Source organism: Rattus norvegicus, chromosome 12 (genome assembly GCF_021556685.1).
Source record: "Rattus norvegicus strain SHRSP/BbbUtx chromosome 12, alternate assembly SHRSP_T2T, whole genome shotgun sequence".
Lineage (NCBI taxonomy): Eukaryota > Metazoa > Chordata > Mammalia > Rodentia > Muridae > Rattus > Rattus norvegicus.
The window spans coordinates 25,481,364-25,552,141 of NC_141545.1; the positions used below are offsets into that span (position 1 = coordinate 25,481,364).

Genomic DNA, 70,778 nt, shown 5'->3' on the forward strand with positions numbered 1-70,778 from the left:
AGTGCTGTGGAGAGATGAGAAGTGAGCAGACCCTCCCTGAATGAGGGAGGATGGGTGAGGGTCACATCTTGTGTCCTCTGTGGGATGTGAAATGGGAAACAGCTGTCAGATGTTGACACAGAACAGGATACACATCCTTGAGACTGAGACTCTAGGAGAGCAAGCTCAAATTCACAGTTCCCAACTGTCCTGGCTGTGTGTCCACAGATTTTTATTGGGTCACAAATAACTAAGCCAGAGAAATACAGTGAATTTTGATATAAATTAAGTAAGTAACTGACATGAACCGTCCACATTATACTTGAATCTTAGAACCTGAGTTTGATCTTGAATATACATATGAAGAACCATCTCAACCTTTAATCCCAGCCCAAGAGGCAGAAGCAGGCAGAACTCTGTGAGCTGACAGCCAGTCTGTCTAGTTCCACTCCGAACAGAGCAGAGTAAGCTGTAATCTTAGTACTTTGACGGTGGAATTAGGATTGTCCCTGTGGCTCACTGGCCAGCCAAAGTAGTGTCCTTGGGGAATTTCAAGCCAGTGTGAGCACCTGGTCCAAAATTGAACAGATGAGACCTTAGAATCTCCTCTAGCCTCCACGTGTAGATGAACAAATGTGCACGCGCACAGGCGCGCGCGCGCACACACACACACACACACACACACAGCTTAATAGATCAAGCTGTTCATACATAGTATATACAAATTGTGTATAGTAGAAACTATATCATTTAAGCTGTACAAAACAGCTCAGTAAAGGGCAGAGGTCATTCCTTTACTGTACAAACATCATAGAACAGCAGTTTTCAACCAGTAGGTAAGTATCTCACCGGGGTCCAAAACAGGTATCTGGCATATCAGATATTTACACTATAACTCATAACAGTAGTAAAGTAAAAGTATAAAGTAGCACATGATAGGGTTTTTTTTGTGTTACAACATGAGGAACTGTGTTAAAGAATGGCAGCATTAGGAAGGCTGACTCCAGAAACAGCTATATTCTCTCTGTCCCGTAAACCCTAAAAACTGTGGTTTGAGATTGCACTAGGTCAATGTCAGCTGTAGCCTGCACAAATAATGAAGCTACAGGTATCCCTCTTGTAGTTGGACCTTGATGTGGTCATAAGCTAATGTCAGCACTTGTGAGGCAGATTCAAAACAGATTTCTCTGAGTTCCAGGCCAGCCTGGTCTACATACTGAGTATAAGGACAGTCAGGATAAATGCTAAGACCCTGCCTTACAAAAACTTAAGCACACAAATAAACAACAATGATAACAAGAGCCACTGAGTAAGGTCCTGATAAACACTGACAGCTGAAAGCATCCCCAGCTGCTGTAAGGCCATGTGTAGGACCACACAGTGACTAGGCTAGGCCTCAGGGTTCCATGGGGAGAGTGCAGTTACATCTGCTGACAAAGACCACAGGGACCAAAGACAAAACATCCAAATCATGTAAATGGGGACATTATAATTGAAGAGCCTGTTGTCTTGTGTGAGAGAGGGGAGGGAAAGGAAGGGGAACCGGAAGTTGGAAAACTGAAAGGAGACAGGACAGTAGATAGGAACAAATGACAAATGTGTCCTGGGGAACAGGGAGGGATAATGAGTGACTGTGGAGACAGGTGCAGTTTCGCTTAAACCAGACGATACCAAAATGATCCAGTGGTACCCACTATATTATCTGGGTTTAGGTCAAACTGTGTGGAGATGCTGCACACAGGGACCAATTAGAGCCCTGCCACAGAACCAAGAGTGTTCGCCATATTCTGGACACTTTCATGCAACTTGAGGTCATAAGGAAGGGTGTACTTGGGTAGGATAGCAGTTGCACTGGGAGGTTTGAAATAAGGGGTAGGGCACATGTTGAAGCCCAGGGAGTAGGTGTGGTTCTGTCTGAGCAGGGAATAACAGACAAGAGCAGAGGAGTCAGGAAAAACTTGTCACGATTATACAGAAAAGATGCTGCTGGAAGAGGTGTTAGCAGGGCCAAGGGAAAGGTATGTGAAGAAAAGCTCAAAGCTGTGGAGACTGAGGTGACATCTAGAAGAAAGCAAGCTGCAGGTGTCAAAGCCTGAGCCATGGTGGCTCACCATGGATGATGGAGAGTTGGGACCCAGGTATCGACTGCCATCTCTTCCCATCTTCTGTGGTGCTCAGGCATATGTTACAGAAGTATGTGGCCTGGTCATTCTCCTTCAACATAAGGATTCTGAAGAGTCCAGATATCTGACTCTGTGTCCAGTTCAGGCTGAGCCCGTCCTTGAAGTGCTCATGAATGAAAGGTAGACTGCAGTCACTTCCTGTTCTCATGCCCAAGTTCCTCTAGTACTTTTTCCTACTGTTTCTCTCAGGACAGAGAACATACATTGTAAACAAGTTTAGCCGGGGCAGAAGTCAACATCTGCTCCCAACTTGGACCATAAATGTCATGCCCACCTTGGCCAGAAAGGAAGACACAACACGGTCGGATTCTTCTCAACAGCCTTTATTGCAGTACTACCTCATTGCTGATATTGGGGACCTCGAGCAGCAAAGGTACTCGCCTTATATACACAACAGGCTATGGCTGTGCTACTTGTCCTCCAGGGATTGGCGGAGCATGAATCACCCCATTAGCATGGTACAACCCTGGACGGATTGGCGCCAGGGGCAAACCCGTGCATGCGCAGTACTGTTGTTTACCACAGGAGGGCACCGGATGTTGGCGCCATCTTAGTTCTCTGGGACTGCGCCCTACATCTCCCCCTTTTTTGTTTTATAAAAAAAAATGACTGGTCTAGATCATGGTACCATGCCAGTATGTCATTGCTCCTGTCTTAGGTCATTCCTGACGAAGACTCTGCCTTACCCATCATAGGGTAACCCTATTGCCATCAGGCCCCATGTCTTAGGTTGGTCCGGGTTTGAGGAAAGTTGCCCGTCTCTGGACACAATGACTAAACATGACAGTGACTAAAATGATCTAGGGCGAACTCTTAATCTTTCAAAGAGGCCAGCCATACGTTGGGAGAAACACCATTTTCAATGGCGATCATAGCTTGGTAAGCAACCGCTTTGTGTCTCTTTTTAAACGGCCAATAAGCCCGACATATACTCCGCATCCCAGGAGGACAATAGCTCCCCAGGCAAACATGCCAGCCCACTCCTTTAAAAAGGAGAAAGCGTTGGTAATCCATGAGGTAAAATCTTCAACTGTGATGGGGTCCAACCTAGGGCTGTTAATGACAGCAATTTGCATCAGCAATTGTCTTGATAGTCGCTCTGCTTTCATGGACCAGTTTCCTTTCAGATAATTCGAGATTTCTTTGCTCTGTTGAGAATGCTGAGAAAAGTTATCTTGCAAAGGAGTAATTTCCTCTAAGGGAGGAAACATAGGACAGCTGTGTCATATGATACAGTGCTTCAATTTGTTCTTGAATTAAATCTATCCTTTGATTAGCTAATAGAAGGCCAGATGCCAAATGAGTATTAAATTCTTCTTGTATCTCTAGTGCCACTGCAGTTCTTTCTACAATCTGATTGACAGTCTCAGCCGTCTGTACTTGATTAGTCATGGTTATTGCGGCTGTAGTAGCTGCGGCAGCAGATAGCACAATAGCTGAAATTATAACTGCTGTAATTCCAAAATCCCTTCTGGCTCTTAGCAAATTAAGAATAGGAAAGCTATCTGGGTTTGCCTCCACTGGGATTGGCACAAAGGAGGGAATCTTAACCATCACTGTGGTGTCATTGGTACTATCTCAGTATTCAGCTAAATAGCAGACTACATCAGAGCTTTTACAATTTAAAACATCATTGCTTACATTAGTGCTTATCAGAAAGAAAAAAGGTGATCTAACACATACTGAAGTACTAGTAGCAGTATCATTTGCCAAGAGGTTATTATATTGAATATTGACCAACCTGGGATCATTTTTTCTGGTAGCTGAAACATTATACAGTGTGAAGTTCTCACCCATCAACCTAGCAAAGGGGGTCAGGGATGTATATGCCCCTTGCTCATTGGACAGCACCCATTGAAACCAAGGCCAGAGATTTTCCATGCCAGATTTATTCTGTTTCCAATTAAATTGTGTTTTGCCAAGAGGTGGGGAAAACTCAAATACTGGCAAGAATTGTTTTGCTCTATGAAATGGACTCTGACATGGGGTAAAATCAGGTGGGAACTCTTGATACAGGGGGCAAGCGGGTAAGACTCTACAACGGGTAGAGTTATCCTGTGTATAGTTACCTTGCCCTGGGTGTGATGGAACACTACAATTATGCATCATAATCAGTGTTGTAATGTTCAAATCAGCAGAACTATTGACTGACGTGTTTCCGCTGGCTGAAGAGACCCCCTTGGTAATTTGACTCAAAGCAGCCAGGATGATCCCGGTGCCCATTGCACTGCCACTCATAGGATCCATCCAATTAGCTAATGTGGCCCTATGCAACCAAACACAGGGCAGGAAAGAGTTCTTAACAGTAAAACATAAGGTATGCGACAGAGAAAAGTTAGTGGTGGCATACTGTTGGGGCATTTCTCGATTTGGCGCTATACAGGGAACATCACTCAAACAGGAGGTGGAAAAAAAGGTTGGCAAAACAGTAGAATTGCTATGAATGGCATGGGTACTGGCCAGGATCTGGCAATAGCCCACAAGATGAGTGAATCAACCTGGATTACCATTCCCAGTAATAGTAGGATTCGTAGTCTTATCTTCAGGAAGAGCAGAAGGCAATTTTCGAGTCAAGAGCTCAGGTACCCAAATTGGATTTTCTTGATTCTGTGGAAAAACACAAACAGCTCCCCTAGATCTCAAAATCACAGGATCTGGGCCACACCATTCACCAGTTAAGACATCCTTCCACTTTACTTCTGCATTAGTCATAGGAGTAATGGCAGTATGGCGGTCCATGGCAGAGCGGCCATGCACATCTAAAATTAAAAAATTTAAAGTTAAAAGAGCTAAAGAAAGTTGTTCTTTTGGTGTCCAGCCGCTAGCAATTCCCTCTTTTTGTTTTTGTATCAGCTCTTTTAAAGTACGATGTGCTCTTTCCACGATGCCCTGGCCCTGGGGGTTGTATGGCAATCCTGTGGCATGGCCAACCTACATTGCCTGGAAAAAAGTCTGAAAGGACTTTGCTGTGTAGGCAGGACCGTTGTCCATCTTGAGACTATCAGGCTTTCCCCAGGCTGCCCATGCTTCTAAGCAATGACTAATGGCATTACGAGCCTTTTCACCAGTCATCAGAGTGGCGTGTATAATACCGGAACAGGTATCAACAGAAACATGAGCATATTTTAAAGTTCCAAATTGAGATATGTGTGTGACATCCATCTGCCAAAGTTTTAGCGGGATCAGACCACGAGGGTTAATCCCCCATGAGGAGGGTGGTGAAATTGAACACAATTCTGGCAACGTAACACCACATCCTGGGCTGTAGCCCTAGAGATGTTAAATTTTTGTTGAAGAGTAAAGGCAGGAACATGAAACTTGTGATGAAATTCTCTAGCGAGATCAACCGGACCGGCATGAAAAATAAAGTCTCTACGAGTACGAGCATCCACCAGGTCGTTATTACTGGTCATGGGACCAGGAAAATTAGTATGGGCTCGAATATGTTGTATGGAAAATTTATTTTTTCTGGCCCAAATCAATTTTTGTAATTCTAAAAGAATTTGACACACGGTACTAGTGGACCGAATTGGCCCTGCAATTTCACGTGAGCATACAGCATTAACTACATAAGCAGAGTCAGAAATTAAATTAAAAGAATCATGAAATCTTTTAAAAGCTTCCAATACGATTCACCAGGAAAGCGCTTATGCAAGCTAGGCAGAAGCAGCATTTGAGCAATTCTCTCTCCAGGGGAAATGACAGTGATTCCGGGGGGGGGGGGGGGCGGGAGGCTACCAGGACTTTTACTGTGCCTAAATAATCAGGGTCAATTACTCCAGGCACAATCTGTAAACCTTTCAGGGCAGAGGAGGAGCGTCCCAACAATAGCCCAACTGTATCTTTAGGGAGGGGTCCTCTAAAATCTGTGTCTACAGGCTGCACTCCCATTTGGGGGGTCAGTACAAGTCTGGTGGTAGAGTGAAGGTCCAGTCCTGCGGAGACTTTAGTGGCTCTCCTCGGTCCTTCGGGTGGCAAAGGAGAGGCCAAGGCCTCTGTTTGTCCTGTCCCCGTCTGTCGCCCTGCAGAGCCCCATATATTTGAGGGCCCTGGGGACGTGGGCCCTGTTGTCCATTTTTTGGCCATGCACCACCATATCCTGTCGATAGGGGTCGGCCATCCAAGTCTTTCACCGATCGACACACATTTGCCCAGTGGTTTCCCTTTTTACACCGCGGACATAGTCCAGGCTGCTTGGGTCTATCGCTACTTTTCCCCCTTCTCCTTTCAGGACACTGTCTTCAATAATGCCCTTTATGGCCACATTTGAAACAGGTATCCTTAGTGGCGGTTTTCCATAACTGTACCACAGCTGTCGCTAGGCCAGCATTAGTCAATGGCCCTCCCATTTCCCTGCAGACTTTCATCCAAATTTCTAAACCTTTATGTTTGTATGGTGTTATAGCAGTCCTACATTCTTTTGTACATTGCTCATACACTAGCTGTTTAATGAGAGGCATGGCTGTATCAGGGTCTCCGAAGATCTTAGTAGTGGCCTCTACCATGCGTGCTACAAAGTCTGAAAAAGGCTCTGTGGGCCCTTGCAGAACCTTGGTAAGGTTCCCGGAGACTGCACCCCTATTAGGCAGTGCTTTCCATGCCTTGATGGCTATTTCATTAATTTGGCTATAGACTTGTTCTGGATAACCAGTCTGGTCCAGAGCGAATCGCCCTAGACCCAATAGCATGTCAGCGTCCCAATGTCTCTGAGGGTCTACTCCTGAGGCCTTTTCTGTGTGCAGCTGCCTATGGTGTTGAGATGCAAATGGACAACTATGGATGACTATACAGACCATCATGGCATCCTTCTGTATGAACACATCAGGGATGCTCAGAGAAAACACCACCCCAGCTCCAAAGGTCACCATCCCCATGAGTGCTGCTGAGTTCAACCTCAAGAGGGTTGGGTGACAACCACTGTAGACATAACGAAAAAATTCCAGGACCCTTCACTTTAGCCATAAGAAGGCTTGATGACCACTCTATGACCCCAGTTATCTCCATTTACTCTCATGGCATTAGAGATAATTTTCCAAATTCCTCAGCAAAGTCCCATGAATGATACTCATTTGAGGCTTGTAATTGGTGGACTGGAGTTCAACTCTGTACTAACACAGCTGAAGCTTTATCTCCAATGTGCATAACAAAGACCTAAGTCCTCTAGTAGGGTGAGGTACTTAGCCAACTAACATATCTTTAGTAGCTTAAAATTAGCTTCAAATATTCTTATCTGGAGTAGTGTAACAGCTACTCCCCAAATATCAAAGCTCATTTTGAGAGCAAAGGTTTGTAGTAAAAATTTCCATATATATTGAAAGATTTAAGTTCTAACTTCTTACACTGAGGAAGCAACAAAATTACCTAATATAAGGCTGTTAGCAATCCTCTAAATCTATCCTGAAATGGCAGTTGGAGTAAGTAAACTGGCTGTAATGTTCTCATAAGTTCCAAAACCTCATCAATCCTTCGTAAATCTTGTAACAATCTCTACCTGTTTGATTTTTCCTTAATTAAAAATAAGTTTGAGTTAGTCAATGTAACACTGGCAATCCTTAATCACAATCTTTAAGTTCTCTTTGTAACACCAGAACACAGCCACAACTTTGGAAGGTCACCTGAGTTTTGAGTACATGACTAGGCAGCTGTCCTTAGGGCAGTGGAATTAGCATCAAAATGCAGATACAAAGTTTGACTGCCAATTCCTATATATGAACGCACGATGGCGTAGTCTCTAGTACCTCAACAAAGAGACATTGTCCTAAATTCTTTTAGAAGCCTGGTTCCTAGAATAAGAATTCCATAAAAACATTACCTCAATTTAGACCTGTTTCCCTAGGTTGGCCCATGTCACATGTTATCTAGAATGACTCCATCCAGATTACCAGCTTTATGTCAACTTTCTGTTACCAATATTATACCTTTTAACCGTATCCAATAACTTGAAAGACAATAGTCCATAACCAAGGCAAGTAGAGCATATTTATACATTTAAAACCAATGAGAAACAAAATTGAAGTGGCTACACATATCTTTAATATTTAGACCAAATACCATTTTTACCTTTTTAGCTATGATTATAAGAGAACCACCTTGTCACCTGTTGAGTCAAATAATAAGACAGGGATCTCTCTAAGAGAAACAGCTATCAACTCTTGTATCGAAGAAGCTGAGAAGCTGTTGGCACCTTTAAGATCAGCTTGTGTAGACGCTTAGCCTCTGGGCAGCTTCTCCAGCTAATCTAGACACCTGGCTCCAGGCACAGGGCTCCAAGGGCCTGATTGAAACTGTTTTTTATTCATTTGTTCCTTTTTGAAACGAGTTAAAACCAAGTCAAGGTGTGAACGACCGGCAGATAAAGTTTTTACCATTTTTTCTTTTGAACATGAAACATAAAACATTTAAACAACGAGAAACAAAAACCACAGACATACATTGACAGACATGGGGACATCCTGGTACACCAGAGACAAACAATAGACAAAGAGGGAAAAAAACAGATGGTGTTCACAGTGACTAGCCACTCCAGTGGAGTCGATATGGGCGATGGATTGTCTCAATTCCTGGACGAGTCCACCAACGTGTTGAAACCCAATTCCTGTAAGATACTGAGATATATTATCTGAGCAGCATGACTGACATTCGCCAATGGTATGGAAGTGAAACACAGCCCTGAATATTTTTACTCACAACCCAATTACATTAACTCCATCAAGCTGTGCATGGGCACTGAGATGTCCTTTTGTTTGATTCTCCTGAATAAATTTTCAGGCGGTCTGCTTCTATCAAATCTGATCAGTATGACTCTGTAAAGCTGTCGTGTCAGCGAACGGATGCCGCGGCGTCCCGAGAGCCGGCGCCGGAGCTTAAGCACACTTCTTACAGGCACAAAGACAAAATTTTTCTCCCAAAATGCTGTGTTCCTTTTACCTCCTCCCTTCTCCTCACCCGGGGCGTTCATTCCCCAACCTTTCACTTCTGCATTGGAAGGGCCTGGTGCTTGAAATCGATCAGGATCCTTTTCTCGTTGCAACCTTTCACTACCCTCTGTTTCTGACACTCCGCCGCCTCGCCCTTCCCCCAACACTCTCTGCTTTGCTGTTACAGCTGGGCAGTTCCCACGCAATCTCTGACGCCGTTTGGCGGTAACTAGAAACTCAAAGGTCAATAGAAACAACCCGAGGGCGGCCAGAGCAACCATAAAGGTTCCTGCCGCATCCGGCAGAGGACTGAGCTGGAACAGATTAAGGCTAAACATGGTCTCTCAGAGTCTTACCCCCACTCACAGCTTCTGGACTTCTTCCATGAAAGGGAGCCTCCTCTTGGCACCGGTGATGATGTAGCTTTTTTGTGTCCCGGGTTCTTGGCACCAAATGTCCCACGCGTGACTTCTCGCCGGCAAGAAACACTCGGGTACATAGAAATCCTTACTGTGACCAAACTTTATTATGATCTTAAAGAGGAAGCCTTGGCGCGCCAACATGGTGTGCTTATATACACCCTAGCGTGGCACATCCACACCTGATTGGTTGTTTACCCATGATCTCATCAGGCACGCCCCGGAGTGGGCAAAGACCTGGCATGAAGGCACTCTTGCACATGCGCACAGTTAACTTCCTGAAAGGGAGTCGGCTGGCGCGGCGAAGGCTGGTGCCATCTTGTAATGGCGGAGGCTATCCTGACCTTCCACATGGGGCACAGTGGAAGCCAGCGCCATCTAGCGGTGGCGAATGTTATTGTGGCCCTCTACACATTGGTACCACACTGCAGCTATGACACACTGTGCCTGAAGGAACTCTATCAAGCATGGGTCCGAATGGAAAGTTTCTGTGTTCTGTTAGGAGCAGGTCTGCTGACTATCAAAAGTTAAGACAGACTGAACATGGCAAAAAGGAACTATCCTAGAAGAGAACCCAGAGTCCAGAATATCAACATGGCAGGAAATGAGAAAATTAGTGTGTATACTTGGACCTTTCAGGAAAAGCCCAACATGGGCATTAAACATGACATGTTGTCTGTCACTGAATGTAAAGCATGGAGGGAGGGGGGTCAAGTTTCTAGATGAGATGGCAGTGTGCAGGGAATAAGGGAGAGGGGAACCCTGATTCTCAGGCTGTTATTCTCAATATGGACCCTGGTCCTTGCCCCTGTCCCACTGACTTGTATCCTAAACAGAGTCTGCCACTCTCTTAGAGGTCACACATGGGAGAAAAGGGTCAAGACAAATACTGAGAAGGATTTCTTGGAGTGAGACTTTCATTTGCTGGACTGGTTCTTCTTCTGACCTTAAGGTCTACAGGAAAGATGAGCTCTCTGCTGGAAGGATAGGAACAAAGTTTTTCCAGGGGTGTTCACTCACAAGATCTCTTCTGAATTGTGTCCTGTGGAGAAACAGGTTTCTCTGAGAGGTTTTCAGTGATAGAGCTGTGATTTATTGGAAGTAACAGAGGCTATATGAAATTTCCAAAATGATTATTGGTTATAGGATGAATGTACATGATTGGCTTGTGCTGAGGGTCTGAGAGAGCTTCATTTGCATGAAAAGATATTACAGGTTATGGATATGTCTCTATGGCAAAAAATGAAATTAGACCTGTAATTCGGCCATCTTGTTATTACTTCTTCAATAATGGCAGAGATGGGGGTGGTACACGCTTCTTGGACCTGAATATGCAGACTGGAGAAGGAGGGAACACTCCTAAGTTCTGCTCCTCTCAGAATGTGATTTTCTGGCTTGATCTTAGTATTGCTCTGAACTGGCTCCTTGAATTGTTTTATGTATTATCCCACATTCATTAAAAAGTATTACAAATTCATAAACACACAGAGAACACCAGTCAGGCTCTCATGACCAGAGAAAGACAGGATGACATGGGACCAAAGGAGAGGACATCAGAGCTGACATGGATTCCTAGGATGTATCACACATGATCCTGCATCCAAGTGCTCTCATTCCCATGCAAGAAGTAGGGAGGGTGGTGATATGCAGGGTGGGTCCCCTCAATCACTACTTTGAAGTAACGCACCTCCATGGTGAGAGGTCATGGCACCAGGAGGTCTGTTACCTGAGGACTAACAGATGATGTCTCACCAGGAGCCTGTGGGTGATCCTGCCAGACAGAGGACAATTGTCCACAGTCAGATTTCTCCATGTACCATTTGAGTCCCCAGGAATCACACCCAGGTAACTGTGTTAGGCAGCATTTCTACTGAGCTCCATATCTCACTGCCATACCCTGATTTGCTGTTCATTAATGTAGCATTTAAAAATACTTCATTTTCCATAAACTTATAAAATGTTATGACCATGATGATCGTCTTGAGAAATCCACACAGTTTTGGGGGGTTTTTTTGGTTCTTTTTTTTTTTTTCGGAGCTGGGGACCAAACCCAGGGCCTTGCGCTTCCTAGGTAAGCGCTCTACCACTGAGCTAAATCCCCAGCCCCCACACAGTTTTTTATACCATGGCTCTCATGGGTATGCATCTCACCAATTAGGCTAGACTAGCTACATGGTCAGCCCCATGCCTCTCCCTGTCTCTTGCTCATGCAGGGCTGGGATGACAAATTCCTGTCATATCCCTGATTTATAGTGTGGCTGCTCCAGATCAACCTCAGGCCCTGCTACCCATGTACACCTCTCTAGCTGAATCATCTCTCTTGCTCCCTTGCCTGCCTCTCATAATAAACTTCCCCAAAGGGGCCCCAACCTTTTGGGATGACAGGTGATCATCTGACAGGTATTTAGGCTGTGGTTTGACCAAGCTTGTCCTTAAATTTGTTATGTATTCAAGGATGATCTGAAACTCCTACAGACCTTCCTATCTGTGCCTCTCCTCAGTGGTGAATACAGGTGTGCATAATGCGTATCCTTTGTCTCTCAGTGGACAAAGAACATCATTTTCTGTCCATGACAGGCAAAAACACACTCTACCAGATGACATCTTTGGCTCAGTGAGGTAAGAAAGTCCTAGTGGCCATGAGCACTCACCTCCAGATTTAATCTACCTTACCCTGCCTATCAGAGGTCTCTGGGTAGAAGGTCATCTGGTTACTAACCCACCCAAGGAGGGCCTGGACCTGACAAGACTGCCATAAGTCAGCTGCTGGATACCACGTTTTTGATACAGCAGCCTCTGGTGGGTTCTAAGAATGCCAATTACGCCCTGTGCTCAGCTGCACTGCTGCCACCTGCTGGCTCCTTAATCTCAAATCATGAACTATTCTTGGGACAAGAAGTCTGTGGTTTTGGTGTGCACACAGGGCTTTTGCATATCACAGTACCATGGGAAGTGTCAGGTTGCAGGACAGGAATATGAGTGATGCTGAGGGAGTAGCACATGTGTCCCTACCTACCCTACACACCCCAGAATGAATGAGTAAGTATTACTTAAAATATTATAACCCACATTGGTCATGGGCCTACAAGTCTAGATTTGGGAGGAGGAAGACAGAAGCACATGGATCTCATAGAGTTTGAAGCTGTATGGTCTATGTATCCAGATTTTAGACAGCAAATGGAGCAGAGTGAAGACTTGTGTCAAAGAATAAACAAAACTAAAACAAAAACAAATCCAACAACATGACCAATAAATCCCAGCCAAACATACAAAAGTCTATGTATCAAACAAAACACCAAACAATCAAAAACAGAAACAGAAGGTTGATGGTGAACTTGGAGGGTGTTGCTAATTACCATACCTGAGGTTGTCCTCTGGACTTCAATACCTGGGCCCAAACTTACTTGCACACACATGCACCAGATCTCAAACACATATCATGCAAGGATCCTTTAAAATATAGTCTGTTACAACATATTGCCCATCATCATCCTGACTAAACAAGGCCTCCATAAGATGAGACTCTGTGATTCTTGACACTCTACTTCCTGACTTTGTTCACAGCATTCAGACTCTCTGACTTTATAACTAATTAACTTATCCCATGACAGCAGGGGGAGAAAACAGGCTCAACCCTTCCTGTTTCTCTGTAGATGATCCAGAGGCTTCCCTCAGATAACACATACTGCAGGTTCTGTGAGCCCAGCAGATACCCTCATAGATGAAAACTGTCCCTGTCTTCTCCATTCTTGTCACCACTTCCTTACACACACACTAATTGATCTCTCTTCCCAAGTGACAACACAAAGATCCAGAGTGTGATCACAAAGTAATCCCCCAGGCTGGTGCCGGGACAGAGTGGAGAAGCTAGAGAGGGTGGGGGAAGGATGGCAGCTGGTGGTGTAGACCTGGTCCTCAGCCTCAGATGAGCTCCTGCCTGCACCCCTGCCCAGGGGAGTCCCCAGGAAGAGACTCTATACTGTGGTCTAAAGGTCCAGTGAGTGGGACTATGGAAACAGTTCAGTCTGCCCCAACATCTGCTGATAGCCAAGGATAGAGACATTTATAGGTATGTCATCAAGTTTGTGGTCACAGAAACAGAGAAACTCACAGCCCCCTCCTCGGGGTTATTATATTTAGCTTAAAACAAACCAAAATCAAAAGAAATAAATGAACAAAAAACAGGAAAGTGTTAATACCCTAATATGTCGGGAAATTTAGTACGATGCAGCAGCAGGAGATTTTTCTGACATTAAGGCCAGATTTTATTGTGTACGAAGCAAGTTACAGGACAGTGAGATGTATGTAATAGAGAAACCCCCTCCTCCAAAACAGAAGAAAACAAAAAGAACATACAAAAACTGAAGTACTGTTAGTCACATTATATTTTATATAAATCTGGAGAGAAGCTAAGTATCATATTCAAGTTCTCCATCCCCAGGGAAAAGGGAGCTAAGTGAGGGTCTTTTCTCATGACACACTTTACTGGTTTCAGTTTTGTTAAGCTTTGCTGTTGATTTAAAGACAGCGTCTCATGTAACCCAGGCTAGCCTAAACTCAAGAAGTACCAAGAATAGCCTCTAATTCTGTGGTTCACAAGCTTCCTAATGCTCTGACATTTCCTCATGTTGGGGTGACTCCAATCATAGAATTGTTTCATTGGTATTTCAGAACTGCAATTTTGCTACAGTTATGATCATAATATAAACATCTGATATTCAGGATATCTGAAATGTGACTCCTGTGAAAATGCTCTCCGAGCTTCAAAGCGGTGGTGACACACAGGTTGAGAATCAATGTTACAATTGATAATATTCCCATCACTACCTGTCAATTGTTGGGATGACAGGAATGGTATGATCCCCAATTTCTTTTAGTCCTTTTTCTTACTGATCAGTTTGGTCTAGGGAACATAAATTCCAAATACGCATCACCAGGGCAGAAGCCAATATCTACTCTCTAGTTGGAACATAATGTTCCCTTTTGGCAGATCAGAGACACAGTCTGCCTAAATGTATACAACCTGAGTTAAGCACATATGTAGAGATGAGAATGTTGACTCTGTAAGTCTTTGCTCTGGGCTTATCTCTGGATTTTCCCTCTTATGCAATAGAAAAGGACCTGAGACGTCACATGACCATTTGAACAAGTGGATTAGGGCCCTTTCTTACAGGTGCATGAGACTCCTTGAGATGACTGGACAGACCAGCATCTTGGCAGCCTTCAGGAATGACCAATATCACCATGCCCCTTAGAGTTGCAGAGTTCAGTCTCAGGGGCTAGGATGCAATCACAACCACAGTAGACATCTCACAGCTGTTCCAGGACACTTCACTTTGGCCACATGAGTTTTGGTGACCTCATCATGACCAAACGGCTTCCAAATGACCAAGAAACGGCCCATGGATGATATTCATTGGAGGCTTGTGATTGGAGAACTGGAGCTATTTCCATACCACTTCATTTATGGCTCACTATGGCTGGTAAATCTCTTTAGAGCGTGGCTGTGAAATTCTTCTGTCATAAGAAGCATGGTTTCATTCCTTCTGGATCACTGTGGATGGTTTCCTGTGTACCCACAAATTTTTATTATAAGGTGACCTGCTGACTATCAAATATTAGGACAGACTGGACTTAGGAAAAATTTCCCATTTTAGGAGAGAATCGAGAGTGCAGAATGTCAACATGGAAGGAAATGAGAAAGTGAGGGCATACAGTTGGGCTTGTGAGTAAAGAAAGCTCAACATGGGACCCAAGCAAGCCATGCTCTGACACTGATGTGAAGCATGTGGGGAGGGGTGGGCTCTGGATGAGATGTCAGCATCCAGAGAGTAGGAAGAGGAGAAATCTGATTCTCAGGCTATGGGTTTCAATGAAGACCGTGGCCCTTACATCTATTCCAGTGACCTACACCCTAGACATAGTCTACACTCTCTAAGAAGTGTCAGGAAGGGAAAAGGATGGGGGCTCAGCAGACACACTGAGATGGATTGTGGGAGTAAGATATTTATTAACAGTGTCAATAACTCCATGAGCAGAGAGAGAACAGCACAGCCAGGCTCTCAGGCCCAGAGACACACAGGAGGACCTTGGTTCCAAGGAAAGGGTATCTGAGCCCCCATGGCAGAAGTGGGGGTTATCCAAGAATGATTTTCACAGGAGAATCCTGCAGCCATTAGCTCTGACTCCCAGCGAGAAGACATGGAAGGCTGTGGGATGCAGGGTGTGTGATCACCAACACCTACTTTGATGTATACTTGCCTCCCAGGTGAGAGATCCTAGCACTGGGGAGCCTGTTGTTTAAGGAATAAAAGATTATTTGTCACCATAATCTGGAGGCCAACCATGAGGCACAGATGACAGTGTTCTCTATGTTCCATTTGGGTCCCCAGAAATCATTCCCAGGTCACTGGGCTAGGCAGCAGACTCCATTTCCGACTGAGCTATCTCCCTGGCATATACTATGTTTCTTCCTTAATGTGTAATTTAAAATATTTCAGGTAACATCAATTTGGAAAATATTATGTCCATGATTCATCACCTTGAGTAATCCCCCTCGTTTTTAAAGACACAATCTTTCACAGGCCTGAACCTCACGAGTTGTTCTACATTAGGTGTTCTGCCAATATGTCTCTGCCCGTCTCTTGCTTGACCAGGGCTGGGATTGCAAATTCCTGCCACATCCCTGGGCACAAGCTCCTGATCCATCAAACTCAGGTCCTACCCCTGTGCCATGCGTTTCTGACTGAATCATCACTCTGGCTCTCTTCCATGCCTCTCATAATGAACTCCCCATCAGCTCCTCTTCTGTCCCTTGAGGTGACAGGCACTCACCTTACTAGGCTTGAGGCTTTACTCTGCTGGCCTGTAGGAGAAGAAACTATGTCAGTGGGTCAGCCACACTGGTTCTCATTCCTGCCTCTCAGCTGTTCTCTGTGTGCAGACAACAGGAGTGGATGAGAGCATCACACATGTCTGCTGCATCCAGGCAGGCAAAGGTCTGAGAATCAACAGGACCTGACACCAGGAGTCTGCCTAATTTCTGTACAACACAGCATGTCAGATGACTACTAGTGAACTCACCCATATCCTGTCTCCCTTTCAGTCCTTTTCCCTACTCTACTTTCTTGACACATCTCTGCCTTCTCTGCTCTGCACTCACTGTGTCTCCCTCTTGCCTCCCTGAAACCTTGCTTTCTAGCTGTCCCTCTCAGTGTAGGTTGCTGCATCCTGCAGTTTCAGACTCAGGGATTTAATTCCAGTCAGACTTCTGCAGTCATTCAGGCTGCTGCTCTTCCACCTCTCAGTTCTTCTACTTACAGTAACAGGGCGCAGAGCCTGTCTGAAACAGTGGGATGCACATTTAAATGTTCATTTGTAAACTCCCATTACACTCCAACATCTATGCATCTCTATCCATATCCTGTAGTCCCAACAGTTTTAAATCAACTCTGACCTCAGTTCACATGTAGGTCTTGTGTTGAGTGTACAAGACATTTGGAGACCAGTGGCCTACAGCTTGCTATGTAACTGTAGATAGACTTGAACCCCTGATTCCCCTCTCTGGATTTCTCAATGGTGGAATTTTTTGTCCTCCTCTGTGTCTCCATTTTTATTTCTAAGAGTACCCATGAATATTTGAAGACAAATAATTTATTTATACAAAAATGTAATGGGATTTTGCAAAAGAACATTGTATTTTCAAGTGTATGTGTGTGTGTGTGTGTTTGTGTGTTGTGTATGTATGTGTGTTTTGCAGGGACATAATGTATAAAATTTTCCGTTCTGCCAATATACTTGAATTTAGAGTACTTCTTTAATCTTTTTGTAAAATGTACTTTGAACAGAGCATAACCACATGTGAATATTTGCAAATGTGAACACTCATGTGCTGCTGGAGGACAACCATGGGCATTTTCCTTTAAGAGCTGTCTGTCCTCTCTGGATTGTGAGACAGGTCAGTCATTGTTCTCACCCTGTAGGTAAGTTGGGCAGAACAGGGAGCCGCAAGGATCCTAGTGTATCAGGCTGTCCTAGCATCTGACAACTTTTTTTTTAATAACTTGAGTATTTCTTATTTACATTTCAATTATTATTCCCCTTCCCAGTTTCCGGACCAACATCCCCCTAGCCCCTCCCCCTCCCCTTCGATATGGGCTTCCCCTCCCCATCCACCCCCCCCCATTACCACTCTCCCCCCAACAATCACGTTCACTAGGTGCTCAGTCTTGGCAGGACCGAGGGCTTCCCCTTCCACTGGTGCTCTTACTAGGCTATTCATTGCTACCTATGAGGTTGGAGACCAGGCTGACAATTCTTTTTTTTTTTTTTTTGGTTCTTTTTTCGGAGCTGGGGACCTAACCCAGGGCATTGCGCTTCCTAGGCAAGCGCTCTACCACTGAGCTAAATCCCCAACCCCTGACAATTCTTTATATGGCTCCTGGGATGATGCTCGTGTGACTGTTTGTGGAAAAATCACTTCAACTGAGACACTTCAATGGGTGTTTCATGATTTCGCTGAGGAGGGTTAGTCTTCTGGTGTCCAACTCTTTTGCTTGTTGTAGTGTTAAGTTCTCCATACACATTTCTTTCTCTTTCTGTGTCTATTCATTTCCATTTTAGCTACACATGCCCAACTCAAAGAGGTGTCTCTACTCATACATATCACTTCCTGTAACAGGTTGTCTGCAAAAGCTGGTCTACCCTCATTTCTTCTACAGCAGACGAACAGTCACCCCTGAGGTTCCTGTGTGCCTGCTTGAATTCCACAGGAGCAGGCACTGTGTTCATCTGCATTTGCTCCTCTGATTTCCAGGTGGCCAGGAAGGACAGCAGGCTCCATGCAGTTCTTGAGGAGTTCAGGCACATTTCCCTCCTTCTGATCTCTTTACTGTTCTCTGCCCTTCTCCATCTCCCACAGCTTAGAACACTCCCAGCGGGGAAGCTTGGGTGAGGCCTCTCCTGGACCACTTACCTTTGCTTCCACCACAGGAAGATCATCCATCCATACAGGGGGATGATGACCACAACTTTGGCCAAGACCATCCCAACCATAGCTCCCAGGTTCAGCAGTGAAGGATTCCTCTGGTCCCTTTTGTCCTCCAGGCCAGCTGTGGGGACTGCAGAGGGGATGATAGAGGGGCTCCCCATGGTAGTATTGAGAGCTGTGGAGAGATGAGAAGTGAGAAAATCTTCCTGGAATGAGGTGAGGAATGGGTGAGTGTCACACCTTGTCTCCTCGGTTGGATGTGGGATGCAGAACAGCTGTTAGAAGTTCACACAAGGACGGGAACACATGCTTAAGGCTGAGGCTCCAGAAGAGTAAGCTCAAAACACAGTCCCTAACTGTCCTGGCTGTGTGTTCACTAATTTTCATTGGCTCACAGATAATTAAGTTAGAAAAAATACAGCGATTTTTTTTTTTTGCTTAAATGTATGTAACATACACATATGGTAAGTTCATAATGAGTTTGCTGCTTGGACCCAAGAACCTGAATTTGGTCCCCAATATCAATACCAAGAACCTGGTGAAGTGTGCATGACCCTTGATCCTAGCCCAAGAGACAGAGGCAGGCAGAGCCCTGTGAGTGGACAGGTAACCTGGTCTATGTGTCTAGTTCCATGTCAAACAGAGCCAAGGGAGCTGTAATCCTAGTGCTGAAGAAGTGGAGACAGACGTGTCCCTGTGGCTCACTGGCCTGCCAACCTAGCCTCCATGAAAAATTTAATTAAAGCCAGTGAGAGAGCTTGTCCCCCAAAGTAAGGTGGATGTGACCTTAGGGTCTCTTCAAGCAACTACATACATAAACATATGTACACACACACACACACACACACACACACACACACACATACACACACACACACACACATCTGCCTTTACAGACGCACATGTTCATACACACTGAATACGCCAAAATGTGTAAAAGAAAAAACGCAATTTTAGCTTTTTGTGTGCAGCTCTCTCCAGGATACAATACATTCCTTTGCTTGAAACACATAACTGAGATATTTACCTATTTGCCAATTCTATCCCAGGGGTTTTTGACCTGGGCATCATTATCCATCATGGATTACATATCAGGTATCACTCATTTCACGTATTTCATTGTGATTCATAAAAATAGGATAATTAAAGTTAGAAGTACCAATGATATACTTTTAGGCGTGTGGGTCTCCAGAACATGAAGAACGGTATAAAAGATTTGCAGCTTTAGGAAATTAGAGAATGACTAAACTAGACACATACATAAAATGGTTCCTATCTGTCTACCTCCAGGCAGCAGCTCTAGTACAGGTCAACATGGTAGCTGTAGCCTGCACAGATAACTGTGCTGTACACATCCTCTCATAGTTTGGCTTAGGACAGTCAGGAGGCACCTCTGCATGTGGTGGCACATGCTCTACTGTCCACACTCAGGAGGCAGAGGCAAGCCAGATCGGTGTGAGTTCGAGATCAGATGGGTCTATATACTGAGTATTGGAAAAGCAAGGCCTACAAGCTGAGAAACTGATATAAAATAAATAAACAAGATAGGAAGGAAACAGGAAATAAAGAAGTACTCACATTTAAGAAAGTGGGGTTGTGGGGAGCAACAGAGAAAGGTTGAAGGAAACAATGCAGCAACACACAGGACCCAGACTCTCTTGGTCCCTATGCAGGAACACAAGTCACTACAATGGGCTCAGGGCTCTCAATCAGGGGACTCCTGTTCCTTCAGCACCAGAGGGGCTGGAGGGATCAGAAGACAGAGCAGCCACATCTTGGAAATGGAAACACTTTCTTAATCATGTTCTAATGACTGAATAGACTGGGGAGAGAAGATAGGTGTGTCCTGGGGAACTATGAGGTGAAATGAGGGACTATGGTGACATGTGCCAGTTACAGTTAGACCTGAGAACACCAGAACATCCAATGGCCCCTACTCTATGTTCTGTGCTGACATTTGAGCTATGTGAGGATGCTGCACAGAGGTACCAACTAGAGCCCTGCCATAGAAACAAGAGAGTCGGCTCCATCCTGGAGATTTATATTCACCTTGAGGTCACAGGTGAAAGAGGGCAGGACTGTAGTTAGTTTTGGGAAAATAAGGGTGTGAACTATGGGGTACTGAAGCCTAGAGTCCTGTCTGATTCTGTCTGAGCAGAGGATGACAGACATAGGAGCAGCAAAGACTTCTCCCAACTGCAAGGAAAGATGCTGGTGGCAGATGTTTGGACGGGACCGAGGGAAAGGAATATGAAAAGAAGCTCAGACTTGTGGACCCTGATGTGATATCTAGGGAACAAGGAAGCCACAGGTGTCAAAGCCAGAGTCATGGTGACTCACCATGAGTGATGAGATTGGTGCCAGGGACTGACTGCAAAACCTTCATGCCTTCTGTTGTTTGCAGAAAAACTCGGCCGAAGTATGTGGTCTGGTCATTTTTCTTCAAGTTCAGGATTCTGAGGACTCCGGATCTCTGACCCTGTGTCCAATTCACGATGAGCCGGTCCTTAAAATGCTCATGAATGAAACGCTGGGTGGAGTTGTAGATGAATTCCCCATGGAAGTGCTTCCATTTCCAGGCTATGCTCATCTGCGGATCCGTGGCCAACTCCCAGGGGAAGTAGAAGGAGAAGGGGATCTCGATGGAGCTGCCCTGGACTCCAGAGATGTTAGCTGGTTGGTTGAAACCAAAGTCATTTACTCTTGTGTATCCTGCTGAGTTGCCTGGGAAGGACAGGGAGAGTCTGAAGCCACTGCAGGGATTTAAAGGACAACCCTGAGCATCCTGAGCCTTCATCTGAAGGGAGGGGTGGGACACAAGGCAGGACTGTCCCTATGGCTGCAGGGACAGCAAAAAGAGGGAAGGGTTGGGTTGTGCTCACTCTGAGTGCTGAGCTCTCTTAGGAAAGAGAGGCCTGGCTGGCTCCTCTACCAGACACTCTACACAAGACACCCACTTTTCCCAGCCACTCTGTCCCCTCCTCTGGTTCAGTCCCTGCTAATGAGGTCCCCACCACTCACCAGTGTGCAGACATGCCGCCGACAGCAAAAGAATGAGGATTCGAGCCATAGCCAGATTCTGTTCAGGAAGTGAGGCAGGATTCTGTTCAGGAAGTGAGGCAGGATTCTGTTCAGCAGGGCCGTCAGGAAGTCGAGGATGCCCTGACTAGGGACACTGGGGCACTCAGCAGTCCAGAGAGAATCAGGGTAAGTAAAAATACATGCTCAGACATTCTCAAAGGGAAGACTGAGTTGGGCACGACCATCTCTACCTCCTTTTGGACAGCAACTTCCTTTACTGATCTGGCTGCTTCTTTTCCGATGTTGCAAAAGATCCACCCTTGTGGTTACTGACAACATGGCAGTGTTCTTGGACCCAGCCCCCACTTTTGGTTGGGAGACATATCCTAGCCCTTGGCCTAGCTGGTTCTCCTCTCTTCCACCTTGACTGTCTACCTTATCTACACTATTCAATTTTCCTAAGTGACTTGTAATCTCTCTGCCCCTTTCCTCTATATTTCTTCCTTCCCTCCCCCTCCTCAATCTCTTTTGTATTGTGTCCCCCACTGTTGCAGTAAAAAAAAAATTTTAAAATAGTTTCTTTTATACCACATTAGTGCCAGCGCCATAGGGCCACATGGCATCTGTTGGATATTTTCATTTCAGTCAACAAAGCTTCTCACACACTATGTTCCATCCCATTTCACACTGCCGATGGCTAATCTCTCCGCCTAGCAACAATCTCTCCAGCCATCTAGTTCCCAAGACAGGTTGACACGGTGCCGGACATACACATCCCGATTCCATGGTAGCCCAGTGTGTCCAGTCACCACACAATCTCTTGAACTCAATTAAATCACCACAAGAAAGAACACACAACACAATAACCTCTGATCCAATTGATAAGATATAAATGTCCACCTAAATAAGATATAATTTGCTCATCTAGACACATAAAATCCTGTACACATCCATCCCTTAAGAATAGTCATAACAACTGGTAAATGTGGAAAAATCTCAACCTCTGCCTCCATGTTCTCTTGGTTGCCCTCCCTCCCGCTCCAGTCTTCTCCTCCTCTAAAACTTTTCTCCTACCCAGCTTTCCTTTTTATCTAATTGCAGGACTCATTCTATCCTATACCTGCCTTCACCTACATAATGACATCAACCTATATTTCACCCTTTCTGTCTAATTTTTTTTAAAAAAAAACTTTATCTCAAATAAAGGTGAGCACAACTATTATCATTTTGTAAAGTAAAAGCATAAAATATACCTGTATGTGTGTCTATGTGTGTGAGTTTTTGTGTGTCTGTCTTTGTGTGCATGTATTGGTTTATGCATGTTGAAGCTAGAGGAGAGTCTAAGGTCTCATCCTCCTCATTTTTTGCATCAGGCTCTCTCACTGACTCCAAGGTTCGCGTGGAGGCTAGATTGACTGGCCAGTGAGCTGTACAGACAAGCCTGTCTGCACTTCTTCAGTCCTAGGATTACAGATCGCTCAGCTCTGTTTGGTGTGGAACTAGACACACAGACCAGGCTAACTGTCCACTCACAGAGCGCTGCCTGCCTTGTCTCTTTTGCTAAGGTTAAAGGTCTTGCTGGCCTCTTTATATGGACACTAGAGATCAAATCGGGTTCCAAAGCCCAAGCAGCAAACTCACTATGAACTGATCATATCTGTAAGCTACATACAATTATGTACAAAAAAATCACTGGCTTTCTTTTCTGTGACCCATTGAAAATCTGTGGACACACAGTCAGGACAGTTATGGACTGAGCATTATAGCTTACTTTCTAATAGTCTCAGCCTTAAGCATCTGTTTCCTTCCCTGTGTGAACTTCTAAGAGATGTTCCCCATCCCACATCCCACAGAGGAGACAGGATGTGACACTCACCCATCACTCCCTCATCCAGCGAGGGTCCACTCACTTCTCAACTCTCCCCAGCATTCAGCACCACCATGAGGAACCCCTCCATCATCCCCTATGCACTCAAGACAATTGGCCTGGAGGACAGAGTAGGCCAGAGAAATCCTTCACTGCTGAACCTGGGATCCATGCTTGGGAAGGTCATGGCCCAAATTGTGGTCATCATGTCCTTTAGATGATCTTCCTGTGGTGGAAGCAAAGGTAAGTGGTCCAGGACAAGCCTCACATGAGCTTCCCCACTGGGAGTGTTCTCAGCTGTGGGAGATGGAGAAGGGCAGGGAACAGTAAAGAGAACAGAAAGAGGGAAATGTGCCAGAGCTCCTCAAGAATTGTATCCCTGGGACCTGCTGTCCTTCCTGACCACCTGGAAATTAGAGGAACAAATGCAGATGAACACAGAGCCTGCTCCTAAGGAATTCAAGGAGGCACCAGGAGCCTCAGGGGCTGACTGCTCATCTGGAAAGAGCTGTGGCTGTTAAAGAAGATCTGAGGGTAGACCAGCACAGTCAGACAACATGTTACAGGCAGTGATAGCTATAAAAAGGGACACCTCTTGAGTTGGGCATCTTGAGTGAGACTAAAATGGAAATTAAAAGCATGGTGTGTAATAGAATCACAAACAGTCAGAAATGTGGAGGGAAATATTAAAACTATAAGAAGCAAAAAAAAGTTGGACACTAGAAACCTAACACTCCTGAGCAAAATTACAAAGCACCATCTGAACTTTTGGCTCAGTTGAAATGTTTGTCCCATAAACAGGGATATGGGCGTCATCCCAGGAGCCATATAAAGAGTTGTCAGATGATTGGACAGTCAAAGACACTAGGATCGCTGGGGCTCAATGAGCTGCCAGCATTACATAGTGGGTGAGACCAATGACTGACCTGTCTTACAATCTAGAGAGGACACCTCCCAAAGGGCAATGCCCAAGGTTTTCCTCTATCATCCACATGTGTGTACATACGCAAATATGCACATGTGGAAACAAACTGGACATAGTAAAGTTTTTAAAACATTAGGGAAATACTAAAAGCATAAGTATATTTGCAGAATGGAAAATTCTATACATTATCTCCTTACAACACAAAAACACTAAAAATATAATGCAGTTCAGTTTTGAATTGCAATTGCATTTTTATAAAATTAAATGTTTTGTCTCCTAAAACTCGTAAGTATTTTAAGAAAGAGTAATGGGTACAAATTGGGGGACACCATAATCCCAGCACTAGGGAAGGGAAGGGAGGAAGATCAGGAGTTCAAGGACATCAGCAGTTACAGCAAGCTGTAGGACAATGTACACCACTGAACACACAGCACAAGAGCCAAGCATGGACTGAGGTCAGAGCAGATTTAAAGCCGTGAGAACTAGAAGACTACAGGATAAGAACACAGATGCATAGATGTTAGCCTGTAATGGAAGTTTACAAATAAACATTTAAATGTGCATCCCACTGTTTCAAACAGGCTCTGCCCTCCACTACTATAAGTAGAAGCGCTGAGAGGTGGAAGAGCAGCAGCCTGACAGACAGCAGAAGTCTGACTGAGCTTCAGACCCTGAGACTGAATCTGCAGGACGGTAGTAGCCTGCATCAAGAGGGAGAGTTGAAGATTCAGATTCCATGGAGGCAAAGGGGACACGTGGTGTGGAAAGAACAGAGAAAGCAGAGATGTGTCAAGAGGTTAGAGCAGGGGGAAGGAAGGGAAGGGAGAAGGAAGGGAAATGAGTCAGTACACTAGTAGGCATTGCTCTGACTTGTTGTGTTGTACAGATCAACTGACCACTACCCTCAGGTCCTGGTGAGTCTTAGTCCTGTCCCTGCCTGGCTGCAGCAGAGCTGTTTGCTGCCCTGGTCCCCTCCTGTTGTCTGAACACAGAGATCAGCTGAGAGGCAGGACTGAGAACCAGCATGACTGACAGACTGACACAGTATCTATTCCTACAAGCTAGCAGAGTAAAGCCTAATCCCCAGCCAGGTGAGCACATATGATCTCAAGGGGCACTGAAGAAATGTTGGGAAGTTTTTTATGACAGACATGCAAGGGAGCCAGAGAGAGGATTCAGTCAGAAAAGCATGGGACATGGGCAGGAGGACCTGAGTTTGATCCCGAGACTACACGTTACAACCCAGGGATGTGCCAGAAATTTGCAATCGCAACCCAGTCCAAGAAAGAGACAGGAAACAGAGTCATCAATTGGCGGTCCGTGTAGTCTAGCCTATTGATGAGTTTCAGGCCAAAGAAAGATCACATATTTAAAAACAACAGGGATTCCTCAAGGCGATAAATCAGTTGGAGCACTGGTTCTCAACCTGTGAGTCCTCACCTCCTTGAGATTAGAAAGAAGTTTTCACAAGGGTTGCATAACAGATATCCTGCATATCAGATGTTTATATTAAGATCATAACCGTCACAAAGCCACAGTCATGAAATAGCAATGAAACACTTTTATGGGTGGAGTCACCCCAACATGAGGAAATTATGACGCTTATGAGAACCCAGCATTATGAAACTTGAGAACCACTGAAACTGAAGCTATACTTAGGACCTCTTGAGTTTGAGGCCCCCTCAGTTATAGGAGACTTTGTCTTGAAACCAACAGCAAAGCCAACCCAAACTCCAAACAACACAGAGAGGTCATGGAGAAAGGTCATCTGTTGGTTCCCTTTCTGTTGAGGATGGAGAACTTGAAGATGATACCAGTTTCCTCTTCAGATTTACATAAAAATTGTGACTATCAATACTTTAGAGTATGTTATTTGTTTGTTCTTGTTTTCTTTTTGTTTTTGAAAAAGGGGTCTTTCTGCTCTATAGATCTGACTGTGCTGGACCTTGCTTTGTCGACCAAGTCAGGCCTCAAATTCAGAGACGCGACGGCTGCTGTATCCTCCAAAATGGGATGAAGTGTTCCACTACCATGCCTGGTTTATTAGTAGTTTTCAGTTTCTTTTATGGGGTTGCTTATTGTTGTTTTGTTTTTAAGCTACATACCTAGCACTAACACAGTGATAAGTGAAAGTCTCTCTGTTTCTGTGACCACAAACTCAATGATTCATTAATAAATGCCTCTGTCCTTGGCTATCGGCAGAAGTTGGCAGACGTCATACCAGAGGAGTCTGGGCTGGTCCCCCAATCCCACTCACTTGGCCTTTAGGACACAGTGTAGACCCACTTCTTGGTGACTCCCTTGGACAGGGTGACAGGGGGTGCTCATGCTGAGGCTGGGCAGCAGATGAGGAAGATGAAGATGATGACGTCATCCTAGGGAGAAACACGAGGTCAGATGGCAGCAGGCAGCTGTGCTATTGTGAAACTGCAGCTGCAGCCTGAGCTTCCTGTCTGCACCTCCAGCCATCATCCTTCCTCCACCCTCTCTAGCTTCTCCACTCTACTCAGCCCACAGTCTGAGTAGGGTACTTTGAATTTCCTTGAGGTCGGTGTGTTGTCACTAGGGAAGAGAAATTAAGAAGTGTGTAGGTAGGGGGTGTGACACAAATGGAGAGGAGAAAAGTAGGACACCATCCTACTTTTCATCTGAGGTTATCTGTTGGGTCAGGGCCCACAGAGCCTGCAGTATGTGTTATCTGAGAGATGTTTCTCCAATGGGAGTGGTCAGAGAGGAATAGGAAGCCTTGAGCCTGTTCTCTCTCATCACTGTCATGGGATAATCAATTCGGGCATAAAATCAGATACTCTTAGTACTGTGGATTTGTCAGAAAGTGGACTCTTAAAAGTCACTGAGGCTGGTCTGAGGGAGGCCATGTTTGCTCAGGATGAAGACTGGGGAAAGTTGTGGAAGCTGATCAGCTATCAAAGGTGCCTTGAATGATCTCTGTCTCTGTCTCTCTGTATGTGTGTGTGTGTGTGTGTGTGAGAGAGAGAGAGAGAGAGAGAGAGAGAATGTGTGAGTGTGTGTTTCTGAGTGTGTGAGTGTATATGTGTGAGTGTGGGTGTGTGAGTGTGGGTGTGTGTGTGTGTGAGAGAGAGATAGAGAGAGAGAGACAGAGACAGAGACAGAGAGATCCTATGTGCACACTCAGGTTCATGCATATATAAGTAAGTGTGTGTTCAGATATATAGAGTCCAGAGGGCACCCTCGTTCATTATGATTAGGGACACCACCCTATTGGACTATCAACCTTTGGTTTCTGTGCTTGGTTTCTTGGCATTTTGATATGTGGGATTTTGTTGTTGTTGTTGGTGGTGGTGGTGGTGGTGGTGGTGGTGGTGGTTTGGTTTGGTTTGGTTTTCTTGGGTTTTGGTTGGTTTTGGTTTTGGTTTTCTTGTTTTTTGTTTGTTTGGTTTGGTTTAGATTTTTTTTCTTTTCTTTTCTTTTCTTTTTTTTTTTTTTTTTTTTTGCTTGGAGCTGGGGATCGAACCCAGGGCCTTGCGCTTGCTAGGCAAGCGCTCTACCACTGAGCTAAATCCCCAACCCCTAGATTTTTTTTTGAGACAAATTTTTACTATGTAGTGTTGCTGCCCTGAAACTGGATTCATAGACCAGACTGGCTTCAAACTCAGAGAGATTCATTTGTCTCTTCCCATAGCAGGGTTCACATAGAAATTCAATTGAGTCCAAAACATGAAACTAGGACAGACCCATGACTCAGGATTAAGGAGCCAGTAGGTGACAGCAGTGGAGCAGGGCACAAGGGGCAGCTGGGATCCTGTAGAACTCACCAGGGCCTATTGTGTAAAAATACTGAGGCTTAGCACATGACATATGAGAGCCTCATCAGGTCCATCCCCTTCTTGCATGAGTCAGCAATGGTGTTTGCCCAGAGGCCCCAGAGAGTAAAGGAAAGGCAGATGAAATCTAGAGGTGAGGACTCAGGACCAAGAGGGCATCCTCACAGACCTCACTGCAGTTAAGAATGTGGTTCATGTGGTAGAGCTGGCCTGGCATGCACAGAAGCAAACATTTTATGTCCAACAGGAGATAAAGGGACCTGATGGTGCTCACCTGTAGTCCCTGTTCATGGGAAGTCCAGGCAGGAGGATCTGTAGTCCTTCATGGTCAACTTTAGCTAGATAAAAAGTTCAAGTACCAGCTTGGGCTACTTGAGATAAAACTTACACACACACACACACACACACACACACACACTTCTTTGTGACAAGGACCGTAGCCCTAGACCTTCCATGTATGGCCAACTCATCCCAAAGATTCTGTGCCTCAGTGTCTCCAAGGGTACTATGGATATGTGCAGCTGGCAGGGAGGCCATGAGAGATTGTTTCTGGCTCAGGACAATGTATCTGAGGAGCACAGGAACACAAGTAGGACAGAGAAGCAGACATGAGAGAGGACAGCCTACATAGCCAGCTTCAGGGAAACGTGGACAAGGCAGCCTATGCCGGGAAAGTAAGGAAATGGGATGATGCCTCTGCACATGCTACAGAGATAATAATGTCACTTCCTCTGATAGAATCACGTCTTCCTGCCCTTCGGGGAGCTGATGTCACTGTGTCCTGGGGAAGGGTAGGATGAACCTACATAGAACAAGCGCTGAGGCCCCCACAGCCTCTGCTCCCACCTCTCATGTCTTCACCCAAGTCACAGGCCAGCTGTGTCCACTGTCAGACATGTCCCAGGCCTTATGTCTTGAGTGACACATGACTGCTCTGAGCCATCTTTGCTCACTTATTCCAAAGAAAGTTCTGGAATGACTTTCCAAAGAAAGTAAAAATAGCTAGAGGGAGTCACTCAGGAGCTTTGTGGAAGGAGCCTTCTCAAAGTCTGCACTGAGCTGACTAATGGAAGTCTCTGTGAGGAAAGGAATACTATAAGAACTCAATGTGACTAATGTCCAGTCAATCAGCCATGTGACTGTCATGTGACAGGGGCCAGGACTTCTCTGAGCCTTGCTATCCTCTTCTGAATGAGTGTTATGTTGGTGGGGAGGTAGAGGGGTAGGATGCTGGTAGAAAGGCTTCTTTAAAAACTTGATTAGATTTAGAGTCACTATCCTCTTGTCCAGGGAAGTTGGAGACTGTGCCACAGAGAGCAGGCCAAGTCAAAAGAGAGTCCACCGGGCCTTGGTTCTGCCTGGGCACTGTGAGGGCCACGTAAAAGACACAAAAATGCCAAAGTGCAGATGGGGTTCAAGGAGGGGAAAGGAGGAACATGGTAAGGGAGTCACGGTGCCAGGGTTGGGGACTGAATGCGATTCCTTATCACCACCTTCCTCATTGTGTCTGAAGTGGTTTAGAGACCAACAGCTTCATTATGTGAGATTGTTACATCTCCAGCATGGTGGGGAATATAACACAAAAGAGATTGAGGAGGGGAAGGAAGGAATAGAGAAAATATAGAGGAAAGGGGCAAAGAGATTACAAGCCACTTAGGAAATGGAATAGAGTAGGTAAGGTAGATGGTAAAGGTGGAAGAAAGGAAAACCAGCCATGCCAAGGGCTGGGACATGTCTCCCAGCCAAAATTGGGGACTGGGCCCAAAAGCCCTGTCATGTTGTCAGTAACCACAAGAGCAGATCTTCTGCAATATGGGAAAAGAAGAAGCCAGACCAATAAGGAAGTTGCTGGCCACAAGAAGGTGGAGATGGAGAGGTCCTGCCCAACTCAGTCCTCCACTTGAGAAGGTCCAAGCATGTGTATCACTTTACCCTGATTCTCTCTGGACTGCTGAGTGCCCCAGTGTCCCTAGCAGGGCATCAATGACTTCCTGACAGCCTGGTTGCCCTCACTTCCTGGACGGAATCTGGCTATGGCTCGAATCCTCCTTCTTTTGCTGTCGGTAGCATGTCTGCACACTGGTGAGTGGTGGGGACCTCATTAGCAGGGACTGAACCAGAGGAGGGGACAGAGTGGCTGGGAAAAGTGGGTGTCTTGTATAGAGTGTCTGGTAGAGGAGTCAGCCAGGCCTCTCTTTCCTAAGAGAGATCAACCCTCAGAGTGAGCACAACCCAACCCTTCCCTCTTTTTCCTGTCCCTGCAGCCATAGGGAGAGTCCTGCCCTGTGACCCACCCCTCCCTTCAGATGAAGGCTCAGGAAGCTCAGGGTTGACTTCTAAATCCCTGCAGTGGCTTCAGATTCTCCCTGTTCTTCCCAGGGAATTCAGCAGGATATCAAAAAAAGTATGGCTATGGTGTCGACCAACCAGAACACCTCACTGGAATCCAAGGCGGCTCCATCGAGATCCCCTTCTCATTCTACTTCCCCTGGGAGTTGGCCAAGGTTCCTCAGATAAGCATAGCCTGGAGATGGAAGCACTTCCATGGGGAATGCATCTACAACTCCAACACGCATTTCATTCATGAGCATTTTAAGGGCCGGCTCATCGTGAACTGGACACAGGGTCAGACATCTGGAGTCCTCAGAATCCTGAACTTGAAGAAGAATGACCAGACCACATACTTCGGCAGAATTTTTCTGCAAACAGCAGAAGGCATGGAGAAGTGGCAGTCAATCCCTGGCACCAACCTCACTGTGACCAATAGTGAGTACATTTCAGCTCTGGCTTTGGCAGCCCATACCTTCCTTATAGAAGTCATAAGAGAACCTCAACTTCTGATCCTTCCTGCAGATTTTTCTCATGTGTTCTCTCCCCTCCCCAGAGCTCTGACAACTTTGCCTTCTCTCTTCCTCATAATCGTCTGCAAATCTTTGCAGCTCTCTCTGAGCTGGCCTCTCATTGTGCCCTCAGATCCCACCGCCCTACTCCCAGGCCTCAGCTCTTCCTAGGCGGCACCGTTTCCTGCTCCGTTCTCCAAACTGTCACTACCATTCATCCTGCCCACCCCCACCCTCATTGCTAGAGATCCATGGGTATCTTGCTTCTCCAGGATGGAGCAGCCCTCCCTCAGTTCTGCATCAGGGTATCGCTTAGATGGAGGGGTTACACATATCTCATGGCTTCCACAGTAGGTAGCTTCTGGTCCCCATGTACCTCTGATTATCCCTACTTCACCAGTCTCTAAAAATATTCCCCACCTCTCCCTCAGTTTCTTTTTCTCCTCCCTCATTTCCTACTTCTCCCTCCTTCCTCATCAACCCCCATCTTTCCCACATGGACCCTCATGGTCTTACTATGATCAGGTTTTCTGTTTACTTCACCTCCTCCACTGCAGCTCTAACTGCATCCACAGAGTGTACACAGGCCCATCCTGCTCATTGGTGGGCATTACCCCAGCCTCTGTCAGTCACCACTGCTGGGCACTCTCATGGTCTATGCACAGAGTGAGACACGGAGGCCAGCAGAGCTCAACCCCTGCTCAAGGACACAGTGATGATGAACAGGCCTTGAAAGGGACTCTTTTCCTCCAAGCTTATCTCAACCAAGAGTCACAAGGCCTCTTCTTGAGTTCACTCTATTGCTTGCCTCCCTTTTGTCTTAATTTTGTGGAGCAAGTTTATGTGGTGTAAGTATGTGTGTGAGTGTGTGCGTGCGTGTGTGTGTGTGTGTGTGTGTGTGTGTGTGTGTGTGTGTGTGTGGGTCCCTAATAGTATAATAAAAGCAAGACCCACCTTATTCCCTTGAGGCAGGGTGTCTCACTGAACCTGAAACTCACTGTTTTGGGCTAAGGCTGGGCTATGAAGCCACAATGATTCTGTCTCCATCTCCCACGGTGTTGTGGGTTATAGGTGTTCACATGGCCTGACTTAAAAAATAAGGTGCATGATGTCTGAGGAAGGAACACCCAAGGTTGGCCTCTGGCCTTCACACACACACACACACACACACACACACACACACAAACACACATGCACACATGTACACACACAATCACACACACACAAACACACACATAAACACACATGCACACATGTACACACACTCACACACACACAAACACATGTACACATGCAGATGCACACACGCACATGCATGCACACACATACACACACATGCACCCACACAAACACACATGCACACACATACATGCACACACATGAACTCATACACAAAGGTGTGTATAGAATTTGATAAAACATAAACTTATGGAAAATAAAATATAAAATTAACTGTCAAATAACAATTGATTATCAATAATTATGTTGTGGAAGCTCAGCAGGGCCAGTGATAAATGGGCTGTCCCTTCTAGGTTAGACCCACCCGCCTTCCCTGGCAAACCACTGTCTCAACTTGACCCCTGGCCAGGAAGCCATATGTCTGTGTTTCCTGTGCCTCCTACACAGTTCCCTAAGTGGCCTTTTCTGAAATTTCCACTCTTCCCAGCCCTCTCCCTCTTCCTCCTTTGATGCTCTCTCCTGGTCTTTGAGATAATCTCTCAGGTGCTTGGTAAAACAATCACTGCAAGGCAACCGTCTCTCTCTCCACTTCTGTCAGACGCACCGTGTTTTTCCGAGTGTCCCAACACGCACACTAGACCAGGGTTCTGCCGATGAGTTACACCTCCCTTCCTCCACAGGTTCTTTCATCAGTATTTTTTTTAATTAATTCATTAACTTAACATTCCTTTCTGTTATTTTTTTAATTTTTTTATTAGATATATTTCTTTACTTACATTTCAAATGTTATTCCCCTTCCCTCCCCCAACCCCCACCTCCTCCCCCATATAGGTATTCCCCCTATACATCCCCCTTATTGCCCCCCCCATATTCCCCTGCACTGGGGGTCCAACCTTGGCAGGACCAAGGGCTTCCCTTTCCCCTAGTGCCCCAACAAGGCTATTCTCTACTACCTATGCAGTTGGAGCCCTGGGTCAGTCCATGTGTAGTCTTTCAGTAGTGCTTTAGTCCCTGGAAGCTCTGGCATTGTTGTTTTTATCAGGTTTCTTTCTGTTATTTTTTGATACATGCCCTGTTAAAATCCCCTAGAGCAACAAAGGAAATATTCACTGAGAAAAGTTCTGGAACTTAATAGAAGTTCTGGAACTGCCACAAAACGAATGTGTTCTAGGCTACTGAACTGTATGTTGCATAGTTCAAATACTTGTCTTATATTAATACATTATACCAATAACAATAAATTTTTTGAGACAGGGTCTCAGTGTGTAGACTAGAACTACACACTGTAGCTAGATTGGAACTTGCTAAGTAGACTAGACTGGCGTTGAACACGCAGAGGTCTGCCTGCCTCTGCCTCTTGAATGCCAAGATTAAAGGTGTGTGCCACCACACATAATTTTTTGGGGGTGGTACACACCTGAAATCCCAGAACTTCAGAGGTAGAGGCAGAGATCTGAAGTTCACGGTCATTTTAGCTACACAGAAAGTTCAAGGCCAATCTAGGCTACACAGGACTTTGTTTTGTTTTGTTTTTGTTTCTGTTTTAAGAAAAAGTTGAGTCATTAGGGGCACTGGTTTTGTGATTGCGAAGACTAACGCTCAAAATCCCCGTACCCACGAAGGAAGCTGGGTGGCCCTGCACATGCTTTTAAATTCATGACATTGGAATATTGGTTCCAAGGAGGAGGATTGCTGGCATTTATTGGCTTTCAACTTGGCTGACACTTGAGCACTCATTTCATGGGGAGACCGCACCCTGAGGAAAAGATGAACAATGGTAGAAGAGGACACCATAGCCTCTTCTGGCCTCTGTATGCATTTTCAGGTACAAATCTCCACCCTGTGTTTGCACACGTGCGTTCGTGTGCTTGTGCACATGTGTGTATAGGGAAGTATATGTACACTCACACACACTGCACACATAAACAAAATGAATGGCTAAAAGATTTTGGTACTATTTTATTATTTAAATGTGCCATACATTTAAATAATGTATTCTGATCACATCTACATCAAAAGCGAGGCGTGTCTTCAGCAATAGGTCCTTGCCATCTAGCTGTGGTTGGTAATCGAGAGCTATGGCCATAGCCTATGTTGTATTGAGGCCCTCTGTGGCCTCCCTGACCAATAACTCATGGGCAGTTAAGCTGTGCCTATTTTCACTTCATACTCCATGTCTTTAGGAACAACGTTGCCCACCCTTGCAGCTCTTGTTCTAATGAGAATTGTTTTTTTAGAAAAAAAGTGTTTTTGATGTGTGCAACTTAGAGATTGCTCTTTGTAACTGACGATGGACATGAGGGTCTGAGGACATCCTACCAGGAAGTAGCAAGTCATCACTGCTCTCCAGATTCTCAACCTCTGCCCTTGTTCCCTTCTTCCTGTGTGAGCTTCTGAGAGCTGTTCCCCATCCCACATCCCCCACAGGAGACAAGATACCCATGTCTTTGCCAATCTGAGAAAAACCAATTTGTTACTTGAGTATAGAGTCAGAGTCTGGACCCTAGACGTTCCAACAAGCCAGGTCTGGCCATCTGTCCTCAACAGGACAAGTAAAGGAACAGGTCACAATGACAAGCAAAGGAAAGAGGTTTGCTCAACATGGCCAAAGTAGGAAGAGGAACAAGGAGGTCCAGTGTCCCTGTGCCAAGTCCATATTTGGGGTTTTGACAGGACCTGACCTAAGGTTTAGACTTAAATGGAAGGCATAGCTAAGCAGGCCCAGTTGGCCCCTGTGTGGCCCTACCCGCCAGTAAGTCATCACTGTCTCCAGTCTCTCCTGCAAGCTGCTCTGAGGAGCTGTCAGAACTGTGTGAACTAACTCTCTTTCTGGGAGACCAGTTCTCTATCTGGCTGGCTCCAGGCTCCAAACTTTTCCTTCTCCCGAATTCTTTGGCTGATTCCAACTCCTTGGAGTCCATCGCTTCCGTAGTCTGATGGGCAAAGAGTGCAGCAAAGACATCTTTAGGATCTTCACTCCTGCTGACTTCCTCGCTCTCTTCCAGACACCAGCACCCCCGCTACACTTCCAAGCACCACCACTGCCACACCTTCTACACACCCCCAAACTGTCATGACAGAAGGCATGGAGGACAAGGAAAAGAGTGGCCTGGATCCACAAACCATAATTGTGTTGGCAGTGGCTGCTGCTGTGTTCCTGGCTGGGGTTTTGGGATTGACAGTGTTCCTCGGGTGGAGGAGAAAGCAAGGTAAGTGGTGCAGCACTGCGTCCCCAATCACACCTCGTGGGTGTTTCCACGACAATCTACACCAGAGGCATCGAAGGTGAATTTTTACAGGGCCGATCCTCGGGCTCAGTCAGTAAAAGCACTTGCCACACAAGCACGAGGACTTCAGTTCTAACACCATAATGCATGAATCCCTGTGCTGAGGAGGTAGAGACAGGATGGTCCCTGGGGCTTGAAGGCTAGCCATACTAGCCTAATCGGTGAGCCTCAGGCCCCAGTGAGAGACCCTGTCTTTAAAAAATAAATTAATAATAAAAATAATAATAATAATAAATAACAATTATTAATAATAATGTGGACAGCTACTGAGGAGTGATAGGAAAGGTTGTCTTCTGGCCTCCTCCCTCCCTCTCTCCCAGGTGCAGATCTTTGAAGCCCAGAGTCAGGCCCAGAGGCTTGTGCTTAGAGTAACTGGGGTCTTTTTGTCAGTGTCGTTTTGGTTTAGATGGCTGCAGGTGGGCACTGCTAATCCCCCTCAGAATCTGCTCTAAGTGAACTCAGGTGAAGCTTCTGCAGGGTCAAGTCTGTGAACTTCCCAGTCCAGTCACACCTCAGGTTCTTCTCTGTTGACTTAGTCATTCGTCGCCAGCCCACCCCAGTCCTTTGGCTTTCAAAGGAGAAAGGGCCTGCCTGGAAGAAAGCCAGGGGAACAGCAGAGCAGACACGAAGTTGCCTCAGCTCAGCTGTGTCCCTTCGCTTCCCAAAATCTGACTTGACACTGGAGGATCACAAGTAGATGAAGCACTAAGCTCCCTCACTCCGTGGGGATGAGGGAGGTGTCCTGAGGGCTGAGTGTTCACTCTGGAAGGAGCTGTGGTGTTGACAGACACAGCCAGAGGAGAAGTGGGTAATTAGACGAACTCTCAAAGGAAGTCAAATAATACAGAGTCAAAGAATAAATGATGACAGTGAGAAGTAGCGAGATGGCCTGGATGGTCAAGGAACTGGCAATAATCAGAGCGCGTGCGAGCGTGCGAGCGAGCGAGCGTGCGTGCGTGCGAGCGTGCGAGCGTGCGTGCGTGCAAGCGTGCGAGCGTGCGTGCGAGCGAGCGTGCGTGCGTGCGAGCGTGCAAGCGTGCGAGCGAGCGTGCGTGCGTGCGAGCGTGCGTGCGAGCGTGCGTGCGTGCGAGCGTGCGTGCGAGCGTGCGTGCGTGCGAGCGTGCGTGCGTGCGTACTCACATACATAGTAAATAAATAAATATACTAAAATAAAAACAGTGACAGCCGATGGTGATCCACACCTGAAGTCACTGCACTTGAGAGGTAGAGGCAGGAGGATTTGAGTTCAAGGCCAGCCTGGACTATATGAGAATCTATCTTAGCCCCACCTCCCGTCCTCAAAATAACCAGGAAAGTGTCGGGAGCCATGTAGAGAAAAGGGAAACCATCTCAAAAACTCCTGTGGTGTGTGGTGCTGGTGGAGGAGGCAGATGACAGAACCTTGTAAGTCAGGACGGAGACCAGAGGCAAAATGAAATGGCCGCCTCGGCGTCCGGCTATGATGACATCAGTGTGTGTGGAAGGTCTGAGATGGAGATTCAAGAGGGGCATTGAGATAGATTACTGGAGAGAAAGGAGTTTGTTTTAAAAGTTATCAATTTCATGGACAGACAGACAGATAGCATCATACCAGGGAGCTCTAGGGAGAATTCAGGGCAAACATGGCAGGGACTTTAAAGAGAGCAGCTACAGTTTCTCTGGAGCTTTCTCAGGGTTGGAATGGCTTCACAGCACAAGCCTGTGCCAGAAAAGAGCAGGATGTGTGGCCACGGATACTCGCTTTGACGTAAAATTACTTCCCAGGTGAGAAACCCTGGGCCTGGCTGGAAGTCTGTCACCTGATGTGCCACAGTGTCTCAGTCGTGTATCCGTGAGAGGGAATGGCTTGCTGTAGGTGCTGTGGCTGAAACAGCAGCTGGAGTCTAACATTATATTCTTACCGTGTGGCGAACAGGTTGGAGGTGGGTCAGGCCGTGAGGGTTTAACACAGCAGGGCTGCGCACAAAGAGGAGTGGCCAGAGCCAGGAAAAGCTCGAGGTGAAAGCATCCAGACATTGTGACTAGCCCGGTGTGGTAGCTTGCGTTCATAGTCACAATGTGTGGAAGAGGCAGGCAGGGGGATCAGTAGTTCAACGTCATCCTTGGGTTCAGAAGACCTCAAAGAAACAGAGAATAAATGATTAGACTCCAAGGAGGCTCTTAGGGGGAGTTCGGGTCCCAACATGAAGACATGGGACCAGAGAACAAGAACGAGTCTCAAATTTGTTTAAAAAAAAAAAAGACAGTGATGAAACCACCCAGACATATAGGGACCCAGAGAGGAAGCCTGTTTGAGGGTGCGTAAGGATGGTCACTTTTCCACTGCTGTGGTAAAGCATCCGGACCGAAGGTAACTTGTGGAGAAAAAGAGTTCATTTTGGCTTGCAGTTCCGGAAGGAGGGTTAATAATGGTGCGGCAGCTGAAGCAGGACACTGGGCAGTCACATCTTGATGCATATACAGAAAGCAGAGAGAAACCCAGAAGTGAGGCAGGGCAATAGGATCTCAAAACCCACACCCAGTGACACATCCCTTCCAGAGAGCTTGCTTTTCCTAACTGTTCCATAACCTCCCCGACCAGGTCGTGTGTTCAAAGAGATGAGCCTATGGAAATATCTCATTCAAACCTCCACAGGGGGCAAGCTCACCAGAAAGTTGGGGATATATTATATTTGAGATGCTGTATGGGGTACGGTTAGTGGGTCCTGCCTCTGCTCCACCACAGGGCATGGTCCTTAAGAAGGCAAGGCAGTCGGAAGGTAGGGAAGCACAGTCTGAGGCGCAGGGCAGCCGCAGCTGTCTCGGGGTTCCCTGGTCCTGCGACCAGCCCAGGGCTGTCTGGTTTTCAGGCAGCTGGGAGCCACCAGAAGAGCTGAGAATGGAGTGGGCTCCACCCCCCCTCCTCCCACCCCTGGTTCCCAGGAATCGGGGGAAACCCATACTGTCCCTTCAGGTTGTCCAAGGTTTTGAGCCTTAGCTTACCCAGGTACCAGGCTGCCTTTCACGGTCCCATAGTATGGATCTGGCTCTGACAGAGCTGTCAAAAAAAAACTTGTGTTTTAAGTCAAAAGAAAGAACATAGAGAGATGGCCCATGGTTAGGAACACTTGATGCTCTCACAGAGGCCCCAAGTTCAGTTCCCAGCACCTATATGGAACAGCTCACCTAGTTTCAGGAATTCGGTACTCTTTCTTCTGGCCTCCTTGGACATGGGAACCTACGTGATACACACTCACACAGTCACACATACATATACACAAATAAAAATAAGTCTTTAAGCCTAAAAAAGTAAATTAAAACATTTAGGAAAAAGACTAAACTAAGGAGCCAGATAACTCCTTCTCCAAAACACAGTGGGTGCCATTGTTGAAGGAAAGGAAAAGGGAAGCAGAGAGTAGGAAACATCTCTCTCATTCATAAAATGGAAAAATCAGTTAAGATGTCTAATGCCAAGGGGCTGGAGAGATGGCTCAGTAGTTAAGAGCACTGGCTGTTCTTGCAGAGGACCTGGGTTCGGTTCCCAGCAGCCACACGGTGGCTCACAGTTGCCTATAACTCCTGTTCCAGGGGATCTGATCACTTCCCTGACTGCCACAGGGACCAGGCACACATGGGTGGACCAGATATACAAGCAGGCCAAAATAGTCATTCAATAAAAATAAATAAAGGTATAATTGTTAAAGCATCTATGTTACGACAGCCGCCAGTGGACTCGAAAAATTTCCATTTAAATTAAAATGACAGTTCAGTAAAAAGAATCCATCTTCTCCAGTTGACTCACTCTCAAAAGCAAACAAGACGAAACAAAACAAAACACCACCAACAACAAAATGACCAATAACAGAGGCCTCCCACTGCCTAATCTCAGAATTTATTAAAAGTTGCAAGAGGGTTTTGAGGGACACTCAGCAGTTAAGAGCACTGGCTGCTCTTGCGGAGGACCTGGGCTCTGTTTCTAGCAACCCTCTCCCCCCACATCAAAGCTTACAACCGCCCGTAACAGACTGAAGCTTCGGGGTATCTGAAGCCCTCTCCTGAAATCTGCAGGCATTTGCTCTCATGTGCGTATGCCCCCTCCCCTCAGATGCACATAATTTAAAAATTCTTTTCAAAAAAAAGTTTTTAAGCTACAGTTGTATTCAAAAGGTAAAGGAGTCGAGCTCCAAGCCTAACCACCTAAGTTAAGTTCCTGCAAGTTGTCCTCTGACTTCCACAGAAACTGTGGCATGCTTCCCAACATATGATAAATAAGTGAGAATTTTTAAAGACTCTAAAACCTATAGTAGTTAAAACAGCATAGTATGCACCAAGACAAATAGACCGGTAGGATAAAATATAACCCAGAAAGAGGCAGTTTCTAAGGGTGCTAAAAGGAAGGTGGCTGAGTGTAGAGCGTAAACCGGGTATGGGATGCGAGGGATCTCAAGGACAAGGAAGCAAAGAGATGGGATGGGGCATGGACCAGGCAGAGATTTGGGAGGAGGGGTCCCTAGTAAGACAGTAGCCCTGCAGAGGTAGTTCCGGGCTCTCCCATGACTGCCCCAGGCAGTTTCTTTGCTCCCCACCACCCCCCATCTCCTGAAGGCTTCTGAAATAGAGGACAGTGAGGGATGATGGAGGATCAGCACCAATGTCACACTGACACTGTTTCTTCCCCCAACAGGCCAGAGGACTAAAGCAGAAACCCCAGCCAGGTGAGTGCCCTCTCTCCAGCAGATAACACTTAAACACAAAAGGAGAGCCATGTGCAGGGGCTCTTTGCAGCATCTCCTGCCGCCCCTGGCTCACCCTGTCTTCTGTCTCCCTCACCCTCTGACACCAAGCTCTCACCCCACCAGCTTTGCATACCGACGGGAGTGCAGCAGAGTTTCAGGAGTCTCCCTCTCAGGACAGCTTCCGGTCCATCCCCATGCCTCATGGGGTCTTTCTTCTTCTCTCCTGTTGTTGCCTTAACTTCCCTCTCAGTCGGATTTCTTCTCAGCTTTGAGAATCTGCCTGGATTCAGCCAGCTCTCCCATCTTTTCCTTTCTTCTCTGTCTGGTTGGTGAGCCCTCATCCCCCCAGAAACCTTTGCTCTAGATCTTCCCCCATCGCTCCTATTTCCTTTGCCTTCTGACCTCTCTGCCCTTTTCCCCTGCCTTTTCCTTCCCTTACCATACATTGTCTGTTCTAAGCCTTTCTCCTCCAAACCCCACTTTTTCTGAGAAAAGGTCTCATCTAGACCAGGCTAGCCTCAAACTCACTATCTAGCCAAGGATGACCTTGAACTTGCGATCCTTTTGCCTCCCCTTCCTAAGAGTTGGAATGACAGGCTCTGCCTCACACCTGGTTTATGAGATGCTTTGGATGAGATCCAGAAGCTTGCGACTGTGATGCAAACAACCCGCTAATTCCTCCCACCCCCAGACTCCTCCCTCTTCCCTCTCCGGGCTCCTTCTTTGGCCAGATGTGTGTGCTTGAGTGCTCCAATCCAAGCTCAGTAAAGCTTCTGTAGTTAAAAAAATATTTAAAAATCCTGGTGCGGCGTTCCTTCCCACCTTAGACCAGTGATGTCCCTGAATGAAAGACACACACAGCCTTATATTTTAATAAGTCTTAAGCAGCACAATAGCTGGGCTGCACTCCGTGCTCTAAGAATCCATTTCCTTATCGATACTAGTTAATATGTTTCATCTGGGCTGCTCTTAGCTCTAATTGGCCAGCCCATAGAGCCACGTCTTCTTTACTCCTACCCCACAGAGGCTCTCTCTTCCTCCTACAAGTTCTTTTTCCATGCCGGCTCCTTTCTTCTCCGTGAGGGCACTTCCTCATGGCCTCCTCTCTCTAAGCCTCCGAAAAACCTCCTCCCCACTCATGTCTCTTCTCCCCAGCCATTGCCTTTCGGCATCTTGTTAACTTGGGGGCAGGGTCCCAGGAGCTATGTGCAGACTCCGGGGGTCTTAGAGGCCTGCACTTAGCATTACGATAGACAGTAAAAGACGAAACTTCAACACCTGAGTGCCGACCCAGAAGATATGAAACTTTTTGCCTTCTAGTTATAACCAAGGTAGTGAGAGAGGATACACTTCATTCTTCCTATTTCTAGTTTCTGTTCCTGCCTAGATTTCCTAGAATAACCCAGCTTTAACTAGTGCTAAGAGACCTCGACCTGGCTATCTTACCAAGGCCTCTCATCCTCTTCCAGAGAGCCTTCTTGTGAGGGCCTAACACCATCATGTTCATCCTCAGTCACTAAGGATCCCAGAGACCACTCAAAGGGAACCTTGGGTGCGGGCGCTTGTGCATGGGAGCGCTTGCATGTGCTTGTGTGTGTTCTCGGGTGCTATCCATTTCTTAAAATAATAATTATTTTTACAGTTTGTTTGTGTGCATGTAGATAATATGTGTGTGGGATGAGCTTGATATGCATGTGGAAGACCGAGGACAAATTCTGAGAGCTGGCTGTTTCCTTCTACCTTATGGGATCATTAGAATGAGACTCAGGTTGTCAGTCTTGATGGCAGGGCCTTAACCACCAAGTCATCGCACCAGACCCCACTTTGTTGTTGTTGTTGTTGTTGTTGTTGTTGTTGTTGTTGTTGTTGTTGTCGTTGTTGTTGTTGAGACAGGATCTTCCACTGGTCTGGAACTCACCGACTAGACAAGATTGGTTGGCCAGTGAGCATCAGGAGTCCTCCTGTCTCCACCTCCTGAATACAGAGACCATGCCCAGTTCTGTGTGTTATGACATGTTCCTGTGTGTGTATGCATGTACAGATGCACATGCACAGGTGCCCACGTGTGTAGAGGTCAGAAGTCCATGTCATGCCTTTGTTGGTCGCTCTCCATCCTATTTTATGTTCTGCATGTATGTTGTGTTTGTGTGTCGTGCTCATGTGTGAGGAGGCTAGAGGTCTATGTGGTGACTCTTCTCAATTTCTCCCCTCCTTTATTTCAAGACAGGGTCTCTCACTTACCTGAAGCTCATCAGTTTGGCCAGGTTGACCAGACAATGAGCTTCAGGGACCCACCTGTCTCTATTCCCTCTTCAAGGCTCACTGTACCCTGCATCTTTTACATGGGTCCTGGGACTCCCAACCTGGGTCTTCATGTCTGTGAAACAGCCACTTTACCGACTGAACCACCTCTCCGGCCCTCCGCTTCATCTTTGAAACGGGGTCTTTCTCTGAATCTGGAGCTCAGCAGTTAGTCTAGGCTGCTCAACCAGTGAGTTCCAGGGATTTCTCTGCCTGTCTCTGCTTCTCCAGTGTCCAGCTTTACGTGGTCACTGTGGGGATCAGAACTCTGGTCTTCAAGCTTATGGGACAAGTACCTTCCTAACTGAGATATCCCAGCACTGAATGTCTTAACTCTTTCTCGTCCAGCCTCTAATAGGTTGCCCATCTTATTCCCATGCAGGGAGCCATTGGAAAACAGTGAGAAACGTGAGAGTATTGGCCATGAAGGTAATCCTGTCAGCTTCTTGTTCCACACTTGGCTCTGCCTTCTCCCAAGACCCCTCCATAAGCATTCCCCTCAGTGCTTCCTTTCATTATCTTTTTTTTTTTCGGAGCTGGGAACCGAACCCAGGGCCTTGCGCTTGCTAGGCAAGTGTTCTACCACTGAGCTAAACCCCCAACCCCTCAGTGCTTCCTTTCCTGCCTCACACTGTCGCTCCAAGTAACCAAAGTAACCACTGTGGGAACTCCCAGCCATCTGTCTGCTCTCCTGCCACTTGCCTGACTTCATCACTCCATGTTCCTTTTTCTCTAGGACAATATATGGATCCCACAGAGAACCCCAAGGTAAGCAACTCAGACTCCAGCCTGAAGAGAGTGAAAGGGTGTTGAAGGTGGTGGCCAGGTAGAGGCCTGTGGTGTGGGCCTGTGGTGGCCTCAGGCTGCAGCTGCTGCTTTACGGAAGCCACAACTGCACCGCTCCCATCTGACCTCTCATTTCTCCCTCAGGATAATAACATCGTGTATGCCTCCATCTCCCTCTCAAGCCCGACCTCACCAGGAGCAGCACCTAGCCTGCCTGTCCAAAAGAACCCCCAGGAAGAGACCGTGTACTCTACCATAAAGGCCAAATGAGTGGGTCTGGGTGACACTCTTACGGTGACTTTTGTTTCTGGTGGGAAGACTCCCAGCTTCCACTGACAACACAGACAGAAATAAACTCACGGGTCACTGAAACCACAGGCAAACACAGAAATTCGTTCGTCAGAGAGTCTGACCACAGAGAAACTGAGAAACTCCCAAGTTCCCTTTTCTAACTTCCTAAGCCTTCCTCACAAAAGTAAACAGATACACAGAATCTGCCTACTTAGAAGAATCTAAGAAGAGAATTGATGTGACCCTTGACTTCTGGCCCTCTAAGGACCCTCCTCTATCACTTTTCTAGCAGCCCAAGCAGGGGAATCCTAAATGCTGGCAGCCAGACTCCATGATGTGCACCCTCATCTGTGACTGTAATAATCAGCTCGGTGTGACTGATTCCCATGTACCACTGCACTGGACATCAGCCCAAATCCTAGATAGACGATGAGGCCGGAAACTCAAATAAACCCCAGGTGGCCAAGGTGTTTGCCAAAGGCCATGTAGCTCCCAGGAAGTTGTCAAGCCAGACATGCTTTCCTAGAGATCCCCCCAGCTCTGGGTCTCACTGCTGTCCCCAGCTTCCACTATTCTCCAGAGAAGGCAGTTTTCCATAGTGACACATACACAGAAAAAGCACACTCAGCAGAGTAATCTCAGAGACCTGCTTTATTAATACAGGCCACACAGCTCTGATTTGAACTGTGGAGCAGGTCAACAACACCAACATTTAACAGCTGACCAGGAGGACGGAGATGCTCTCCCTGCAGCAGACAACAGCAGGGGGACCACAATACTCTATTCCTCAAAGAGGGCTGCCAGAAACTCCTCCGAGCTGCCCCTCTGCTGCATCTCCCCTCTCTCTTCTGGCTCTCCAATGTCTTCCATGAGTTGTTCCAAGTCCAGGTCACTGGAACCATCATCGTCAGGAGGGAAACTTGTTGCACCCTGTGTCAGGGGCACCTGGGGCTCAAGCCCATCCTTTCCCAATGTATAAACCCCATGCTGAGCTGGTGGGGCAGGGCACTTGGACACAATTTTAATTTCTTTCTCCTCAGATAAGTTGTTGACTGAAGCCTTGTTTTCAGGAGCTTTAAATTTTTTCTTAGGGCCTAGAGAGAATAAGGGACAAAGTTAAGAGTCAACTTATCCTGACTTTCTACAAGCCAGATTTCTGAATTGTTTTAAACATATGACAGGATAACACCTTTATCAAAACATGGAATATGGGCTTTCAGGTCACACTTGGATTCTAGCCTTGTGTCAGCTATATATTCAATATAGATGGCCAATAAATTTGAAACCTAAGTCTCAGTACACTTGTGTCTGAAATGTCAGTGGGGATGGAAAGATGGCTTAGCAGTTAAAAGCTTCAAGTCCCAATGCTCACAGAGTAGCCCAACCATCTGCAACCCCAGGTCTAGACTATATGACACCTTCTTCTGGCCACCAGGCATACACTGTAAAAATAAGTAAGCAAAATGTTAAAACTCAGGCCAGTGATGGGACTAAGGCTCATTCCATGAGAAGGAAGCCATACCTGGCACTGTGGGTAAACAGATCGCAGGCCCTACGGGGAAATCCAATACCATTATCCTACTTAATGGACACAGAATTAAAATGACTCCTAATAACGTACTGCTTCCCCACGGATCACTGCACCTCTCAACCCTTGTCAGAGATGCTTCTCCTTGTAGTAGGTGCCACCTCTCAACTGACCAGCATTCTGAGAATAAGAGACTATGGCATGCACAGCCCTAAACAGAACATGGCACACCCCAGATAAAGCCAGATAAAATTCCAGTATGGAAAGGGAAGGTACACATGAAATCTCCGTGCTAGCTGAGAAACTGCTGACATTTTTTAAAACAGATTTTGCTTTATGTGTATGGGTGTTTTCCCTGCAAGTATATGCATCCTATATGAGGAGTGTCCATGGAGGTCAGAAGAGGGTTTGGCTCCCCGGGAACTAGTTTTGGATGGTTGTGAGCTACCATGTGAGGGCCAGAAACTGAACATGGGTCCTCTGGAAGAGCAGCCAGTGCTTGATTTAGCTTGATAGCTTCTGGGAGGGGGCAGGTCAGTTTTCTTTAATGATACGATTGACCCCTGGTGGGTCACCTACACACCAGGCCTGGCCCCATACCTAAGACTAGCTGGGCAATACTAGCTGGGAAGAAGAAAACTCAAGTTTGGGTGGTCAGGGACGGGAGGGTGAAGAAAAAGAAATAGGAGACGTTGAGGAAGTGAATGTGATCAAAATACACTGTATGAAGTTCTCAAGCCAGGCAGCGGTGCAGAGGCAGGTGAATCTCTGTGAGCTCAGGGCCAGCCTGGTCTACAGAGTGAACTCCAGATCAGCTAGGGCTACATAGTGAAACCCTGTCTCAAAAACAAAGCAAAATGAGTCAGTGAGATGTCTCAGTGAGGAAGCCCACGTGGTAAAGAAGAGAACTGACTCCCCAAAGCGGTCTTCTTGCCTCCACATCTGCACCATGCCATGCACACACACACACACACACACACACACACACACACACACACACACACACACACACAGAACAGGTAACTGTAAAATGCCAAGTCTAGTCCCAGGACCACTGTGACTTAGTGACTTAGGTTTAAAGGGAATATCATGGAAGCAGCAGGCATCTACTTAGCCACCCATGACCATATCAGTAAACGCCCTCTACCATTTGGTTTACCATTGGATTTAATCAAATCAGAAACAATTACATTTTCTTGTTTGTTTACTTAGTTCTTGTGAGATAGGGTCTCTCTATATAGCTCTAGCTGGCCTGAAACTCACACAGCTGCCTGCCCCTGCTCTTGAGTGCTGGGATTAAAGGTCTTCCATGCTATCACTGGCCACAATTAAGTTTGTAAAGTTTATAAAGAATGTTCTAGGTTCATTCTGAAACATGGTCTTTCATTCAGAATTTCATTTATCCTTCTCCTTCTCCTCTCTGTCTCCTTCTTTTCAGTGTTTTTGAAAAAGGGTCCCTCTGTGGAGCCCATGCTGGCCTGGACCTCATATATCATACAGGCAAACCTCAACGTCCTAATACTCCACCTCAGCACAAAAGCATGAAGAGTTGTTCAGTTGCTCAGAAATGATCCAGGGAGGAGAGATGCAGACAAGGACCTCATTCCCCCACAGCCTTCCAGTGTCTGAAACTTACCTGGGTGGTCCAGGTCTGAATTCCCCTGTTCTTCCTTTCCTCTCAGTGTAGGTCCAGGAGGGACTGTGGATTCACTGACCAGAGATTTCTTCACAGTCTTCTTCTTTGGAGTCCCATCTTGTCCTCCTACTGGGCCTGTGTAAACCCCAAGCATAAAGAAAATTTGCTGACAGTTGGCAAGGAAGACAGTAGCTACAAATTTCGCTTCTGCCTTGTTCCACATCCCTTGCTCAGTCTCAGTCTACCAGGTTCCCTCAGTGGCTTCCAGTTCCAGCCATCTTGACACTGCTGCCCCAGGATCTTCTCCTTCCTATGGATGTGCTCAGAACCAGCCTTCTCCAAGAAATCAGCCTTGGGGACTAAGCTGAACCCTACACCTTTAACCTAAGACTTTGGGAACAAGAACGAGGTGCTGTGACTTCTGCCCTGGCATCACCTGGCCTATTCTCTCAGATCCTAGAAATAGGAGTCAGTCAGGCACAACCACCTGTCACACCTACTGTCTGCTTCTGCCCCCCATCTGTGGGACTTGCCCTTTCCAGCTGTCTTGCTTACCTCTTGACTTGGGTCTTTTTGTCTGTATTTTAGCTGGCCTGGGTCTAGGCAAAGTTGGGTCCTTCAATAGGGAAAGAACAGAAAAGGGCAAATTGAATTGTGAAACTCTTTCTGAAGACCATTGGTCATGTGATTCCCATGCAAACATGAGGGCCTGAGTTCACTCTCCAGAACCTACCTAAAAGGCTGTGTGTGGTGGAGCCCACTTGTGATCCCAGAGCTGGAGGTGTGGGAACAGGTGCATTCTTGGGGCTTGATAACCAGCCTACCTGAATGGTCACGCTACAGACCTCTCAAAAACCCAAGGTGGACGGCATCTGAAGAATGATGCCTGAGAATGACCTTTGACCTCCACATGCATTTGCACATGCATGCATGCACAACTTCACACGTGTCTACTAGCATACCATACTCTCTTTTTAGAAGAGGGGGTGCTAGGGAATGATGGGTAGGCCTCAGAAAGTTAAATTTGGTTTGGCTGCAGCCTGGTTCAGCAGGAGATGGTCACCCTCCCATCCTATTTAGTACCAGTCAATGCAAGGACTGGATGCATAAAAAGAGGCTGAGGCAGAGAAGGTAAATTAGAGACTATGAGACGGCTTGGTGACAACCAGAGTTTAATTGGGGGCTGACATGGTGGAAAGAGAGAACAATCTCCCTCAACTTGTGCTCTGGCATGTGTTCCCACACCCAAGTAAGCAAATGTAGTAATACACTTTTTTCACAAAAAAGAAGGTTAACGAACTAAAAGAGAATGTGAAAATGAATGCTTCAAAGTGATGTGAAGAAAATGGGTGACATCTGAAGTGTCTACACAGGAGAAAGCAGTGGGAAAAGCAACTGGCGCTTGAAACACAGCACAAACTGAAACTGCAATCAAGGAAATTCCTAAAGAGCTGAGAAAGTCCCACAGAGAAGGAGAAGCCTCCTTTCCTGGAGGTCTGAAGGGCTAAGCCAGTCAGTCAGTGCCCCAGGCTGGATGGTTCCCAGGGACCATGAGTCTGTGCCAACCACACCCTACAGGAATCCTGAAGTCACTGGAGCTTTCCCTTAGCCTTACTTTCTTCCCTTCTTCCTCCTCCTTCTCCTCCTCAGAGTTCTTCTCCTCTTTCTCCAGACAAGACTCAGGGCTGTTGGACTCACAGAGCATCAAATCTAGAGAGGGGAAAGAGGGAAGACTATCTGTCTGTGATACACTGTTGAATTGAGCTGATCGCAAGAAATCCATCTTCAAACCCTGTCGTCTGAGTCCTGGGGAGAGCTCCCGCATCACCATGGTCCTCCTGATCAAGACTCACACACACACTGTCTTATCCTCTTCTCCCCATCTGTCTGGGTCACAGTCAAATAGCTCCCATTAGAGAACCTGGATGGGGCAGAGTACAGGCTTGGGTCCTGAGGCAGGGGGCTCTCCACCCTCTGGCCCCTACTCTCTTCCTACCTTTTCCTTCCCCGATGTGATGTCCACTCCATTGTAAACCAAACAAGTTAACCCATTCCTGGGGAGCCAAGAAACAACAGTGTCACCCACACCTCCTACCAGGCACGGCTTTGCCCTGTCTTCCAGATTCTAGTTATGAAAAAGTTTTCCAAACCTTTATCATTTGAAATATTACATTGGCTTTATCTGAACCTTTAAAGGAGATTAATTATAATCTCTTTTCTAGTTTATTCGTGATGGAACAAGTAACTAGGAAAGAGAAATTCACATGTCATTCTCTACCCCACCCTTATCCTTCCAGAGGAATTTGAAGGTGAAAACCATGTTTGGGCTGAGAGAAGACACCAAGTGTCTAAGGGCAGGGAGAGGAATGGACGCCTTAGGCATCAGGGAAACCTGGCCTGGAAGGAAAGGGTGAGCTGTTAGAGCTGCCATAGGAAAGGCCTCCAGTCCCCTGCAGTGAGGCACCCGGTGTGGGGTGCCTTTGGAGTGAATGGGGCTGGCCAGGGTGAGCCGAGCACTGTCCCACCTGGATATTGATCTGTTCTGCCCTGTGTGCCATCGGTATGGCTGCCTCCAGCTTCTGAGTGGAGTCCTTGTTCTTGCATTTTTTCTAAAATAGATGCTTAGACATGATGATAAATATGCAAACTAGCCAATACAGAAACCTTCAAATAACTAGAAGATTTTTTCACTAGGCAATATAGAGCATGAGAGATGGCTCAGCAATTAAGGACCCAAGTTAGGTTCACAGCATCCACACCAGACAGCTCATTACCATAAGAAGTTTTGAGTCTAGGTAGGTACCTGCATGCATGTGCTCATACCCACAATTTAAAACAAAATAAATCTTTTTTAAGGAAAAATAATCAATAATAATATTAGACACATGATCCCAACATACCACTACCCCCAAGACATTTTTGTTTTTTGAGGCAGGATCACACTCTGTAGCTCAGTCTGACCTAACATCACTTATAGCATTTTGGCCTCAAACTTAAAGCAATCCTCCTGCCTCAGCCTCCTGAGTGCTGAATTAAAGACATGAATCATCACACCTGACTTAGACATTCTCTTAGCTGCAGGTGTTTCAGTTCCTGGTACTGATACAATCCTCTGTTGTTAGTCTTCTGGGTATTCCTTCCTAATGACATTTTGGTGCCCTCTCCACAGTGAATCATGCAGGGATTTGAAGGAAAAGAAGAGAGAAGTTCAGGTGACTCCCCTTTCAGCCCCTCACAGGTTCCTCTAAGCCCAGCAGTTTAATACTCAATTGAATAGAAGGCCCACAACAAATATGTCTTCTGCCAACTCCATAATTCCAAAGACCATCTCGTTGGTCTGTGGGACTTATGATCACTTTAAGGCTAGTTAAACCCAAAATGAATATAGGAAGGAAGTACGATTTAGCTAACCACTTTGCTTCTCAACTAGGGGACGTTTTTCTCTCAGAAGACAACGTTTGAGGACAATTATTTGGCTGTCCCAACTAGAAAGACAAAACACCAGGTAGAAGATGCTCAGTGCCCAAGATTGTTGCTAACAACTGCATGCACAGCAGCCCTCCACAGCAAAGGACTGTGTGAGCCAAGAGGCCCACGGTGCTGCTGCGACTGAGAAGCCCTGCATTAACCTGGGCCCTTGAGCTGCAACTCTGACTGATTCAGACAGGGGGTGGTGTTGTCTGCCTGGAAACAGGAGGCTGTGGGCAGAAGGATCAGAAGTTCGAGGTCATCCTTAACTACATAGTGAGTTCCAGGCCAGCCTGAGGTATATGAGAGCCTCTCTCAAAAAAGAGAAAACAAATCACAAAAAGAAACCTGTTTCCTGTCTCACAACAGATGTCCCAAGTTTGCTCAACAGTCTAGCTAGCTCCGAAGACAGCTCCTGGAAATTCTTCAGCATACGGACTGGGATCCACGCACGAGAAACCGCTTCTCCGAAAAATGTCACATGGTACTTAGACTGTAATAAAAGGTGGTATTGTTTGGATTCCTGCCCTTCTGTCTGCCTCTCCCTTAGAAATGGTAGAGAAAGACCAGAGGATTCACAGGGAAGATGCTGGAACTCACACACTCCCTGAGGCCTGGCTCACCTACCCAGCCCACCCTACTATTCCTCTACTCTGACCTCAAGAACCCCAGGCAAAGTGTACTGAGCAAAATAAAAATGCCCTGCTAGGAAGCAAGTGTATCTCGCTACAAGTTCATCTCTCCGTGACAGTATTTATCTTACCTCCACGTCTGTCACTCTAGCTAAGTGTCTGCTGGCTACATCTGTCTCTAACTCTAAACGTGTTAGGATGCATGTGTTCCTACTTGGGCCAGAACCAGGAAACTCACCGGCAGGGAATCAAGATGAGAAGCAAACAGAACGTACTCCCCCAGGTCAGGATCACATTCTATCATGCCTGGCCACCTGTGGAAGCGGGGAGTTGGGAGAGAAGAGGTTATGATCAGAACACAACCTCACCATCACGCACACATGGAAATCACCAAGATGTTTTATAGAAGATCAAGAGCTATACCCTATTAGTCTTCACCAGCACTCACTACCAAATGACTGACATAACTTCATGCAGAAAAAAAGAGATCTCAGTCCTAGAAAACCTGAGGACATGTCATCCTTCCCTTCCCTCTGCCTGCCCTCCACATGTTAAAAGGCTGTGAAGCAGGCTGTGGTGGCATGTGCCTCACGATCCTGCACTAGGGAGACTTAGACAGGATTTCCAGCTCAGCATTGTCTCAAAAGCAAGAAATTGCTTTAGGTCCTTCTCCCTCTTTTATATCCACTCTCTCCTGCAGCATCAGACCCATTTTTCCATCCCATCCCAGCTCCACCCTGAACCTCCCAAGGCCTTCCAACTCAGCCCTCACCTTTTCCCTCACTGATGCTCCTCCTAATGCAGGCACCAGCTCTACCACAAAGAATTGCCACATCCTTCCTCCCTGCATGACTCTAGCACCCCCAGATTCAGGAAAGATGCTCTCTGTCATGGTGCCCTACCATGGGTAACCGTACTGCTTGGCCCAGACAATGGATCCTGGAACGTAGGAGGCATAGGCCACATCGCTCTCACACCCTGTCCAGCTCTCCTCAGGAATATCACAGCGGTTATAATTCAGGTCTGACAAAAGAGAAGAAACACAGAAGCAGGGGACTCAGCAGGCAAAATTAGGATACAGGACACAGAGAGGAGAGAGCAAAGGGACATGGGCAGCCTGCAGGTGGGGGAAAACAGAAACCCAGAGAGAAAATGCAGCTAGAAAGGAAAGGAGCCAAGAAAAGGAGTCAAGAAAAGCAGCAGGCAATGCTGACATAAGCGGGAGTCACTCAGTGTACACGTAAAGCTGCCCAGTCCACCCCAGGTCTTCCTGCCACCCTTTATGCCACATTCAGCCACAGAACAGGAAGATCCTTCCTTCCCAGAGCTCACAAGGACCCCTCAATGCCAGCTACAACTGACTTGCACTTAATTGAAATAAGACATGCTGGGAAAGAAAGAGAGGAGCAATAAAAACTAGGGGGAAACCATTTCCACTCCTAACTACCTGGATTCTGGTCACAAGACCAGTCATCTGGGAGAAGGTGGGATCAATGTCCCCACGGAGCTGCCTCCACTTCTCACACTTTGGAGAGGAACACTGGACCCAGATGACACTGTGGCCTGTGACAGGAGAGAAACTGTTGTGAGACAAAAAACACACCCTTCCTTCTTCCATCCAACTAAATTCAATACACTTTCACCCCAGCCCCTGAATCATATCTCAGAGCTTGCATACTAACCAGTCACGTCTCTGAGTTATATGAAATCTCATTCTGGGACCAGCAGAAGTTAGGACTGTGTCCTGCTTGCTCCAGTCTGCTTGTTCAGATCCACGAAGCCCATACCACCCCCACCTCTGCCACCCTTGAGAAAGTAATAACAAGATGGCTGAATTACAGCTCTTCCTTCCCCTCTCTCCATAGACACATGTCCATCAAGCATCTGGAATTCCTCCTCAGGCAATTGAAGGTTTCTCAGATCCTCAGCACAAGCCAATAATGCACAGTCATCCTATAACCAATAATCACTCAAGAAGTTTCATATAGACCTTATTACCCCAATAAAGACAACTGTTTAACTGATAATCACTCAGAGAAGCATTTCTCAACAGGACTCAATCTAGAAGAGATCTTGTCAACCCATCAACACAGATAAGCTTAGTCCCTTTCATTCCAGCCCTGAGTTCAACTTGCCTGCATACACTGAGGTAAGAAGAAGAACCAGGCAAACAAATAAAAGTCTTACTCCAAGCAATCTATCAGGAAGTTTCTGTAGATGCTCTTCTCCCATATGAGACCTCTAAGCGAGTTGCAGCCTGTCTGCGGAATACAAGTCACAGGAGAGGGACAAGGTCTAGATTGAGAACCATGGATTGATAATCAATCCCTGCTCCCTGGCCATTTCCATCTCACCCAGAGCCTTGATCCCCTCATGCTTCACATCCAGTGAAAGACCATGGCTTGATTAATCCCATGTGGGGATTCCTTTCCTCACAGGTTTAGCTATACACACTCATTTTCTTGTTTCCTGCCATGTTGATATTCTGAATTCCAGGTTATCTCCTAGGACAGGTCTTTTTTCCCATGTCTACTCTGTCTTAATATTTGATAGTCAGCAGATCATCCTCTCCCAGAAAACCTGTTGAAACACCAGAAACCATCCAGAGTGACCCATGGATAAAGATCTACCAACCACATTGAGCTATAGCTCCAGTGTGGAACAGATGCAACTCCAGTCTAACAATCACAAGTCTCTAATGGGTGTTATTCATGGGCCTTTGCTGAGGCATTGGGACAATGATCCTCAATACCATGAGACTAGTTCTAGATAACTGGGTTCATGGAGAGAACACCAAAACTCCTTGTGGCTAAATTGAGGTGTCCTGGGGCAGCTCTGAGGTGTCTGCAGTGGTTGTGACTGCATCAAAGACTTCTGAGGTTGAACTCAGCAGCTCTCATGGGCACAGTGATCATGGAAGCAAGGGTGGGGTTTCTTCTGAGCATCCCTGATGTGTTCTCACAGCAAGATGTCATGATGGTGATCTGTGTAGTCATCCAAAGTGGTGCATTCTCAGCTCAACACCACAGGCAACTGCACACAGAAAGGGGCCCTTAATGCAGTTGCTCAAATGGTCATGTGACTTCCCAGGTTCTTTTCCATTGTTCAAATGGGAAAAAATATAGACAAGCCCACAGTAATGTTTCACACAGAGTCAACATAATCAACATCAGGGGTGCTTACCGCTGATTGAATACATTTAGGGAGAGTGGATCTGTGATCTGATACAAGGGAAATTTATGGTCCACGTGGGGAGATGTTGGCTTCTGCCCTGGCTACACTTGTTCACAATGTGTGTTTCTAGCCTGAGGGAAACAGTAGGAAAAAGTACTAAGAGGAACTTGGGCATGAGAACAGGATGTCATTGCAGGAGACTGGAGCAGCTTCCAGTGACAAAAGCTTCAGGAGAGAATACTCTTCCCTTACGGTGTTATAGTTCAGTAAAGCAGGCAGCCTCAAAGGAACTTTGGTGAAATAACTTATGTTCTTTATTCCTTATGGATACAATCTTATAAACATATTGGGGTGGGGGGTCTAAAGGCAGATGCTTTCTATTGGCTTGGTCTGAGATGTTAGGGATGCCTCCTTTGTGGAGCGCCCTTGGGACGTTCAGACTGATTGTCACAGTCCTGTCCATGGGATGTCATGGTCACAAGTTTCAAAACAGGAACCTGGCCAGGAATAGATTTTAAACACACACCATTTACTGTGTGTTTTTTTACTGGTTATATTTCTATAGTTACACTTAAAATGTTATTCCTTTTCCCAGTTCCCTGTCCACAAGCCCCCTATCACTTCCCCCTCTCCCATAAGGGATCCCCATCCCCTCCCCTTTACTGCCCCCCTGACACTTGCCTGCACTGGGGGATCTAACTTTGGTAGGACCAAGGACTTCTCCTTGGTTATTGTCTGTTACATATGCAATGGGAGCCCCGGATCAGTCCATGTATAGTCTTTGTGTAGTGCTTTAGTCCCTGGAAGCTCTGGCTGGTTGGCATTGTTGTTCTTATGAGGCTGTAAGCCCCTTCTGCTCTTTCAATCATTCCTCTAATTCCCTCAAAGGGGATGCCATTCTCAATTCAGTGGTTTGCTGCTAGCATTCACCTCTGTATTTGACATGCTCTGGTTGTGTTTCTTGGGAGAGATCTGGTCTCTTTCAGCACGCACTTTTTAACTTCATCAATCTTATCTAGTTTTGGTGACTGTACATATATATATGGGCCAGAAGTGGGGCAAGCTCTGAATGGCTGTTCCTTCAGTCACTGCTCTAAACTTTGCCTCAATATCCCCTCCTATGTATGTTTTTGTTCCCCCTTTTAAGGAGGAGTAGAGACATCTGCATTTTGGTCATCCTTCTTCTTGAGCTTCCTGTGTTCTGGGGATTGCATCTTGGGCTATTCGAGCTTTTCAGCTAATGGCCACATATCAATGAGTGCATACCATGTATGTTTTTCTGTGATTGGGTTACCTCACTCAGGATGATATTTTCTAGTTCATTCCATATGCCTATGAATTTCATGAAGTCATTGTTTTTGATTGCTGAGTAGTAGATGTACAACTTTTTAAATGCATTCTTCTGTTGAAGGGCATCTGGATTCTTTCCAACTTCTGGCTATTATAAATAAGGCTGCTATGAATATAGTGGAGCATGTGTCTTTGTTGTATATTGGAGCATCTTTTGGTTATATGCCTAGGAGAAGGATAGCTGGGTCTTCAGGTAGTGGAATGTCCAATTTTCTGAGGAACCTCCAGACTGATTTCCAGAGTGGTTGTACCAGTTTGCAGTTCCATCAACAATGGAGAAATGTTCCTCTTTCTCCACATCCTTGCCAGTATCTGCTGTCACCTGAGTTTTTTATCTTAGTCACTCTGACTGGTGTGAGGTGAAATCTCAGGGTTGTTTTGATTTGCATTTCCCTTATGACTAAGGATGTTGAACAATTCTTTAGGTGCTTCTCAGCCATTTGGTAATATGCAGCTGAGAATTTTTTGTTTAGCTATGTACCCCATTTTTATAGGGTTATTTGGCTCTCTGGGGTCTAACTTTTTGAGTTCTTTGTATATATTGAAAATTAAGCCTCTATCAGGTGTTGGATAGGTAAAGATCTTTTACAAATGTGTTGGTTGCCGTTTTGTCCTAATGGAAATGCCCTTTGCTTTACAGAAGCTTTGCGGTTTTATGAGGTCCCATTTGTTGTTTCTTGATCTTAGAGCATGAGCCATTGGTGTTTTGTTCAGGAAATTTTCCCCAGTGCCCATGTATTTGAGACTCTTAATCCTCTTATCCTTACCAGGTTTTCTCTGTGGCAGCATAGTCCATTGACCCCAATTATATCCAGCTGGTCTCTTGGGATTGAAGATCTTTTTGTCAATGCCTTGGAAAACGCCCATTAACGATACTCATTTGAGACTTGTGACTGGTGGACTGGATCTGCTTCTGTACCACACTACATCTATGGCATGCTGTCCTTGCCATATACCTATCAGGCATGACCATATACCACTTCTAGGTACAACAAAAGCCTGATTTCTCTCTTACTTGGTCAGTCTGCATGGTCTCCTGTGTTCCCACAAGCTTTCTGTTAGCTGATCAGCTGAGTACCAAATATTAAGACAGACTAGTTATGGGACAGAAAGTTTGCCCTAAGAACGACCAAAGGGTCCAGAATATGAACATGACAGGAAATGAGGAATTGAGTGCATTTAGTTGGCTTGTGAGGAAAGAAACTCCAACGTGGGACTCAAGGAAGCCAAAGTCTGTCATCTGATAGGTAGCATTGAAAGATCAGAGTTGTGGATAAGATGATCATGGCCAGGGAGTAAGGGAGAGGGGAACCAGGATCTCAGGAAGTAGTTATCAAGGTGTATCATGGTCCTTGCATCTTTCCCTGTAACCTGCATCCTGGAATACATTGTGCACCTCTCTAAGAGGTGTCATGTAGAGCAAGGGGCAGGGCCTCAGGATACATTGAGTTGGGATGCTGGGAATAAGACATTCATGGAAAGTTCAATAATTTCATGAGCACAGAGATAGCAGCACAGTCAGGCTCTCAGGAACAGAGACACACAGGATGGCCTGGGTTCCAAGGAGAGGGTATCAGAACCCACATGGCAGAAGAGGGGTTATCTACCTACATCTCCCCAAGAATGTTGATGTTTCACAGCACAATCCTGCAGCCATGAGTTCTGATTCTCAGAGAGGAGACATAGAAGGGGGTGGTATTCAGGAATATGTGCTCACCAATAACCACTTCAATGTAAACTGAACTCTCTGGTGAGAGATCCTGGCACTAAGAGGTCTATTAGTTTGGGAATAAGAGATGATGTCTCACCGGGAGCCTGTGGGGATCCTGATTGGCAGAGGACAACTGTTCAGAGTCAGTTTTCTCCTTGTACCAATGGATCCCCAGGAATCACACAGGTCATTGGGCTAGGCAGCAGGCTCCATTTCCAACTGAGATATCTCACTGGCACCCACTATGTTTTACTGATAAATATGTAATTTAAAATGCTTCACTTCAAATAAATTTAGAAAATATTGTCTGTGATTTATCACCATCAGCAATCCCCATCATTTTTAAAAACATGCCCTTTGATTGGACTGGAACTTACCAATTGTTCTAGACTAGGTAGACAGCCAAATCATGACTCTGCCTGTCTCTTGCTTGACCAGGGCTGGTATTACAATTTCCTGTCACATCCCTGGCTTATAATGTGTGAGCTCCTGATCCATCAAACTCAGGTCCTGCTACCTATGCATATCTGGCTGAATCATCTCTTGGCTCCCTTCCATTCCTCTCATAATAAACTTACCAACAGCCTCTCAACTGCCCCTTGGGGTGACAGGCACTCACTTACCTGCCTGGGGTTTAGACTTTATTCCGTTGGCCTGTAGATGAAGAAACAGCCTGCCCCACATGTGGCCCATACATATACAGCCACCCAATTAGACAAGATGGATGAAGCAAAGAAGTGCAGACCAACAGGAACTGGATGTAGATCGCTCCTGAGAGACACAGCCAGAATACAGCAAATACAGAGGCGAATGCCAGCAGCAAACCACTGAACTGAGAATAGGACCCCCTTTAAAGGAATAAGAGAAAGAACTGGAAGAGCTTGAAGGGGCTCGAGACCCCATATGTACAACAATGCCAAGCAACCAGAGCTTCCAGGGACTAAACCACTACCTAAAGACTATACATGGACTGACCCTGGACTCTGACCCCATAGGTAGCAATGAATATCCTAGTAAGAGCACCAGTGGAAGGGGAAGCCCTGGGTCCTGCTAAGACTGAACCCCCAGTGAACTAGACTTTTGGGGGGAGGGCGGCAATGGGGGAGGGTGGGGAGGGGAACACCCATAAGAAGGTGAGGGGGGAGGGGGATGTTTGCCCGGAAACCGGGAAAGGGAATAACACTCGAAATGTATATAAGAAATACTCAAGTTAATAAAAAAAAAAAAAAAGAAACAGTATCCATGTTTCAGCCATGCTGGTTCTTAGTCTGCCTCTCAGCTGTTCTCTATGAGCAGACAACAGAGGGGACCAAGGCAGCAAACAGCTCTGCTGCAGCCAGGCAGGGACAGGTCTGAGAATCACCATGACCTGAGGGCAGTAGTCAGCTAACCTTCTGTACAACACAGCAAGACAGAGGAATGACTACTTATGTACCGACCCATGTTCTGTGTCCATTTTCTTCCTTCCCCTGCTCTGATTTGCTGACCGACTCAGTCAGACTTCTCTTGTCTCTCAGGCTGCAGCTCTTCTACACCCCTACTTATCCCATTGGATGGCTGAGCCTGTCTGAAATGATGCTATGCAAATTTAAATGTTTATTTGTAAACTTCCATCACATTCCACCATCTATTACTCTCTGTTCTTATTCCATAGTCTTCCAGATCCCATGATATTAAATATGCTCTGACCTCGGTCCTCGCCTGGATCTCATGTTATGTATAAAAGGGTTTTGGAGCACAGTGGCCTACAGCTATGTAACTGCTGATGCCTTGAACTCCTGATGCTCCTCTCTCCCCTTGCCTAGTGCTGGGATTATGGCCTCTTTCACTGTGTCCCCACTTTTGTTTCTTAGAATACTCATTAATAATAGAAAACAAATCCTTTGCTTTTGCAAAACTGCCATTAGATTTTGAAAATGTTGTGCACTGTCTCTGTAGTGTTTTTATGTTGTAAGGAGGTTAAGGTACAGAATTTTCCATTCTACACATACTCTTACATTTATAGCATTTTCTTAAAGTTTTAAAATTTTACTTTGGACAGTTTGTTTCCATATGTATATATTTGCATTGTGCACACACATGTGGATGATGGAGGACAGCCTTGGGCATTGTCCTTTGGGAGGTGTCCTCTCTGGATTATGCGACAGCTCAGTCATTGCTCTCACCCACTATGGAAGGCTGGCAGCACAATGAGCCACAGGGATCCTAGTGGCTCTGCCTGTCCAAGCATCTGACAACTCTTTATGTGGCTCCTTGGATGATACTCATGCCTGTTTGAGGGACAAATACTTCAACTGAGCCACAACCTCACTGGCCATTTGGTAATTTTGCTTAGCAACTAGTGTCCAACTCTTCTGCCTCTGGTAGATTTTAGGTTCTCCCTATACATTTCTTTCTGTTTGTGAGTCTCTTCCATACCATTTACATTTTAATCGCTCATCCACCACTCTAACAGGTCTCTTTTTATAGATATCCTCTGACATATTGTCCCTGAATGCTAGTCTACCCCCATATATTCTTTAAAAGCCACAGCTCTTTTCAGATGAGCGGTCAGCCCATCAGTTCCTCCTTGAACTCCTTAGGAGCAGACTCTGTGTTTATTTGCATTTGCAACTCTATTTTCCAGCTGGTCTAGAAGGACAGCAGGCTTCATGGATGCAGTCCCTGTAAGTTCAGGCACATTTCCTTTCTTCTCTTCTCTTTAATATTGACTACACAAGCCTTCTCTTCTCCATCTCCCACAGCTGAGAACAATCCCCAGGGTTGGGTGAGTGTCCCATCTTGTCTCCTCTGTGGGATGTGTGATAGGAAAAGTTATTAGACGTCCACACTATGAGGCAACATCCTCATTGAAGAAGGGGGAGGGAGGATGGAATAGTGGATTTATTAACTGGAAACTGAGGAACAGCATAACATTTGAATTGTAAATTTGAAAACTTCCAGTTAAAAATAAGTTCACACAGGGAATGGAACTGATGCTTCTAGGAGATTAAGCTCAAATGCACAGTTCCAACTGTCCTGGTTGTGGGTCCAGAGTTTTTCATTTGTCACAGATAACTAACCCAGACTAATACAGTCATAATCTTTTACTTACATGTATTTAGCATACAAATATGATTAGTTCATAGAGTTTTCTGCTTGGCCCTTAGATCCAGAGTTTGATCTTGAGTATCCATATGAAGAGCCTACAAAACCTTTAATCTTAGCTCAAGAGGCAGAAGCAGACAAATTTTTGTGAGCTGACCAGCAGCTTGGTCTATGTGTCTAGATCCACATCAAACAGAACTGAGTGAGCTATAATCCTAGTACAGAGGAGGTGGAGACAAGCTTCTCCTTGCATCTATAGCCTTCCAACCTATTCTCAATGGGAAACTTGAAGCCAATAAGCGGGCTGTCCCCAGAATCAGGTGGGTGACATTTTAGACTATCCTCTACCTTCCTCATTTAAATGAACAAATGTGCACGCACATGCACACACACACACACACACACACACACATATACGCACAAACACACACACACACACACACATATACGCACAAACACACACACACACACACACACACACACACACACACACACAAGTTCCAGAACAGTCAGATCTATGTAGTGGAGAGAGCCTGTTCACAAAAACAGAAACACACAACAGTGAACAACCAAACAACAAGAAGCTAAAGTATTGATACTCACATTGTTAAACATCAAGGTCTGAAGAGGAAACTGGTATCATCTTCAAGTTCTCCATCCTCAACAGAAAGGGAACCAACAGATGACTCTTCTCCATGACCTTTCTGAGTGTTTGGAGTTTTGGTTAGCATTGTTGGTTTTAAGAAAAAGTCTCCTATAATGCAGGCTAGCATCAAACTCAAGAGGTACTAAAAATAGCTTTGGTTTCATGGTTTCTCAAGATTTTTAATACTGGGATAGTTCCTCATGCTGGGGTGACTCCAACCATAAAAGTATTTCATTGCTATTTCATGACTGTGGTTTTGTGACTGTGATGATCTTAATATAAACACCTCATATGCAGGATATCTTACATGCCACTTCTCTGAAAATGTTGTTCTTCCTTCAAAGAGATGTTGACCCACAGAGGTTGAGAACCAGTGCTCCAGCTGATGATCATCTCATCAATACATGTCCATAGTTGAGGTGACATATATGTTATGATGTCCAGATCCCTCTGGTACTGTTTCTTACTAATGAGCTCAGTCCAGGGCACACACATTCCCAACACTGGTAGCCAGGGCAGAGGCCAAAGTCTGCTTCTCAGTAGGATTATAATGTTTTCTTTTGACTGATCAGATACAGTGTGCCTAAGTGTATACATCCAATATTTATGCACTTATGTGGTGTTGAGAATGTTGGCTTGTGTAAGTCTTTGCTGTGTGCATTTCTGTGTTTTTTTCCCTTTTCACAATGGGAAAGAATGTAGGAGTGTTCATATTCAACGATGCTAAGAGGAAACATTACCCCAGATCCCAAAGTCACCATGCCCATGAGAGCTGTTAAGTTCAGGGTCAGGAGGCTTGGGTGTAGTTACAACCACAGCAAACACCTCACACCTGGACTAGGACACTTCCCTTTAGCCATAAGGAGCATTGCTGACCTATCCATGACCCCAATTATCTCCACCTGGTCTCATGGGATTGGAAGTCATTTTCTCAATGTCTCAGCAAAGGCCCATGAATGATACTAACTAGAGGCTTGTGATTGGTGGACTGCATCTGTGGCACACTGCACCTATGGCTCACTGTGCTTGGTAGATCTCTATCAAGTATAGCCATGCACATTTTCTGGCTACAAGAAAAGCCTGATTTCACTCTTACTTGGTCAATCTGGATGGTTTCCTGTGTTGCCACAAGCTTTGTGTTAGAAGCCGGCCAGCCGACTACCAAATTTAAAGAGAGACTGGACTTGGCACAGAAGTTTTGTCCTAAGAAAAACCAAAGCTTCAAGAATATCACCATGGCAGGAAATGAGGAATTGAGTGCATTATATTTAGGAATATATGTGAGGAAAGGAAATACAACATGGGATTTAAGCAAGCCATAGTCTGTCACTGAATGTGAAGCACGGAGGGATTGGGGCTGTAGGTGAGAGGGCAGTGGCCACGGAGTAAAAAGAGTGGAACCCCAAATCTCAGGCTGTGGATCTCATTGTGGACCATTGTCCTTGCCCCTCTCCCATAGACTTGTTTCCTGGACACATTCTGCAAATCTCTTAGAGGCCTCATATGGGAGAAGTCAGTAAAGACAAACTCTGAGATAGATTTCTGGGAAATAGAATATTTATTTGCTCTCAAGGTTCTTCTGCCTGTAGGGCATACAGATTAGCTGAGCACAGGGCTGGAATGTAATGGACTGAGCTCATCCAGATTGATGGGTTCACAGGATCTCTTCAAGATTGAGTCCTGTGGAGAAACAGCCTTCTCCAACAGATTTTCAATGAAACACTTCTCTTTTATGGAGGTAACAAGGGTTATATGAAACTCTCTGTGTGATAGGTTCTGGGAAAGCTTCATTTACATGAAGAGAAATTCCATGTGCTTGCTGGACCTGTCCTTATAGCCCAAGAGAAAGTCAGACCTGTAATACAGCCAACTTTCTCTGTGCCTACCACAAAGGTGTAGGAGGTGTGGGTGGTATAGGCTTCTTGCTCCTGAACACGCAGACCTGTCATAATTCAGTTGGTATCAGGATAAGATTTTCAGGGTGTGGACACATATACACCTCAGCCTTGCTCTGAACTAGCTCCCTGAGTTGCCTGAATTTCTGATCCCTCTTTTACTGAAAGGTATCATTAACTCCATGATCAAAGGAGAGCAGGCTTCATGAATGCAGTCCTTGTCGAGTTCAGGCACATTGCCCTATATGTATTCAATTACGGATAAGCACCTACGTGATGTTGACAATGGTGGCCCTGTCTGAATCATTGCTGTGGGACTATCTATGATTTTTCACTATTGAACAATGGAAATGGACCTGTGAAGTCACATGACCATTTTAGCAACTACATTAAGGTCACTTTTCTGTGTGCAGCTTCCTGTGGTGTTAAGATGCAAATGGACCACTATGGATGACTACACAGACCACCATCATGGCATCTTTCTGTATGAACACATCAGGGATGCTCAGAGAAAACACCACCCCAGCTCCAAAGGTCACCATGCCCATCATTGCTGCTGAGTTCAACCTCAACAACCTCAAGAGGCTTGGGTGACAACCACTGCAGACACAATGAAAATATTCCAGGACCCTTCACTTTTACCATAAGAAGCCTTGATGAAGGAATCAGAGAAAGAACTGGAAGAGCTTGAAGGGGCTCGACACCCCATATGTACAACAATGCCAAGCAACCAGAACTTCCAGGGACTAAGTCACTACCTAAAGACTATACATGGACTGACCCTGGACTCTGACCTCATAGGTAGCAATGAATATCCTAGTAAGAGCACCAGTGGAAGGGGAAGCCCTGGGTCCTGCTAATACTGAACCCCCAGTGAACTAGATTGTTGGGGGGAGGGCAGCAAGGGGGGAGGATGGGGAGGGGAACACCCATAAAGAAAGGAAGGGGGGAGAGGGATGTTTGCCCAGAAACCGGGAAAGGGAATAAGACTCAAAATGTATATAAGAAATACTCAAGTTAATAAATAAATAAATAAATAAATAAATAAATAAATAAATAAAATAAAAATAAAAAAGAAGCCTTGATGACCTCTCTATGACACCAATTTTCTCCACTTAGTCTCATAGGATTGGGGATGATTTTCCATTTGCCTCAGCAAAAGCGCAAGAATGATACTCATTTCAGGCTTGTGATTGGTGGACTGGAGTTACATCTGTGCCATACTACAGCTATGACAGACTGTAGTTGAAGGAACTCTATCAAGCATGAGTCAGAATGGAAAGTTTCTGTGTTCTGTTAGGAGCTGATCTGCTGACCATCAAATGTTAAGACAGACTGGACATGGGGAAAAAGAACTGTAGTAGGAGAGAACTCAGAGTCCAGAATATCAACATGGCAGGAAGTGAGAAAATTAAAGATGGTCCTTTGAGGAAAGGAAGGCCAACATGGGGCTTAAACATGCCTTTGTCTGCCACTGGATGTGAAGCATGGAGGGAGGGAGTCAAGTTTCTTGATGAGATGGCAGTGTGCAGGGAATAAGGGAGAAGGGAACCCCGATTCTCAGGCTGTTATTCTCAATATGGACCATGGTCCTTTCCCCTGTCCCACTGACTTGTATCATGGAGAGAGTCTGCCACACTCTCAGAGGGCACATATAGAAGAAAAGGGTCAAAACAAATACTGAGAAGGATTGCTTGGAGTGAGACTTTTATTTGCTGGACTGGTTCTTCTTCTGACCTTAAGGTCTACAGGAAAGTTGAGCTCAGTGCTGGAAAGATAGGAACAAAGTTTTCCCAGGGTTGTTCACTCAAAGGATCTCTTCTAAATTGTGTCCTATGGAGAAACAGGCTTCTCAGAGAGGTTTTCAGTGAAAGAGCTGGGATTTATTGGGGGTAAAAAGGGCTATATGAAATTTCCTAAATGGTTATTGGTTATAGGATGACTGTACATGATTGGCTTGTGCTGAGGGTCTGAGAAAGATTCATTTGCAAGAAGAGAAATTATACTTGCTGGATATGGCTCTATTGAGTAACAGGTAATTAGACCTGAAATTCGGCCATCTTGTTATTACTTCCTCAAAAATGGCAAAGGTGGGGGTAGTACACGCTTCTTGGACCTGAATATGCAGACTGGAGGAGGGAAAACTCCCAACTTCTGCTGCTCTCAGAATGAGATTTTCTGGTTTGATCTTAGTATTGCTCTGAACTGGCTTCGTGAATTGTTTTATTTATTATCCCACATTTATTACAAAGTATTTTGTAATAAACCAACAGAGAACACCAGTCAGGCTCTCATGACCAGAGACAGACAGGATGACATGGGTTCGAAGGAGAGGACATCAGAGCAGACATGGATTCTGAGGATGTATCACACACAATCCTGCATCCATGTGCTCTCATACCCATGCAGGAGGCAGGGAGGGTGGTGATATGCATGGTGAGTCCCCTCAATCACTACTTTGAAGTAACTCACCTCCATGGTGAGAGGTCATGGCACCAGGAGGTCTGTTACATGAGGACTAACAGATGATGTCTCACCAGGAGCCTGTGGGTGATCCTGACAGGCATAGGACAATTGTCCACAGTCAGTTTTCTCCATGTACCAATTGTATCACCAGGAATCACACCCAGGTCACTGTGCTAGGCAGCATTTCTACTGAGCTCCATATCTCACTGCCATATACAGTTTTGTTGTTCATTAATAAAGCATTTTAAAATACTTCATTTACCGTACACTTATAAAATGTTATGACCATGATGGATCATCTTGAGAAATCCACACAGTTTTTTATACCATGGCTCTCATGGGTTTGAATCGCACCAATTAGACAAGACTAGCTACACGGTCAGCCCCATGCCTCTCCCTGTCTCTTGCTCATGCAGGGGTGGGATTACACATTCCTGCCATATCCCTGATTTACAGTGTGGCTGCTCTAGATCAAACTCAGGCTCTGATACACATGTACACCTCTATATTTGAATCATCTCTCTTGCTCCCTTTCATGACTCTCATAATAAACTTCCCCAAAGGGGCCCCAACCTTTTGGGATGACAGGTGATCATCTGACAGATATTTAGGCTGTGGTTTGACCAAGCTTTTCCTTAAATTTCTTATGTATTCAAGGAGGATCTGAAACTCCTACAGACCCTCCTATCTGTGCCTCCCCTCAGTGGTTAATACACGTGTGCATGATTCTGCTCCTTTGTCTCTCAGTAGACAAAGAACATCATTTTCTGTCCATGACAGGCAAGAACACACTCTACCAGATGAACATCTTTGTCACAGTGAGGTAAGAATGTCCTCGTGGCCATGAGCACTCACCTCCAGCCTTCATCTACCTTACCCTGCCTGTCTGAGGTCTCTGGGTAGAAGGTCATCTGGTTACTAACCCACCCAAGCAGGGCCTGGACCTGATAGGAGTGCCATAAGTCAGTCAGCTGCTAGACAACACGTTTTTAATACAGCAGGCTCTGGTGGGGTCTTTGGATGCCAACTATGCCCTGTGCTCAGCTGCACTGCTGCCACCTTCTGGCTCCTTAATCCCAAGTCATGATCTCACCTGGGACAAGAAGTCTGTGGTTTTGGTGTGCACACAGGGCTTTTGCATATCACAGGACCATGGGGAGTGTCAGCCTGCAGGGTTGGAATATGTGTGATGCTGAGGGAGTAGCACATGTGTCCCTACCTACTCTACACACCCCAGAATGAATCAATAAGTATTATTTAAAATATTATGGGGTTGAGGCTTTAGCTCAGTGGTAGAGCACTTGCCTAGCAAGCAAAAGGCCCTGGGTTCAGTCCCCAGCTCCGAAAAAAACGAAAAAAAAAAAGATTATAACCCATATTGGTCATGGGCATACAAGTCTAGATTTTGGAAGAAGAAGACAGAAGCACATGGATCCATTGAGTTTGAAGCTATATGGTCTATGTATCCAGATTTTAGACAGCAAATGGAGCAGAGTGAAGACTTGTGTCAAAGAATAAACAAACCAAAAAAAAATCCAACAACATGACCAATAAATCCCAGCCAAACCTACAAAATCTATGTATCAAACAAAACACCAATCAGTCAAAAACAGAAACACAAAGTTGATGGTGAACTTGGAGGGTGTTGCTAATTACCATACCTGAGGTTGTCCTCTGCACTTCAATACATGGGCCCAAACTGACTTGCACACACATGCACCAGATCTCAAACACATATCATGCAAGGATCCTTTAACATATGGTCTGTTACAACATATTGCCCATCATCATCCTGACTAAACAAGGCCTCTTTAAGACGAGGCTCTGTGATTCTTGAGTCTCTACTTCCTGACTTTGTTCACAGCATTCAGACTCTCTGACTTTATAACTAATTAACTTATCCCATGACAACAGGGGGAGAAAACAGGCTATACCCTTCCTGTTTCTCTGTAGATGATTCAATTCCAGAGGCTTCCCTCAGATAACACATACTGTATGCTCTGTGAGCCAAGCAGATACCCTCATAGATGAAAACTGTCCCTGTCTTCTCCGTTCTTGTCACCACTTCCTTACACACACACTCATTGATCTCTCTTCCCTAGCGACAACAAAAAGATCCAGAGTGTGATCACAAAGTAATCCCCCAGGCTGGTGCCGGGACAGAGTGGAGAAGCTAGAGAAGGTGGGGAAGGATGGCAGCTGGTGGTGTAGACCTGGTCGTGAGCCTCAGATGAGCTCCTGCCTGCACCCCTGCCCAGGGGAGTCCCCAGGAAGAGACACTACACTGTGTTCTAAAGGTCCAGTGAGTAGGACTGGGGAAAGAGTTCAATCTCCCCCAACATCTGCTGATAGCCTAGGACAGAGACATTTATAGGTATGTCATCAAGTTTGTGGTCACAGAAACAGAGAAACTCACAGCCCCCTTCTTGGGGTTATTATATTTAGCTTAAAACAAACCAAAATTAAAAAAAATAAATGAACAAAAAAGCGGAAAGTGTTAATACCCTACCATGTCGGTAGATTTAGTAGGATGCAGCCGCAGGAGATTTTCTGACTATGAGGCCAGACTTTGTGTACAAAGCAAGTTCCAGGACAGTTAGATGTATATAATAGAGAAACCACCTCCTCCAAAACAGAAGAAAACAAAGACAAACAAAAACTGAACTACTGTTAGTCACGTTATATTTTATATAAATCTAGAGAGAAGCTAAGTATCATATTCAAGTTCTCCATCTCCAGGGAAAAGGGAGGTAAGTGATGTTCTTTTTTCATGACACACTTTACTGATTTCAGTTTTGTTAAGCTTTGCTGTTGATTTAAAGACACAGTCCCATGTAACCCAGGGTGGCCTAAACTCAAGAAGTACCAAGAATAGCTTCTAATTCTGTGGTTCTCAAGCTTCCTAATGCTATGACATTTCCCCATGTTGGGGTAACTCCAATCATAGAATTATTTCATTGGTATCTCAGGACTGTAATTTTGCTACAGTTATGATTATAATATAAATATCTGATATTCAGGATATCTGAAATGTGACTCCTGTGAAAATGGTCTCCTAGCTTCAAAGAGGAGGTGACACACAGGTTGAGAATCAGTGTTACAATTGATAATATTCCCATCACTACCTGTCAATTGTTGGGATGACAGGAATGTTATGATCCCAAATTTCTTTTAGTCCTTTTTCTTACTGATCAGTTCAGTCTAGGGAATATAAATTCCAAACACTTGTCACCAGGGCAGAAGCCAATATCTACTTTCTAGTTGGAATGTAATGTTCCCTTTTGGCAGATCAGAGACACAGTCTACCTAAATGTATACAACCTGAGCTTAAGCACATATGTAGAGATGAGAATGTTGGCTCTGTGAGTCTTTGCTCTGGGCTTATCTCTGGATTTTCCCTCTTATGCAATGGAAAAGGACCTGAGAAGTCACATGACCATTTGAACAAGTGGATTAAGGCCCCTTCTTTCAGGTGCATGAGACTCTTTGAGATGTCTGGACAGAGCAGCATCTTGGCAGCCATTTGTGTAAACACATCAAGAATGCCCAATATCACCATGCCCATGAGAGCTGCTGAGTTCAGGCTAAGGGGCTAGGATGCAGTCACAACCATATTAGATATCTCACAGCTGTTCCAGGACACTTCACTTTAGACACATCAGTTTGGGTGACCTCATCATGACCGCAAATATTTCCAGCTTGTCTCATGGCATTGGAAACAGCTTCCCAAAGACCAAGAAAAGGCCCATGAATGATATTCATTGGAGGCTTGTGATTGGAGACCTGGAGTTGTATCCATACTACTTCATTTATGGCTCACTATGATTGGTAGATCTCTATCGAGAGTGGCCATGAAATACTTGGGTCATGAGAAGCATGGTTTAATTCCTTTTGGGTAACTCTGGATGGTTTCCTGTGTACCCACAAATTTTTGTTATAAGGTGACCTGCAGACTACCAAATGTTAGGACAGACTGGACTTGGGACATATTTCCCATTTTAGGAGAGAACCCAGAGTGCAGAATGTCAACATGGCAGGAACTGAGAAAGTGAGTGCATGCAGTTGGGCTTGTGAGTAAAGAAAGCTCAACATGGGACCCAAGAAAGCCATGCTCTGACACTTGATGTGAAGCATGTGGGGAGGACAGGTGGGCTCTGGATGAGATGTCAGCATCCAGAGAGTAAAGAAGAGGAGAACTCTGATTGTCAGGCTGTGGGTTTCAATGAAGACCATGGCCCTTATGTCTATCCAAGTGACCTACACCCTAGACACAGTCTACACTCTCTAAGAAGTGTCAGGAAGGGGAAGGGATGGAGGCTCAGGAGAGACACTGACATGGATTGCTTGGAGTAAGATATTTATTAACAGTGTCAATAACTCCATGAGCAGAGAGACAACAGCACAGTCAGGCTTTCAGGCGCAGAAACACACAGGAGGACCATGGTTCCAAGGAGAGCATGTCGGAGTACCCATGGCAGAAGTGCGGGTTATCCAAGAATGACTTTCACGAGACAATCCTGCAACCATTAGCTCTGAATCCCAGCTAGAAGACATGGAAGGCTGTGGGATGCAGGGTTTGTGATCACCAACAACTACTTTGATGTAAATTCACCTCCCTGATGAGAGACCCTAGTATGGAGGAGCCTGTTAGTTGAGGAATAAAAAATTATTTGTTACCAGCTTCTGGTGGGCGACCAGGACAGACAGATGACAGTTGTTCAGAGACAGCTGGTCTATCCTCATTTCTTCTACAGCAGACACAGTTCTTCCAGATGAACAGTCAGCCCCTGAGGTTCCTACATGGCTACTTGAATTCCTTAGGAGCAGGCGCTGTGTTCATCTGCATTTGCTCCTCTGATTTCCAGGTGGTCAGAAAGGACAGCAGGCTCCATGCACTTCTGGAGGAGTTCAGGCAAATTTCCCTCCTTCTGTTCTCTTTTCTGTTCCCTACCCTTCTCCATCTCCCACAGATAAGAACACTCCCCCTGGGGAAGCTTGGGTGAGGCCTCTCCTGGACCACTTACCTTTGCTTCCACCACAGGAAGATCACCCATCCATAGAGTGGAATGATGACCACAACTTTGGACACAACCATCCTAACCATGGCTCCCAAATTCAGCAGTGAAGGAGTCCTCTTGCCCCTTGTGTCCTCCAGGCCAGCTATGGGGACTACAGAGGGGATGATGGAGGGGCTCACCACGGTAGTACTGGGAGCTATGGAGAGAAGAAAAGTGAGAAAATCCTCCGTGGATGAAGTGAGGAATGTGGGAGTATCACACCTTGTCTCCTCAGTTGGATGTGGGATGCAGAACAGCTGGTAAAAGTTCACAGAAGGAAGGAAACACATGCTTAAGACTGAGACTCCAGAAGAGTAAGCTTAGATGCACAGTTCCCGACTGTCCTGGCTGTGTGTTCACTAATTTTCATTGGGTCACACATAACTACGTTAGAAAACTTCGGCGATTTTTTTTCCACTTAAATATATGTAACATACAGATATGGTTAGTTCATACTGAGTTTGCTGCTTGGACCCAAGAACCTGAGTTTAGTCCCCAATATCAATCTCAAGAACCTGGTGAAGGGTGCATGACCCTTTCTCCTAGCCCAGGAGACAGAGGCAGGCAGAGCCCTGTGAGTGGACAGGTAACCTGGTCTATGTGTCTAGTTCTGTGTCAAACAGAGG

The 70,778-nt window shown here is 45.8% G+C and overlaps 4 protein-coding genes across 12 annotated transcripts in view; 1 reads left to right on the forward strand and 3 right to left on the reverse strand.

Annotated features, from left to right (window-relative positions):
* Positions 1-9,583: 9,583 nt before the first annotated feature.
* LOC148002266 (paired immunoglobulin-like type 2 receptor beta) lies at positions 9,584-21,579 on the reverse strand. 4 transcript variants are annotated; one of them, XM_087579565.1, is made up of 5 exons: positions 21,509-21,579; positions 20,828-21,211; positions 18,473-18,662; positions 16,333-16,363; positions 9,584-10,540 (listed from the first exon to the last, which is right to left on the reverse strand). In XM_087579565.1, the coding sequence occupies exons 1-4, from the start codon at positions 21,555-21,557 to the stop codon at positions 16,351-16,353; spliced, it is 636 nt and encodes a 211-aa protein (XP_087435691.1). In that variant the 5' UTR covers positions 21,558-21,579; the 3' UTR covers positions 9,584-10,540; positions 16,333-16,350. The 4 variants fall into 4 exon arrangements, with proteins under 4 accessions (XP_087435691.1, XP_087435694.1, XP_087435690.1 ...); XM_087579568.1 differs by having other exon boundaries at positions 20,828-21,240; XM_087579564.1 differs by lacking the exon at positions 9,584-10,540 and adding an exon at positions 15,489-15,791.
* Positions 21,580-29,967: 8,388 nt separating this feature from the next.
* On the forward strand, positions 29,968-44,798 carry Pilra (paired immunoglobin-like type 2 receptor alpha). Of its 3 annotated transcripts, none has more exons than XM_087577490.1 (7): positions 29,968-30,185; positions 30,492-30,869; positions 35,128-35,331; positions 40,073-40,103; positions 42,808-42,854; positions 43,162-43,193; positions 43,356-44,798. In XM_087577490.1, exons 1-7 carry the CDS (start codon positions 30,137-30,139, stop codon positions 43,479-43,481), a joined length of 867 nt encoding a protein of 288 aa, XP_087433616.1. In that variant the 5' UTR covers positions 29,968-30,136; the 3' UTR covers positions 43,482-44,798.
* On the reverse strand, positions 44,283-57,685 carry LOC148002267 (zinc finger CW-type PWWP domain protein 1-like). Its single transcript, XM_087579493.1, has 6 exons — positions 57,625-57,685; positions 51,669-51,789; positions 51,005-51,080; positions 47,222-47,282; positions 46,667-46,801; positions 44,283-44,596 (listed from the first exon to the last, which is right to left on the reverse strand). The coding sequence occupies exons 1-6, from the start codon at positions 57,683-57,685 to the stop codon at positions 44,283-44,285; spliced, it is 768 nt and encodes a 255-aa protein (XP_087435619.1).
* Positions 57,686-69,435: 11,750 nt separating this feature from the next.
* Positions 69,436-70,778, reverse strand: part of Pilrb-ps7 (paired immunoglobin-like type 2 receptor beta, pseudogene 7) — a 4,178-nt gene continuing 2,835 nt past the window's right edge. For 2 of the 4 annotated variants that reach the window (XR_015634310.1, XR_015634311.1), the window contains exons 3-5: positions 70,120-70,309; positions 69,773-69,993; positions 69,436-69,655 (exon numbers count right to left, since the gene is read on the reverse strand). Coding sequence is in view for 2 of the 4 variants with exons in the window: in XM_087579569.1 (XP_087435695.1) it covers positions 69,900-69,993; positions 70,120-70,309 (284 nt within the window). In the remaining 2 variants the exon portion in view is untranslated. Of the gene's footprint in view, positions 69,994-70,119; positions 70,310-70,778 lie in introns of all 4 variants that reach the window. The other 2 variants (XM_087579569.1, XM_087579570.1) reach the window with 1 other exon arrangement.

Coding starts and splice junctions, on each gene's coding strand:
- LOC148002266 (XM_087579565.1), bottom strand. CDS start 21,557: ATGGCTCGAATCCTCATTCTTTTGCTGTCGGCGGCATGTCTGCACACT. Junction 21,212..21,508: donor GGCGGCATGTCTGCACACTG/GTGAGTGGTGGG, acceptor TGTCCTTCCCAG/GCAACTCAGCAGGATACACA. Junction 18,663..20,827: donor CACCAATCTCATCACTCATG/GTGAGTCACCAT, acceptor ATCTCTCCACAG/CTCTCAATACTACCATGGGG.
- Pilra (XM_087577490.1), top strand. CDS start 30,137: ATGGCTCGAATCCTCCTTCTTTTGCTGTCGGTAGCATGTCTGCACACT. Junction 30,186..30,491: donor GGTAGCATGTCTGCACACTG/GTGAGTGGTGGG, acceptor CAGGGAATTCAG/CAGGATATCAAAAAAAGTAT. Junction 35,332..40,072: donor CGGGTGGAGGAGAAAGCAAG/GTAAGTGGTGCA, acceptor TTCCCCCAACAG/GCCAGAGGACTAAAGCAGAA.
- LOC148002267 (XM_087579493.1), bottom strand. CDS start 57,685: ATGTGGGGCAGGCTGTTTCTTCATCTACAGGCCAACGGAATAAAGTCT. Junction 51,081..51,668: donor AAGCAGTACGGTTACCCATG/GTAGGGCACCAT, acceptor CCGCTTCCACAG/GTGGCCAGGCATGATAGAAT. Junction 47,283..51,004: donor CTCATCTTGATTCCCTGCCG/GTGAGTTTCCTG, acceptor TCCCTATTGAAG/GACCCAACTTTGCCTAGACC.